The sequence below is a fragment of the Schistocerca piceifrons genome, chromosome 11 (genome assembly GCF_021461385.2).
Source record: "Schistocerca piceifrons isolate TAMUIC-IGC-003096 chromosome 11, iqSchPice1.1, whole genome shotgun sequence".
NCBI lineage: Eukaryota > Metazoa > Arthropoda > Insecta > Orthoptera > Acrididae > Schistocerca > Schistocerca piceifrons.
In genome coordinates, this window is record NC_060148.1 from 152,256,147 (window position 1) to 152,328,235 (window position 72,089).

Genomic DNA, 72,089 nt, shown 5'->3' on the forward strand with positions numbered 1-72,089 from the left:
ACGATTTCAAATAAAAGCAGAGTTTAACAAATTGCTTTAAATCTGCAGATTTCTAAAACAAATCGTCTATTTTACCAGAGGACCAGGAATTTAACTGACTATACAGGGTGTTACAAAAAGGTACGGCCAAACTTTCAGGAAACATTCCTCACACACAAAGAAAGAAAATATGTTATGTGGACATGTGGAAACGTTTACTTTCCATGTTAGACCTCATTTTATTACTTCTCTTCAAATCACATTAATCATGGAATGGAAACACACAGCAACAGAACGTACCAGCGTGACTTCAAACAGATTGTTACAGGAAATGTTCAAAATGTCCTCTGTTAGCGAGGATACATGCATCCACCCTCCATCGCACGGAATCCCTGATGCGCTGATACAGCCCTGGAGAATGCCCTATTGTATCACAGCCGTCCACAATACGAGCACGAAGAGTCTCTGCATTTGGTACCGGGGTTGTGTAGAGAGGAGCTTTCAAATGCCCCCGTAAATGAAAGTCAAGAGGGTTGAGGTCAGGAGAGCGTGGGGGCCACGGAATTGGTGCGCCTCTACCAATCCATCGGCCACCGAAACTGTTGTTGAGAAGCGTACGAACACTTCGACTGAAATGTGCAGGAGCTCCATGGTGCATGAACCACATGTTGTGTCGTACTTGTAAGGGCACATGTTCTAGCAGCACAGGTAGAGTATCCCGTATGAAATCATGATAACGTGCTCCATTGAGCGTAGGTGGACGAAACTAAAATGAGCTCTAACATGGAAATTAAGCGTTTCCGGACACATGTCCACATAACATCTTTTCTTTATTTGTGTGTGAGGAATGTTTCCTGAAAGTTTGGCCGTATCTTTTTGTAACACCCTGTATAATGGTTCGAATCCATTCGGATTTCAATGAATGACAACATATGTAGAGAAGCAGTTATTACTGACAACAGTCACACACAAAGAAAATATACACATTCGCCTTTCAGCATACGAGGCGCGCGGGACCCGACATGCGACAGCTGCCCGACCCAGTGTCCATTCACAACTGCGAATCTCTCCATCGCCGTGACGAGTGTCCCTCTGCCACGCACTTGAGTCTTATTTGCACAATATTTACATAGAAAACTGTGCACCTAAGAAGATGTATAAACGTTATGTTCTAGGGTTATGGTATTAGTGAGTCACTTTTTGGAAACAGGGAACTCAGATAAAGATCTGGGTGTGGCAATATGTGGGGATATGAAATGGAAATATCACATAGACTCAGTTGTAGGTAAAGTAAGAGGCAGACTTTTGTCCGCAGGCAAGACATTGGAGCAATGCGGTCGGTCTACAAGGGAGACAGTTTACAAATCACTCGTGTGACCCATCCACATACATAGCTCGATTGGGTGAGGCCCATTGCAAACAGATTAACAAGGGATATTGAACGTGTACACAGAAGGGCAGCGCAGACAGACAGAGGAGTGTTTGCAAGAAAGCCTGCTCACAGAAGTTCCAGCGCCAGTACTGAGTCAGCAGGCCACACACGGCCCCTGTGTGAGGCCCCTGTAGCGGCTGCCGACGCGGACTGCAGTTGGTACCTGCCGCCTTCTCAGCCGTTGGCAGCACTGGCGCCGCGGCCACGTCCTGCGACTTCAGTTGTGTGTCGCATTTACAGTGAGCTGTTTCCAGTGTGAGGGTCTGCGTCGGGATTTCGTACTGCAGCTCCCGCTCGGATAAATTCTTGTGGGACACGGATATCGTTATTAAGGTAAGGATGACCATTTTCATTTTTCCCTGCTTTGTTGAGTCTTTTTTTGTCGTAGTGATAGTAATTCTGTGGTCTCATTTATTTTTTGTCGGTTATTTCACTCGCAAATTGCTTATTAAGATCTTGGTATATTATAGTCATACCAAAATTCCCATTAAGTCTGCTGTTCTAAGAATTTTAGACTTTATTTCGAAGCATTTCACACGCTCGGTCCGCTGAGAACGAGTTTCTTCTCTTGTTCACGCTTGAATTTTTTTTTTTCGAATTATAGTGTTGTTTCGTATACACCTGATTTGTAGAAGGATTAACCTACTGTTGCTGAGGAATGCTGAAAAATAGCTGCTGCAGTGGAACGAAACGTTTTCCTTCTATTCTAAGGAGACACGATGTTAAGACAAAAATTAAACTACTGAGGAATGAAATAAGTTTGCATTGGCACATCGCTTAGAGCGTGCTCAGTCTGTTCCCGTTATTTATCGCTCGACGTCAAAGCAAGTGGGACGAGTTTTAGCAATTCGTTAGTGGAGCATTGAATCACGTTTCGGAATCTCTGAGCTCTACGAAAACTGCAGAGTACGAAACTTCGGCTACACAAAGATTTATTCCAACTAATTTCTTCAGCTTGTTTCCCCCACTACTGTATTAGCAGACCACGGCACATGACGTCACGCAAACATGTTGTAGTACAGAGCGCTTTTCCATGTAATTTCGGTATATCTTTTCTACAGTAAAGTTTGCGGTGACAGACCAGTCTGTTGGATAGGCACTAACTTAGATAAGGTTGTGCTGCATTTCGTCTTTATTCTACCTCTGTAAATTCAGACATTAATAAACTGCTACATTGACCTAAAACTGATAATTTTGCAGATGTCAAAGTTCGCCGTTATACGTTTCTTCTTTGTTCACTTCTGTTAATACGAACTCTATATATCCAGACAGTGACTGTGGCTTATGCTGATCAAGAAGCACTCGTTTTTTTCTAATAAGAAGGGTGTATGAATGAGGGAAACAGTACTGCACATAAAGGACCAGTACTGTAGCACTTGACAGTAAAATCAGTCGACCTCAGTGTATTTTCTGATACGTCTTCATCAATGCCCAGACTGATATCAAAATACACCGAATGATAATTACAGATCTTAGTGCAGAACACAACTATTACGCATGTTCTTGATCGAACAGTCCACTATGAACCGGCATTCCACACTTGGGCTGTTCGATCAACAAATACATTGGCAGAAACTGAAGATTGACATGCATATTTTTGTTAAACAAAACCACATAAGATTTTGAGTGACACTTTATCAGGATAAACAAAGGATTAATCAACTACTGCTGTGGTTTTGCTTAACAAGAATGCACTCTTACAACTGTAATTTCCCACAGCATAAAGTGTGTTGCTATTGTATACAGAAAAAGCGTACATAGTTTATATCACAGCAAGCGGATCTCTTGATATTAATATGCAAAAAGTAAATTCAGCGCTTTTTGTTGAAGTAAACGAAAAAATAGGAATGCAAATGGTTGTAGACGAACTTTCTAGAAGAAGGGTTGATACGATAGCGTCCTCCCCACCTCCCTGAAATCCTGGTTATGCAGACAGACTTATCTGTAGCACAGCACGAGTTCTAGGTTAGGTTGAAGTAAGGTGGTATCGTTGTGAGATGGGTAAGCCAATGAATGTGAATGTGAAAGGAAGCGTGGGGCAGCGGATTCGTATGTAGCATAGTCTGATGTCCACATTTTTACTATGTTTAACGCATTCTGGCGTATATATACATTACACCTTCAAAAGTACGACAAAACAAGTCTCCCACGAGTGTTTTCCCGATGCCAGACATTGGCTTTCACCTGTGTCGTAATTTGACGGGACATCCTGCGTGCATGGACGGAACACAACACTGACATTTATTTTCCTTCTACATTGTTTGCTTGGACGGCACAGTGTGGTGATACTTTCATGTAGCTTAGATTGAAAGGTGAGTTTGTGATTTGGCGATGCGTACGAATATATTGTAATGGGAATAAATTAAATAGTTCTTACTGCTAAACGTATTTTACGTATATTACATTTTGATGAGTGATTTATCCGGCATTTTCGTCAGCGGTCAAAGGAGATGTGTAGTAGTATCAACAGGCGCCGCATTCTCGAACTGCTAGTGTGGGCACATCATGAAGAGCGCTGGTTTATATTTTAATTCACAAAATAGGTACAGCAAGAATCGTCATGTGTGCCTATGTGCTTTTGCGTCTTGGTCGGGAAACAAGATCTCTACTGGACACTCCTCAGATCTTTCTGATCATATGATCTTCAGATGCAGATCTGTCAAGTGTTATATGGAGCCCAGAATTCAAATGACAGCCTTCAGTCACCAGTATGCAAATGAACGGGCAGTAACAATTCTTGGAGATATGTTCCACCTATGCAACCAATTGAAGGCAAGAAAGTGCAAGTGATATATGCAATGTGTTGAATCAAATGTGCGTGAAAGAACACCGGAAATCGGCCAGCTGGAGCATAGAAATTAACGAATACATCTCCAGAGCATGAGTAAACACCGCTGGAAATCGCCACTGAAGATGCTTCACAAATAAAAGAAGCGAAACGCGTATGGTAATACACAAAACTGCATTCAGTTAGTTGCATAGACGGAACATACGTCCCCGAATTTTAAGGCAACTAAAAAAAGACGGAAAACATAAAAATGAAGACAGTAGCAAATTTGCCGTCAGGGCGGGAATTTCATTTTAACTACATAATGCACACGAAAGAGCACCCAGAATTTTCCCATAGTTAACAAATGGCGTGACGTCAGTGACTTTTCTCATGGTAACAGTTGCCTTCTGCTGTGATTGGCTGAAAACAACACTCGGAGCAGAGGCTCAGTTTTCGCGAAAGTGGCACATTTTGGAGTCATTGTTTATTAAATTGCACACTACGAAACTTTCTAAGTTCGTGGTAAATTTTATTGTACGTAGATACTGAAGAACGAAATCAGCTTCGTATCCATGCAGTCCAGGCACGCAGTACGAGCAGTCGAAAACGTTTCCAGTACGTGGAGCTGGAAAGAAGATTCAGGACGCTTGGTCGGCTGTCTTGCTGTGAAGACAAAAATTAAAAAAAAGGCAGTGGGGGAAGACAATATATGGGCCGTCAAGACTGGTTAATAGAAGGCAAAAGTTAACTCTCACATTGTTGCTCTGTGAGTTCATGACGTATCTACGTGACTAGTATATTTATGCATCACAAGAGAAATGTAGTTAAGTTTGTCACGATTACTACTTTTACTAAAACTTTTTTGTACAAATAAGCACACCAGTTCTCTTTAGACATTTTTTTATTTCTTCTACGTAACGTTTACGCATATTTGGCCATGAAAACATCTTTACACTATGGCGTCTACCCTTAATCCGTGGGTGATATGCTGGATGCTAAAAACCGCAAAACCACGCTGTTCTTAAGTCAAAATCTGTATATACACGTTCATAAACACATTTTTGGCTATAAATGTGTTGTGGGGTGAAGGAAAAACTATGAAGTGTTAACAATAGTTTTTTAATACATCATTTACGTAGCTCAGTAGTTTACCAGCCTACGTAACTAATCTTCTTGCTGATAGTTGAAAACATTAAAATTAAGACACATAACACATTTAACTTTAGTTAATACTCTATAACACATGGTGAAATATTAAATCAAAAACAAAAGAAAGATTTACAAACTTAGTTAATCTGATTTCTTTCCATTTTTTCGTCCACAGTCGATACAAAACGAATAAAAAATTGTGTAATCTTCATATAATCAAAAGTTACGATTTGCGCAACATAACCAATTATTCTTCCCCCATGAACCATGGACCTTGCCGTTGGTGGGGAGGCTTGCGTGCCTCAGCGATACAGATGGCCGTACCGTAGGTGCAACCACAACGGAGGGGTATCTGTTGAGAGGGCAGACAAACATGTGGTTCCTGAAGAGGGGCAGCAGCCTTTTCAGTAGTTGCAGGGGCGACAGTCTGGATGATTGACTGATCTGGCCTTGTAACATTAACCAAAACGGCCTTGCTGTGCTGGTACTGCGAACGGCTGAAAGCAAGGGGAAACTACAGCCGTAATTTTTCCCGAGGACATGCAGCTTTACTGTATGATTAAATGATGGCGTCCTCTTGGGTAAAATATTCCGGAGGTAAAATAGTCCCCCATTCGGATCTCCAGACGGGGAATGCTCAAGAGGACGTCGTTATCAGGAGAAAGAAAACTGGCGTTCTACGGATCGGAGTGTGGAATGTCAGATCCCTTAATCGGGCTGGTAGGTTAGAAAATTTAAAAAGGGAAATGGATAGGTTAAAGTTAGATATAGTGGGAATTAGTGAAGTTCGGTGGCAGGAGGAACAAGACTTTTGCTCAGGTGATTACAGGGTTATAAATACAAAATCAAATAGGGGTAATGCAGGACTAGGTTTAATAATGAATAAAAAAATAGGAGTGCGGGTTAGCTACTACAAACAGCATAGTGAACGCATTATTGTGGCCAAGATAGATACAAAGCCCATGCCTACTACAATAGTACAAGTTTATATGCCAACTAGCTCTGCAGATGATGAAGAAATTGATGAAATGTATGACGAGATAAAAGAAATTATTCAGGTAGTGAAGGGAGACGAAAATTTAATAGTCATGGGTGACTGGAATTCGTCAGTAGGAAAAGGGAGAGAAGGAAACACAGTAGGTGAATATGGATTGGGGGGAAGAAATGAAAGAGGAAGCCGCCTTGTAGAATTCTGCACAGAGCATAACCTAATCATAGCTAACACTTGGTTCAAGAATCATAAAAGAAGGTTGTATACCTGGAAGAATCCTGGAGATACTAAAAGGTATCAGATAGATTATATAATGGTAAGACAGAGATTTAGGAACCAGGTTTTAAATTGTAAGACATTTCCAGGGGCAGATGTGGATTCTGACCACAATCTATTGGTTATGATCTGCAGATTGAAACTGAAGAAACTGCAAAAAGGTGGGAATTTAAGGATATGGGACCTGGATAAACTGAAAGAACGAGAGGTTGTAGAGAGTTTCGGGGAGAGCATAAGGGCACAATTGACAGGAATGGGGGAAAGAAATACAGTAGAAGAAGAATGGGTAGCTCTGAGGGATAAAGTAGTGAAGGCAGCAGAGGATCAAGTAGGTAAAAAAACGAGGGCTAATAGAAATCCTTGGGTAACAGAAGAAATATTGAATTTAATTGAGGAAAGGAGAAAATATAAAAATGCAGTAAATGAAGCAGGCAAAAAGGAATACAAACGTCTCAAAAATGAGATCGACAGGAAGTGCAAAATGGCTAAGCAGGGATGGCTAGAGGACAAATGTAAGGATGTAGAGGCTTGTCTCACTAGGGGTAAGATAGATACTGCCTACAGGAAAATTAAAGAGACCTTTGGAGAGAAGAGAACCACTTGTATGAATATCAAGAGCTCAGATGGCAACCCAGTTCTAAGCAAAGAAGGGAAGGCAGAAAGGTGGAAGGAGTATATTGAGGGTTTATACCAGGGCGATGTACTTGAGGACAATATTATGGAAATGGAAGAGGATGTAGATGAAGACGAAATGGGAGATAAGATACTGCGTGAAGAGTTTGACAGAGCACTGAAAGACCTGAGTCGAAACAAGGCCCCGGGAGTAACTATCAGTTTAATATGTCACAGCTGCAAAATACTAACGCGAATTCTTTACAGACGAATGGAAAAACTGGTAGAAGCGGACCTCGGGGAAGATCAGTTTGGATTCCGCAGAAATGTTGGAACACGTGAGGCAATGCTAAGCTTACGACTTATCTTAGAAGAAAGATTAAGAAAAGGCAAACCTACGTTTCTAGCATTTGTAGACTTAGAGAAAGCTTTTGACAATGTTAACTGGAATACTCTCTTTGAAATTCTGAAGGTGGCAGGGGTAAAATACCGGGAGCGAAAGGCTATTTACAATTTGTACAGAAACCAGATGGCAGTTGTAAGAGTCGAGGGGCATGAGATGGAAGCAGTGGTTGGGAAAGGAGTGAGACAGGGTTGTAGCCTCTCCCCGATGTTATTCAATCTGTATATTGAGCAAGCAGTAAAGGAAACAAAAGAAAAATTCGGAGTAGGCATTAAAATTCATGGAGAAGTAAAAACTTTGAGGTTCGCCGATGACATTGTAATTCTGTCAGAGACAGCAAAAGATTTGGAAGAGCAGTTGAACGGAATGGACAGTGTCTTGAAAGGAGGATATAAGATGAACATCAACAAATGCAAAATGAGGATAATGGAATGTAGTCAAATTAAATCGGGTGATGCTGAGGGAATTAGATTAGGAAATGAGACACTTAAAGTAGTAAAGGAGTTTTGCTATTTGGGGAACAAAATAACTGATGATGGTCGAGGTAGAGAGGATATAAAATGTACACTGGCAATGGCAAGGAAATCGTTTCTGAAGAAACATTTGTTAACATCGAGTATAGATTTAAGTATCAGGAAGTCGTTTCTGAAAGTATTTGTATGGAGTGTAGCCATGTATGGATGTGAAACATGGACGATAACTAGTGTGGAGGAGAAGAGAATAGAAGCTTTCGAAATGTGGTGCTACAGAAGAATGCTGAAGATAAGGTGGGTAGATCACGTAACTAATGAGGAGGTATTGAATAGGATTGGGGAGAAGAGAAGTTTGTGGCACAACTTGACTAGAAGAAGGGATCGGTTGGTAGGACATGTTTTGAGGCATCAAGGGATCACAAATTTAGCATTGGAGGGCAACGTGGAGGGTAAAAGCCGTAGAGGGAGACCAAGAGATGAATACACTAAGCAGATTCAGAAGGATGTAGGTTGCAGTATGTACTGGGAGATGAAGAAGCTTGCACAGGATAGAGTAGCATGGAGAGCTGCATCAAACCAGTCTCAGGACTGATGACCACAACAACAACAACAACCAATTATTTTGCAGATATAATTCTCCAGACTTCTTACACGTACATAGGAGTACTTTTCTTAATTTTTTTTGTCATCATCCCTGTCGTAGGGGTCTGGTATGTTGTGCATGGTAAGCTATTTGAAGGAAAATACAAACAAAACTGAAATGTTTGCAGCTGTTAAAAGCTGTTATTTTAACTGTGTGGGAAGTATCCCTAGCAAAAGAAAAAAGTGGAGCATGTGTACCGGATTTTGTTGTAGTATGTATCCTTATCTATAGGGTAGAGACGCCGTTCTGTACAAATTCAGGACCTTGATGGCCACACTAGAATCAAAACATGCCTAATAGAACGTACTGCTATACAATTACTGAAACATTTGCAAATATTTGACCATATTGTGTAACCAAGAACTAATCCTGACACTGAAAAATGTTTGGAAGTAATATTTATAGAGTTATCTCAGCCATTCCCCAGAGAGTTTGTGTAAAACTACCTCTGTCGAAACGTAAACACTTCTGTTATAGCCTGGGGTGCACTGAGCAGCTGAAATGCCGGTGTTTGCCGAAACTGCGAGGAGTGCGCCGTCCGTAGCGCATGCGGCGCCTCTGCCGGATTTACGCTGTCCGACTCTGAAGGCACTCAGCAACGCCCAGTAAACTTTACACACACGTTCCTCCGTCAGACCTTCACGAAACTTTTTCTCGCTGCCCCCCCCCCCCCATCCACCCCCCCCCCCCCCCCCACACACACACACAGAGCCTGTCAAGGAAGAAAACGTTTTTACTGTTCGACCAGCAAAAGTTCAGCCGAAGGCATTATATTCTTAATTTATTACTTGTTTACTACTGACGCTGTTCGCAACGCAGTTTGCAGGCAGCATCCAGATACACTACTGGACGTAGCTGCGAAATTACATCACTGTACCACATGCTGATGAGGAGATGCGACGTCAGAAACATTGACATGCGTGAAAAACCCGCTTGCACTTAAAGTGGAGCTCAAATTCCCTTGGATGTATCACCCAGTGTTTCATAATGACAGAACTCAATGACCTCTTGACAAACTTCGAGCTTAATTTCATATCTTTTCTAACCTTTTTGTTGCTTACATCTTTAACTCTGAATATTTAACGTATGAATTCACTTGTAACGTAATCAGGACTTTGAAACTGTTGTACACATGGGAGCATAATTTCGTATCTTGTCTAAACATTTTGTCACTTACATTCTTAACGCAGAATATTTAACGTATTAATTCACTTGTAATCAGGAGTTTGAAACCGTTTTGCACATGGGAATTGCGTTCCTTAAAACAGTGTTTTTCAACCGTTTTAAATGCGCAACACCTTTCCAAGTAAAAATATTCTGACGACCCCCAGAACCACAATAAAAGTATGTCAGCGATTTCAAAGGCAACGTATTCAGTTTTCTTTCTGTTGATGCTATACTGATCGATAAATCTCTGCCTGCAGAGATATAATAAAATTCTTTTCCCGGTAGAGGCGTGGGTGTGAGAAGGCATAGTCGCGCGCGTTTTCGGTCACTAGTATGAGTTGTCCGGGTATGCCAGCAAGTACGGACATGATTACTGTCTTCGCACTTCGCTCTGAGCAGGCACAAAGTGGACAAGTTTCTTTTCTCCTGCGACCGCGGCCCCCAGAGGAAGAAGGCTTTGCGACCCCAGGGGGTCGCAACCCGCCGGTTGAATAACAATGCCTTAGAGAATCGGCGGTTTGTTGGTTACACAAGAAACACTAAAAAAAACTGGGATGAACTGCCTGATAACATACTTCTCTAACACGATCTCTCGGCTTTTCTCGGAGCGACTGATCACTGGTGTGCTCCCGGTTGTTCTGTCGAGTTGTTTGCATTTTCAGCAACTGCTCGATGCTCGCTCTTCTGTGTGTAAATTGTAAACAACTGGCCAGAACAACCGGAAGCAACAAGGACAGCAGAACGGGAACTGCAAACCCATTCACTAAACATATTGTAACATTACTACGTTTACGACGTTTCTCATCGGGCCATATACGTTATCTCGCATTTCTAGCTGCTTCTCTCACACAAATAATGATAAAAATTCAGGAATTCAGGGTCGCCACCAGCCCAAGCCGTTCCTAACCATTTAGAAAAAAAGGAGCTGGAAAATTATTAGTTTAATTACTTTAATAATTTAATTACAAGTATGCATATTTCTTTAAGCAGCCATGTCGTGCATGAAGCAACTTGATTACTTCAGGAATGGAAATCAGAGTAAGGGGGTAAGATCGACACCAAAGAATTTATCTTTCACGTAATTTATTTTTGGAACTAAATATTTGGTTGCATATCCGAACTACACATAACTGGTGCCTGACTCAAAATATTTAAGTAAGAATTACGTGAGAATGAAACAGAGCACAATTTAACTACAGCAAGAAGAAACACAGAAGACGGGGGTGGGAGACAATTATACTATTATCTCTTTTTGCATTAATACCTTAAAATATCTCAGTGAGATTCGTATTACGATTCTACGCATGCTGTATTCTGGACAGAGGTTTAACCAATGCACGAGGCTGTGCGATAATTATTTAACATACTAACTGCGTCTGCTGCTTGCAAACGGCCGAACTAGAGCACGTGGTGTATTATCACACAAACTGTTGTGCTGCCTTGTTGAAAGCGCACGAAAGAACAGATATCCTTGCAGAAATTGTAGCTCATTAAACAAGCAAACTGTTAAAATAAACCGAGCGAGGTGGCGCAGTGGTTAGACACTGGACTCGCATTCGGGAGGACGACGGTTCAATCCCGCGTCCGGCCATCCTGATTTAGGTTTTCCGTGATTTCCCTAAATCGCTCCAGGCAAATGCCGGGATGGTTCCTTTCAAAGGGCGCGGCCGACTTCCTTCCCCGTCCTTCCCTAATCCGATGAGACCGATGACCTCGGTGTCTGGTCTCCTTCCCCAAAACAACCATCTGTTAAAATAAAGCCTATCGCAGTGCCGTGGTGAACCAGAAGCGTCATTAATTACGAAACACGTGGCACAAAATCGACACACAAAGACAAAAGCAATTTCCACAGAATATAAGATTAAAAATCATTAAAGAAAATAACTCGCTTCACACGCTTCAGATAAGCTAAAGTTCTTAACTATTTCACCAGTTAAACATAAGGAAGTCGTAACTCAACCTGATTCCTATCACTTGAAACCCCTCTTAAGAACTACGATCTGTACTCACCAAGCGTTCACCGAAGAGTGCCCCTTTCTCATTGAGATTGCCTAGCTCCCGGTGCAGCGGAAGCTACCAGAGGGGTAGCCCTCTGTCACCAACCTCACACGCAAAAATAACCTTCGACACAGCCTTCGACTAAGATGGGTAAACCTATGTTCAGGTATTGGAAACCTAAGCTGGTCATCCTGTGCTCTCCTTCAAACGGGAAGCAACATCGTCTGCTCCCAGCAGACGATGAAAAACTCAGCGTTTCCCACAAAACAAAACCGAAACCCCACATTGAAACACACATATAGTATCAATATTCAATAGGCCTTATTTGAGTGCTCTGTCTTTCTGGAAGAGTTCATGAACTGAGCTAAAATCGTGTAGTAAAGTGAATAAGTTGTACCGAATTCGACAAGCGTCTTATGAAACGACTTCACAGAGACGTTTCAGCATATTTCATCAGTTCATCCAGTGTAATCAACACAATGGTAAGCAATATGATGACGGACGAAAGTTTTAACAACTAGCGCAAGGATCGCCTTCGGAGACCAGAGCAGGCCACATTTAAATTTTTTGAGACGTTTTGGACGTTGCTGTGGCAATCAGTCAGTCGGTGATGCTACATTTTGTCCAAATTTTCTGGGCAGGTTCTCTGAGCAATCAAAGCAAGATGTACTAATTTGTAGCCCACACAGGGAGACCAGTAAATGAAGCGTGACAAAAAGTAGCGGCGGCACCTCAGAAATTTTGGTCACGTTTGGATCGCTGTATTTGAGTGAATGTTTCTGGTATAGCCTATCTGTAAAACCTGGCATGATGGTTGGACTGTTCACACTGTGCACAACCTGTAACTTTTACGTAATTCGATTCACTGCTTTTGTTCGAAACGTACTTGAAGATAAATTGTGGCGACCATATTTCCCCCTTGTAACTAGAATACTTAGTTCTCCTTTTCTGACCTTCGTATCTGCTGGCTTGGTTATAAAACGGGTTCACCGATCTGGCCGACTGGAAAATGTGTTCCCACCCCTCCAGCAGGGGGTGTGCGACACCTGACTTCCTTAAGCGTGCTCACCATGTTCTGGAATGGCCTCCTGGAAGTGGAGACTGGAGCTGCTGTCCAGACGCCGGAGAGACCGACTGTCGGCCGTTCTCTCCGTGGCTGACGTCTGGGGTAGAGGGCCTGTGTGTCTGCAGAAGGCAGAACATAACACCTTCTGTTATTTGTTTAATCTGGTATTACATATATCTGGAAAAGTGTCATGATGATCTCTGGATTGGCGAAAGATTCTGGACTAGTTACCATTCGGATCCCTGGGAGGTGGCTGCCAATGGCGAGGTAACGCGAGAAAAAGCTTCAATAACCAACGAATAACGTGTCGGGAAGTGGAATGTCAGAAGCTTGAACCTGACACGGAAGCTACAAAATATGTTAAAATGTTAAATTTCTCTGAGCACTATGGGACTTAACATCTATGGTCCCCTAGCACTTAGAACTACTTAAACCTAACTAACCTAAGGACATCACACAACACCCTGTCATCACCAGGCAGAGAAATACAAAATATGAAAAGGGAACTAACAGACTCAATCTGGATAAAAGGAGGACAAGGATTTCTAGTCAGATGAGTACAGGATAGTATCAACAGCAGAAAGTGGTATAATGGGAAAATTCGAAATTTTTGGTAAGGTTTTATGGGACCAAACTACTGAGGTCATCGGTACCTAAGCCTACGCACTACTTAAACTAAGTTTAACTTACTCTATAGACAACACACACACCCGTGCCCCCGAGGGATGATTCGAACCTCCGACGGGGGGAGGGTATAATGGGAGTAGGATTTGTTATAAGTAGGAAGGTAGGGCAGATGGTGAGGTAATGTGAAGAGTTCCATGATAGGATTCTTGCCAGAATTTGCAGCACACGAAATCGACAACAATAGTTCAGATATACATGCCGATGTCGCAAGTTGAAGACCAAGAGACAGAGGATATTGAACAAGGAATTCAGTACGTAAAGGAAGATGAACATCTAATAGTCGTGGGGGATTCGAATGCAGTTGTATGGAAAGGAGTAGTAAAAAGGGGTACAGGACAATATGGCCTTGCTTCTAGGAGTGGGAGAAGGGAAAGACTCATCGAGTTCACCAAAAAACCATTCTTGAGAAACGTGGCTCAACTTCGTGTTAGATGAAGTTGCTCAAAAAACGTGGTAAGCGTACAGTTTGTGTCTTGATGATTTCTCTGCGCAGTATATATATATATATATATATATATATATATATGATGATTTGAACACTATTAAGGTAAATACATTGTTTGTTCTCTATCAAAATCTTTCATTTGCTAACTATGCCTATCAGTAGTTAGTGCCTTCAGTAGTAAAAATCTTTTATTTAGCTGGCAGTATAGGCGCTCGCTACATTGTACTGGTTCGAGTAACGAAGATTTTTGTGAGGTAAGTGATTCATGAAAGGTATAGGTTATTCTTAGTCAGAGCCATTCTTTTGTAGGGATTATTGAAAGTCAGATTGCGTTGTGCCAAAAAAATATTGTGTATCAGTTTAGTAATGATCAGAATAAGTTAAGAGAAAACTGTTTGAGTACGTTGAGGTTTGCTCAGCTGTTTGAAAATCAAATGACGTAGAAGTTTACTAGTACCGTCATTCATAATTTTTCAAAGGGGATGTTTCAGAGTCTCATTTCAAATTATGTCAAGCGGATGGACATGTACGGGTATGGTGACAGCCTCATGAATCCATTGACCCTGCGTGTCAGCAGAGGACTGTACAAGCTGGCGGAGGCTATGTAATGGTGTGGAACGTGTGCAGTTGGAGTGATATGGGACCCATGATACGTCTAGATACGACTCTGACAGGTGACACGTACGTAAGCATCCTGTCTGATCACCTGCATCCATTCGTCTCCACTGTGCATTCCGTCGGACGTGGGCAATTCCAGCAGGGCAATGCGACAACCCACACGTCCAGAATTGCTAGAGAGTGAATCCGGGAACACTCTTCTGAGTTTAAACACTTCCGCTGGCCACAAAACTCCCCAGACATGAACATTATTGAGCATATCTGGGATGTCTTGCAACGTGCTGTTCAGAGGAGATCTGCACCCCCTCGTACTCATATGGACAGCCCCACAGGACCCATGGTGTCAATTCCCTCCAGAAATATTTCAGACATTACTCCAGTCCATGCCACGTGCTGTTGCGGCACTTCTGCATGCCCGTGGGGGCCCTACACGTCATTAGGCAGGTATTAGGCAGGTGTACCACTTTCTTTGTCTCTTCAGTATATGTTTTCAATTCTAGCACATATTTCTAACATTGAGAGAAATTTTTCATTAATGGAGCTCAATGGACTGAGGACCGGAATAGTCTGGGTGTATCAACTGAGAGCACCTGGCAGTGTACTTACAACTAAAGGCTGTCAGAATATCCGAGAAGTACGAGTGGTCCATAAAATAACCCGTGTAAAAGTTGTCTACGTAAGTAACTCATGTTATGCTTTCTTTTCAAATATATGCATCAGATATATGCATATAAGTATCATGGTCAGTGTTGACACGTACGTTACTTTTTCTAGGCGTTTGAAATCTCTCCTCACTGTCATCTTATAACTGGATTTCTGTGGATTTTGTCGCGACTTTAGGACCAACATTTATGGGAAGCGAGGCTATGACGGCCTTATGACCACTGATGCTCACAAGTCGGTACTGTGACCATCTGCTCAGAATATTTTTCGAATACGGCTTTCAGATCTCATACGTGTACCTATCTCGGACAACAGCTTTAACAGCATGAGTCTCCATTCTGTATCTGGCTCACTGAAACCCTCCGCAGCTTAGTTTGGTCAGGAAACCTACGTGCGACGCTCTAATAGTTTTTTTCTAAAGTGCTCTACCGCAGTGGTTCCCACCCTGGGGTGCAACAAATTTAATATGTCTTTTCAAAGGTCATTTTATTATCTTTCCATGGTCGGTTTTTGAAACACAGAATCAAGTTTCCTGCAAAACCTAGATTTGTATGTAACTGATAATGACGTCAAATTTTCTCGTATCACCGATGTGTTATCAGTTACAAGAATTTGTCGGCTGTAGGCATCCCTCGTTTACCCTAGTCATGTACAGGATGTCTCTGGAGGACTGGTTAGTGTTCAGGGAAATGACAGGAATGGTTATTCGAAGCAAAAATCCAAAATACATGGGCTCTAAAATGCATACCTCAGGCTGGTATTACACTATCAAATTTCCTTGTCAAAGTTGATATGTCAAATATTTATGTCAAAGAAGTCTGATGGTGTAATAGGGCACTTTGTCAAATCTCGTCTGTCGTCAAATAAATTTGATCAAATGTAGGGCGTCGCTGTAGATTTGAACATAAGAGTCGCTTGTCTTCTGTTCACTGCAATGTGACATGTTACCACGGGGAGCGCTAGCATAACTGCAGTGAGTTCATAAATATCGCCGGTAAATACAATTGGTGTGTACCGTCAACTAGAAAATTAATAGAGATGTATGAAGCTGATGAGGCGCTTTACAACGTGAGGCACCCTGAATACAAAAATAGATTAAGAACATTGTAGAGGTATAATAATATTGCGGAGATCATTAGCCGTGAGATACGGGCTGGTTGCGCCGGCCGGTGTGGCCGTGTGGTTAAAGGCGCTTCAGTCTGGAACCGCGTGACCGCTACGGTCGCAGGTTCGAATCCTGCCTCGGGCATGGATGTGTGCGATGTCCTTAGGTTAGTTAGGTTTAAGTAGTTCTAAGTTCTAGGGGACTGATGACCTTAGAAGTTAAGTCCCATAGTGCTCAGAGGCACTTGAACCATTTTTTTTTTTTTGTTCAATGCTTTAATCGTCTCGTCTCGTAAAACCCACGGCTTCACCCAGGTACGTTTCCTTTTTTCCCCCGCTTCTCTCCCACATGTGCACACAGAGCAGTTGCGGTACATGCAAGTTGTTGTTGTCAGCGATCTTCAAGTTTGACGAAAAATATGATGACCGTGTAATTACCCCTTTTTAGCGCCACGTCAAAATCTTAGTACAATAAATTTGACGAATATTTGACCATATCTTTGATCTAATCTTTGACAAAGAAATTTGATAGTGTAATACTGGCCTCAAGAGGTATGAACACTACTCTAATAGAGGAGATGTTTCGCAGTATGGAAGACGAAGCAGTGCACTGAGCTCTTGTGGTGTGCATTTTAGAGCACATGATTACTCGACATTCTTTTTGCTATGAGTCAGTTTCTGTCATCTGCCTTAATACTGGCCATCCTCCTGGGACATCCTGTATTAATATCGTCACACTACTTCACAGGCTGAGTAAGTGAGCCAGGCTGAACTTTCAGACGGAGGAGTAAATTGGGTCGGCAGTGCTCCAAAAGATATTCAAGAAGCTGTTTTACTTGCTACAATGTTCTGCCAAACGGCACGCCACGCATCTTTTTGAAAAGGCGCCAAACGTAACTGCTGAGGAGAGTCCACATCTTACGCCAGCTGACTCGAATGACGATCCAGCATCTGCAGAGATAATTCTGGAGGCCTTGAAAACATGTAGTGCGTTTAGCAGTACTCGTTCTCACACTGTTAAATGTAGTACACGATCTTTAAGAAACGGAATCGTGCACTTTTTATAACGTCTTGCCAAACTTTGTTACTGTGTTTAACAATAGCTTTTCTCGATCGAATTATAATTTTTAATTTCTTAACTGCTTGGCCCAATTTGTTTTTTAAATTCCAGACAATTGCACATACTTTTCAACGGAAGTAGCAGAGAATTTAATTTTCGTAAAATGATGATAATAACCGAAACTGTATGAATGTGAGATAATCTGCTTTTATTAATACCATAGCACACGTGAATTCATGTTAAACCGGAAAAAAACGCTTAAATACACTGTTTACATTATGTTCTTTCACTGAAAAACACAGAAAACTAACTCGTTTGAAGGTTCGGAAACGACTGAAACAAGTCACTCACGGTTGCCAACAATGACATGAACGTTACAAAATTCTTACTGGAAAGTAAACAAATTTACTTGTATAATAGTCTTTGCTTCTCTGGATGTTTTGGAAAACTACTGCAGATTCACATCTGGGACATGTTGTATTAGATTCACCAGACCAATAACAACAAAGTAAATGGAAACCGTGCTTTCCTTTAACCTCGTACAGTTTTGCGATGGCTTCGTATCAGCGAATTTGCTAAATGTCAGACCAAATCTTTTATTAGCCTCAACTCCGTAACCAAACATTTGCGGACATATGTTTATATGAACTTTTTTCTTTGGTTTTACTTGGAGAATAACATACTAAGATATTTGCAGTATTCTGTGTACGAACTGACTGCTCGATTATGTTCCATAAATGTTCAATGGGACTCATATCAGGCGATCGGGGTGGCCAAATCATTCGCTCAAATTGTCCAGAATGTTCATCAAACTAGTGACTAACAGTTGCGGCGCAGTAACATTTTCACCCATAGGAATTCCATCATTGTTTGAGGACACGAAGTCCATGAATGGCTGCAGATGGTCTGCAAGTAGCCGAACATAACCGTTCCCAGTCAATGATCGGTTCTGTGGCACCAGAGGACCGGTTCCATTCCGTGTGAACACAGCCCACACCTTTATGGAGCCACCACCAGCATGCTTGGTGCGTTGTTGCCAAGTTTGGTCCGTTGCTTCGTGGGGCCTGCACCACACTGGAACACAGCTGTCACCTGTTAACGGCTCACCTGACCAGGCCACGGTTTTGCAGCAGATAAGGCCGAGAGCCCAGGAGAGGCGCTGCAGGCGATTACGTGCTGTTAGCAAAGGCACTCGTGCCGGTCCTCTGCTGCCGTAGCCCACTGGCGCCACATTGTTCTAACGGATACGTTCCTCGTACGTGCCACATTGAAATCTGCGGTTAATTATTCCAGGCAATGCTGTTCGTCTGTTAGCCCTTCCAACAATACTACTACTTGCAAAGTAGGTTAGAAATCGGATTAATAATGTTGCTCACGCAGCATATGTTCGCTTTATCGGGCAACAACAATGGAAATAATGAAGTCACTCTAAAATAAGTTATTAATTTTAACACTTATCTTGAATGGATTCCCATGTAGACTTCGTCGAAGTTATTATGGCTCATCTTGTTGATTCTAGGGTGAATCCACTTTGACTGCTAGAAGGTCCAGATCTGTATTTTAGCAATATTTGAAGACCTAACAAATGCGTTTTACAGGAAATTCTTAATGATCAAACAACCCCAGATCAGAACAATGGTATAGTGGAAATAATTATTTATTGGTGTCCACCATCCACATTTTTGTTAAACTTCTTGTAAATACACATATACTTCTTCTTAATTGTCACATCATCAAGAAAACAGTTTTGTATCAATCTTCATATATTTAATTTCCACTTTAACCAAACACAAGACTTGACTGTTCTTTTACAAAGCGAAATAACAACTTAACTTCTGCCAAAGTGAAACAAAGACCGCTCTGTGCGCATTCGCGCCAAAACGGTTACAAGTAAGTCAAAGATTATGACAGTCTCACAGAAATGATTACACACAAGAACCATATCACTGTAATATATCGATACATCGGTGTACCTATACATTAATAAAACCAAATGTGAATATTGTCACAAAAATGTCTGTTACTTTGCGGAAAAGTAGTACGATATTACTGGTATCGAGAACTGGGGTTGGAGTGCCGAGATGGTCACGTAAATAAAGCACCACTACCCCCTGACAACTCTACGTAAGCGCCGCTGCTCTCGGTAGTTACGTGATGGCCGCCGGCCACTGCGTTGTCTCCGCAGTGGGAGGTAACGCCTGAAACGTGGTCTTGTCGCTATCAATTCCCTTCGTGCTGACATAATCACTTCGGGATGCTTTTCACTCGAATCACCTGAGTACAAGTCACACCTCTGAGAATGCACTGTCTTTTTTACCTTGTATACGCATTACTACCACGCGCATACCGCTGTCCTGTGACCTTGGTCACGCCAGTGTAATCCCATCTCATACTTGCAACGTCTCTGTTTCTCTGTAAGCTTTAAATCAAAACAGCACCGCAAAAATATAAGAGGGTGAGCCCTTCGATTTAAAAGTACTTGTAATGCAGGAACTCAATGTGAAATCCTTGACACATTGTAAAACCGCGATATTACCTAAGATGGGCCACAGCCATTCTGCCTCTCTGTGTGTGATGTTGGATAGGTAAATTCTGTATATAATAAAAGCGGGAGGGCGATGTTAAGAGACATCATTCACCTTAAACTGCGAGACAGCCGTCAAAAAGTTTGCGGTTGCAATAGACGGCTCGTGTCATTACTTTGTGGGGCGTCGAAGATAATGGAGGACGCAATGATTCACTCGACGTGCAGCATTCAGTCGCAGGATGAGTCCAGACTTGGGGGGAAAAGAAAGTGCTCTGATGCCAGAATTGCACTATCATATTTCTTTGTACAGGGTTATTACAAATGATTGAAGCGATTTCGCAGCTCTACAATTACTTTATTATTTTAGATATTTTCACAATGCTTTGCACACACATACAAAAACTCAGTTTTTTATGCATTCACAAATGTTCTATATGTGCCCCTTTAGTGATTCGGCAGACATCAAGCCGATAAACAAGTTCCTCCCACACTCGGCGCAGCATGTCCCCATCAATGAGTTCGAAAGCATCGTTGATTCGAGCTCGCAGTTCTGGCACGTTTCTTGGTAGAGGAGGTTTAAACACTGAATCTTTCACATAACCCCACAGAAAGAAATCGCATGGGGTTAAGTTGGGAGAGCGTGGAGGCCATGACATGAATTGTTGATCATGATCTCCACCACGACCGATCCATCGGTTTTCCAATCTCCTGTTTAAGAAATGCTTCTGCTTTAGCCTTTTCCGTAAGATTTTCCAAACCGTCGGCTGTGGTACGTTTAGCTCCCTGCTTGCTTTATTCGTCGACTTCCGCGGACTATGCATGAAACTTGCCCGCACGCGTTCAACCGTTTCTTTGCTCACTGCAGGCCGACCCGTTGATTTCCCCTTACAGAGGCATCCAGAAGCTTTAAACTGCGCATACCATCGGCGAATGGAGTTAGCAGTTGGTGGATCTTTGTTGAACTTCGTCCTGAAGTATCGTTGCACTGTTATGATTGACTGATGTGAGTGCATTTCAAGCACGACATACGCTTTCTCGGCTCCTGTCGCCATTTTGTCTCACTGCGCTCTCGAGCGCTCTGGCGGCAGAAACCTGAAGTGCGGCTTCAGCCGAACAAAACTTTGAGTTTATCTACGTATCTGTAGTGTGTCGTGACCATATGTCAATGAATGGAGCTACAGTGAATTTATGAAATCGCTTCAATCATTTGTAATAGCCCTGTAAAAGTTGATACGTCAAATACTTATGTCAAAGAAATTTAATGGTGGAATAGGAAATACTCTCAAATCTAGCCTGCCATCAAATAAATATGTTCAAACCTAGTGTATCGCCGTAGATTTGATCATACAAGTTATTTGCCTTCTCTTCATTGCAATGTGAAATGTAACCGCCTGGAGCGCAGGCGTCGCTACAGCTATTTGACGTCTCTGCAGTGTGTCTGTAAACATGGCTTCACAGTTGGCGTTTTGCTTCGACTCCTAATTACAAACTTGCTTCGACTATGGTGAGGGTTTGAGCAAGGGGCACAGTGCACGCTATTAATTGTGTGTTGATGGGCAGCTGGAGTTGCTGCAGGCGACTCCATGTCCACGATCACAGCTACAGCCATCTACATCTGGAAACATCCAGGCAGCTTTTCATCAAGCCGGCATAGAGGATGTGCTCACACTATAAAATAAAATAAAAATTCTTTCTTAGTTTTGCGTTCTACTTTGTCTGTTTTCGAACTCTGGATACCACAAGTTAAAAAGCGCTTCATCTGTTTAGTACTTTTTATTAATTTTGTAGTTGTGACTCTTTAAGCTTACCCGATGGATATGTAGTGCATAGTCTTCGCAGATTTGCCGTGTGATAACGTTGTGCAAATTCCACAGTATTTCCTCGAAGCAACTGTTCAACCTTGCTGGTGGCATGGTACGACGGGCGGTATCCGCACGTCGACGCCTCGTTTCTAGAACACGCGCGCGAAGAATGCGCTGGCGCGGAAATCACGCATGGGCAATGCTTTGCAGGTAGATGGTGCCACACTCCAACGCCCTCTGCCGAAAATCGCAGAGCGGCTCTCCTGCGTGTGTTTACTAGCAGTGCGGCCAGACGTTACTCACCAAAAACCGTACTAGACCAATATGATCACGGGTCTGTTATCGCAAAATCTCGATTTTTCCGTCGTGATTTTGTAGTTGTTCGAACACTAATTCCAGTAATTCAATTATTCAAAAATAAAAATAGTTCTTATTGTCCATATAGTGTATAAAATATTTATTTGCCTTCAATATTCTCCCACCAGTGCTTTATAAATCGCTTCACACGTTTCTGGAACTATTTTGTTTAATGTGCAATTTGATATTCCAGTGCTGTGTTGTAAACTAGAGTACCTCTATCCTGTATCGAGAAATTCCAGTGTCACAGTTTGCCTGTCTTCTGCACATACAGCTTTTCTCAAGAGAGTATTCTGTTTGGTAATATGAGAAGTCACTGTGCTGAGAAAATACTGAAATGCACTCTCATCCACTCGTAAGTAATTTATATAGTAGCAGAGTTGACATCCTCCACTAGCAGCTCTCGTAACAAATTTTGCTGAATGCTTTTACTGTCACGACGTAATGCCTATGGCTTCATCCAAGCAGGTATCCTTTCTTTTTGCGCCGCTTTTCTTCCAAATACGCACACAGTGGAATTGCGGTACTAGCAACTGCAGCGCCTAATAACTTGTTGTTGTCCGCTGTCTTGAAATTTTCTGATAAATATGACAACAACGTAATACCCCTTTTTAGCGCGACGTCAATGATCTTAGTCAAAGCAATTTGACGAATCAGTATGTGATAATATTTCTTTGTCAAAGATAGTGTAGTACGAGCCTAAGCGAGGGTCACGCCTCGTGCCTTCGACCTTCTGCGGCAGCATTCTATGCGGTGTGTGTGTGGGGGGGGGAGGGGTCAGCGTGACGTCAGACCAGCTGCCCCGTCAGTTCTGGAACACTCTCTGGCGACGCGTGGCAGCGAGCGACGCTCAGTTCTTTTCCTACAGCAGGACGGGCGAGAGTGTGTGCGGACACAGCAGGTAGGGATACGAGCGTAGTAATGTTTTCGTGTCGCAAACGTTTGGCGAACAAGAATGGAACTTCCTCCGAAACAAAAGTATTACTCGGCTGATTTCATAGGAATGTATCATTGCAGTTTCTTAGCTCTTGTCACCCAGTTTTTTCAGAAGAGAAGAGACGAAATGGAAATGATAGAATGACTTATTTTAAGTACAACATTTTTACTGCCGAGTTATTTATTTACTCACAATGATAAATTTGCACGAGGACCTCGTTTCGGCGACTTTCCATTACGAACTGTACCTGTGAAGATGGTGTAATAGGTATAACATTGTACCTTACGTCTGTCCACGCCTAAATAGGCCACCTTATGCTGAGGTTTTAGCTGGTATCACGTGCCCCTTGCGGCTTCTTGCAGCGTAAATGTCGGTTGCCTTTTTATGATCTGATCATATCATTTATATGTTTGCTTTTCATTTGCTTCATCCTCCAGCGATGCTATATGTTTGCAAAGGAATTTATATTTCTCCAGAAGTCTGTGATCACACTTAATTTTTCAGAGACAGTATTTTGAGGTATTTGCGCCTACAAGTATTCTGTTATTTTGTGTTTATCACGATAATTTACCCTTTTTCTTTTACAGCAGGAATAAAATTTTAGAAATATTTTTCATATTAAAATTCTCTGATAGTTGGGGATGGACTCTGGATATTTTTCTGTATGAGTGTAAATTTCCATTTTCTCCAAAATGTTCATAGGTTGTCATTAAGGTACTTTGTGTAGAATTTTAAGGACACATATTTTCTGGCTTATAATCTTGACTTTTTAAATACAAGTAGAATATCGAGATACTATTTCTTATCGTATTTGAGCCTTGAAGTTATTAGTAAGAAATGCTGATTTTGTTTTGTTTCCTTTTCTGGTATTTGGCTTACATATGGTGTTGTAACAGGTAGCATGAGCTTGTGATTTTCTTTCGTCTCATTATATTGTCATTTCCTTACTTTTCCCACCTGCTTTATGGTTTTGCATGCTGTTCATGTAACTTTAGAACTATTTTGGGGTTGAAGTCATTTCACTGTTTCAAGTATTGCAGACTTTTTTTTTCTTTTGTATCTCGTTATCATCGAGAGCTAACTTTAACAGAATTTTAATCATTGTTTTGAAATTTGGGTATTTATGCGAATTTGGGTGTCAGGAATTTTCGTTTATGGTGTCAGTCGTAGTAGGTTAGCTCCTCTATATATTTGAAATTGGTGGTAGCCTCTGCACTATTTTGGTGCTTTCAGAACAATCGCAATATACTGAATTATTCACGAGAAAACCAACAATGACCATTAAACGTTTCTATCTCGGAAACCATTCAGAATAGGGTGTACATCGATATGAAGTTTCTTGTTCAACATAAGCAATACTATCACTCCTGGAACCACGTACCTCCCCCCCCCCCCTCCCCCCCCGAGTCACCGTGTAGAAAACTGCTTCCGATTTCGATGAACCTGCGGGGTGAATGTTAAGTTTTTATCGTGGGGATGTCTATAAAATTTGTCGCTCACCTAACAGTTTCTTTACTGGGAAAAGTTGTTTCAACATAAATTGTGACTCTTTCACTTTATCATACGTATGTTTGGTGTGAAGCTGGAGTATCTTCCTTATAAATAAGTCCATACTTTTTCACCGTAATGAGGATGAATCTTGAACTTGGCAGTGTAGTTTATGCAATTGTAAATTTTCCAGACACTTTACATTTTTGAAGCATACGATACGTGAACACTCGACGTCTATATGTGTTTCTTGTCCGCCCCCGGAAGCTGAGTGGTCAGCATGACAGTCAATCCAAAGGGCCAGGGTTCGATTCCCGGCTGGGTCGGAAATTTTCTCCGAATAGGGACTGGGTGTTGTGTTGTCCTAATCATCATCATTTCATCCCCATCGACGCGCAAGTCGCCGAAGTGGCGTCAAATCGAAAGACTTGCACCAGGCGAACGGTCTACCCGGCGGGGTGCCCTCGTCACACGACATTTCATTTCATTTTATATGTGTTTATGGCTGTCATAAGGCTCTCCACAAATAGCTCAGGTGGTGAAAGTAGAGGGTCAACGTTGAAGCCTCGTTCAGGGCACACAGACATCTGATAACCCGAAAGTTCCTTTGGTGGACGCTATAGGAAGCATTTGCTCTGGAAGCTGTGAGGAAATAAGTTGCCGTTGAGAAACAGCACTTTATCGGCAGCAGGCAGTGAAGGTAACTGCATCTATTGCGAGCAACAGAGGGTCGCTGGAGGCCGGGGCTTCCCGGAGCAGGTGACGCAGTGCGACCACACTGGCGGAAAGGTACTGAGGGCAGAAGGGTGGGAAATAGCAGCAGCGAGGCAGACACGACGGCGGAGTAAAGCAGTGGCGTTGATGTCACAAGTACTCTCCGTCACACACTGTAGCGTAGTTGGTATTAGCTGTTTCTATTTTTTTTATTTTATTTTTGCAACATGCTCCTGGTCAACAATAATTTTGTGCTACATCTTTCGGTTTCATTTTCACACAATATACATGATCAGCAAGACTTTGATTCACTCACTTGAATTGCGATTTTTTGGATCGGAATACAAAAATATGCTTATTAGAGTGCATTTCATATGACTCGTATTGTTTGAAAATAATGTTTCACAATAATTACGAGGAGGTCAAAAAGTTTTTACTCTAACAAATAAACAATGGCAGAAATTTCATAATACCAATTTATTTTTCAATATAATACCCGTGTACACTAATACACTTAGCAACCATGCTCAGATAACTTCTGCAAACCATTAAAATAAAAGGTCTTCGATTTAGAGTCTAACCAAGCGTTCATAGTATCAATCACTGCATCATTATTGTGAAATTTCCGTCCTTTGAGGTCATTTTTTATGTTTGGGAAAAGAAAAACTTGTCATGGAGCCAAATCCGAAGAATATGGTGGATGATGTACCAGTTCGAGCTGGCAGTCACGCAGAGTTTCCAGTGTTGCGAGACCTTTGTGCGCTTGTCCGTTGTCCTGATGCAAAAGAACTCCACTCGCCAATTTTCCGCGCCTTTTTTTTCATCTTTATCTCTTTTCTCAAACGGCGCAGGAGGGTGCGATAGTAGATGCATTGATAGTCAGCGCGCTATTGCAAGCAATCCTCCATAATTACCCCTTCTGCATCCCAGAAGACCAATACCATCACCTTGGCGGCTGGTGTTTGCACCAGAAATTTTTTTGAGGGTAGGGGACGAAGGATTTTTCCATTGTTGAGTGTTGTTTTGTCTCAGGATCAAAGTGGTGTACCCACGTTCCGTTCATTGTCACATACCATGCAAGAAACCTGTCTTCATCCGCTTCAGATTGGCGGACGATTTCTTCACAACACTGCACACGCTCCAGTTTCTGATTTGCATTCAAGTCTTTCGGGACCCACCGAGATGAAACTTCCCGCATTCCCAAAACATTCACAACAATGTCAAGCGCACGCCCGTGGGAGGTTCCGAATGTGGTTTCAGTGTGCTGCGATGGTGCTCGGCGATCCTGCAACATCGCATCGTGAACTGCAGCCACTGTTTCATCAGCGGCAACGCTGACACGCCTTCCGCTCCTTGGCGCGTCTCCCACACTCGTTCATCCACGTCTGAAGTCGGACACCCAGTTTTTCACTGTCACATAAGACGGAGCACTCTCCTTCTTAAGTGTATTCCGCATGTCCTGCTCAATTTTCTTGGGCGTCATTCACTTCAAATGAAGATATTCAAACACAGCACATTTCTTGAGTGTCTCGTTATCTGCCATTAAGCTTACACTACGGTATACAACGTATCCTAGCGGCAAAACTAACGAAGCCGGAGCCGCGAAATTTGACTGGCACATCCACAAAAGGCCACCATAAAAGTAGGTGACGTTGTTTGTGCGAGACATTACGGTAACCTACTCTGGCTAGAAACTTTTCGGACCGTCCCTCGTAGGAAAATACGGTGGCATAGGTAGTAACTGTGTACGCTACATGAAATTGTCAGGTAGAATAATGTTTTCCTCATCTTTGACAAACGGTTGCTTATATTTTGGAATAGTTTGACTAGATAATTTTGTGAATTCGTGTTCGTGTATACTTCCATTAAAAGTCATGGGCAGTCAGCTCTGTTGGCGGCGGGGGAAAGGGGAGGGGCGAAATCTCAACACATGGGGGTGGGAAGTTAGTCTCGCCTGCGTATTATGAAAGTATGCCGTTTCAAGGCAACAGCACATCGAAGCTTTGCAAAAAAAACGTCATTTTTGGTACAATTTGTTATAAATAAACGACATGTAATGACGTGTGGGCAGGTAAAGCCTTCGTTACATTTAAGTTACGGTACGGAGGCTGCGCTTGCAATAGTTCATTGTGATGTAGGGGTTATAAGCGTTGAGTTACAGAGCAGATAACTGTGGGAATGATTCGCGTCCTGCCATGTCCAAAATTTTGTACAAATTTTTGACAAAGGCGTATAGAGAAAATAGTACAACGTTTTTCAGTAAGTTCCACGCTAATTCTTGACAACACTTTAATCTCTCTCCTACCCACAGCCCAGTTCACGTGGATGCATAATCTTACACATTTATGAACGAAGTAACTTCCAAGTTCACATACCCTACAGTAAAGAAAAAGCATAACTTCCAGTTAACATCAGCTGCGATGTCATATCGTTACTCTTCCATCACGTTCCGCATACCGTTAAGTTATTGAAAACCTCTACGAACTCTTTCATATGCCACAGACGAAAAGAATATACATTGAAGCGCTAAAGAAACTGGTACACCTGCCTAATATCCTGTAGGGCCCCCACGAGCACGCAATGTGCCGCAATACTACGTGGCATGGACTCGACTAATGTCTGAAGTAGTGGTGGAGGCAAATGACACCATGAATCCTGCAGGGCTGTCCATAAATCCGTAAGAATATGAAGGTCTGGAGAACAGCACGTTGCAAGACATCCCAGATATGCTCAATAATGTTCATGTCTGGGGAATTTGGTGGGCAGCGGAAGTGTTTAAACTCAGAAGAGTGTTCCCGGATTCACTTTGTAGCATTTCTGGACGTGTGGCTTGTCGCATTGTCGTGCTGAAATAGTCCAAGTCCGTCGGAATGCACAATGGACGTAAATGGATGCAGTTGATCAGACATGATGCTTATGCACACATGTCACAGTCGTATATAGACGTATCAGGGGTCCCATATCACTCCAACTCCACATGCCTCACACCATCACAGAGCCTCCACCAGCTTTAACAGTCCCCCACTGACATGCAGGGTCTATGGATTCATGACATTGTGTGCATACCTGTACCCGTCCACCCGCTCGATACAATTTGAAACGAGACTCGTACAAGCAGGCAACAACATGTTTCCAGTCATCAACAGTCCAATGTCGGTGTTGACGGGTCCAGGCGAGTCACAAAGCTTTTTGTCCTGCAGTCATCTTCCTTAGTTTCTTTTCTTCTTTATTCTGGCCTTCTTTGTTATTGTTTCAGGAGTTTTTTCAGCTTCAGCTACAAATTGCCTGTCCGTTCATGGAGCCCACTCACTATTTGACACCTAGTCCATTCATGCTATGTAATCTGCTTGTTACTTCATTATTAAAACATATTATGACAATCAGACCATCATGAAGGGGTGACCTACAAAAAAGAAAAAAAAGACAGTTTTAGGCAAGCATTCCCAAATTGCAGCTATTGGAGCTTTCATTCTGTTTTTGTGTTTTGCCATGTAAATATTTTTCCAGGGGTTTAGAATCTGAAAGATCTCTGTATATTGGCATTAGTTCCACAGTAACAGATTGTGGCATGAGGTGTGCATGTGCCTGTTTTTGTCCATTTTCTTTTGTTTTTCTCATCTCACTGACATTATCACTGTTTCTCCTGATGAACAGACCATAATATTGTGTAAGGTTTTCTATCTTCGATTTGTTGTCAGCCTTGTCCACCAACAGCTATGCCAATAGAAAAGTTTTTTTCTATCGTGTTCTTCTCTTTAGCACATACGCTACACATTCCATTTTTTAAATTTCAGTTTCAGCATATGGCTTAGCAGTCACAACAAAGTCACAGATTCCACAGTAGTGAATGTATTGCAGACAGCATCTAGCAACTGACCTACTAAAAATAGAGACTACCTCCCTACATTTCATACCATCACTGAAACCTTCAAAGTTTTTGTCACATTTGTGTTAGTCTGCGTTACTGACTTAATCTTGGCAATGTTTTGTCAGACATTCGTAGTTCAGCACGTTGCTCATATCTACAGAGGTAGCTGTGATAACTTCAGTCAGCAATGTGTGGCGTCACGTCTGCCAGGAACCGTCCAGTGCAGCAACAGTATCAGCAGTTTATTTCGCTGTCCTCACATAGAAACTTCACTTTGTTAGGCCATTGTACAAACACTTGTAATACCTCTCGGACCTGACAGGTCGCAGTGGGAGATCCATCATAGCACACAATATCTGGGCTGCTTTCTTCCCTTCCGAATACACCTCATGTCACGTGCAAAGCGAATATCTACTTCCCTACATTTTATGCTTGTTACAGGAGATGTCATTATATAGGTTGATTATAATTAAAGTTAAACTTTAATTATAAAGTTAAACTTTCAAAACGCTGTACAAGTAACACCACTGGTCAGCATGAAGTCAAATTGCAACGGAATATTAACGGAGAAGGGGAAAACGTACGGCAGAATAAAAAAAAAAAATCTATGGCGCTGTATGTGTTAGAATACGTAAATGAAAACACCTGTTATGCGCACGACCCACTGAAGTTGGTATAAACATGCCGGTTACACGGCTTTTCCTCCTTTCGCGTCTGCGACGTTTGCCATGACTGCCTCAATGCAGGATCGCGCTCTGCTTGTAAAGCTGTACTACTAGAATGACGACTGTGCACGCGTCGCTCTGCTGAAGTTCCGGACACTTAAGGGTTTGAAAAAAGGCGTCGGTGCGATGACTGCCGTGGGTCCGGAGGAAATTACTCGGAAATTCGAAAAGACGGGTTCTTTTGGTGTACAACCTGGTAGAGGGAGGAAACGAGTTGATTCGACGTCAGTGGAAGCAGTGGCCACTGCAGTGGAGGGGGAGACGAGTGGTGGTGGGCAAATGTGTGGTGCACGGACATTTGCCCAAACACTGGACACACCCGTGAGCACGGCGGGTAAAATGCTACGAAACCTCCTTCTTTACTAGCCATTCAAAATTATCCATGTACACTAGTTGTTTCCACACGCAAATTAACCAGTACCATTCATCATTAAAAGGTCACTGTGTGGTGCGGGTTTATGGCATCATTTATCATAGGGCCATAATTTTTTCGAAGACACAGGTGCTTTCGGTCCTGTTGCCCGTACCTGGTAAGCGCTGTGTGTGTCTTTGGCGCAACCACGTCATTCCAGCACTCCAACAGCCTGGATGTGTGGATGGGATCATTTTTATGCAAGATAGCGCTCCTCCGCGCATTACAAATCCAGTTAAGCAGCTGCTGAAGCGCCATTTCGGAAATGCTAGAATTATCAGCCGCCATTTGCCTACATCCTGGCCGTCCCGATCACCTGATCTCAATCCGTGAGACTTCTGGCCGTGTGGCCATCTGAAAGATGTTCTGTTCACTGTTCCGATTGCAAACTTAGCTGCGCTGAAGGCACGCATTGCGCAACACATTCTGAAAGTGACCCCGGAAACACTTCGATCAGTTGTGGAACATGCTGTTTCTCGATTTCAACTTTTTGCCGTAAACGGTGGACAGCGTATTGAACATGTTCGGCGCCAGTCAGACGGAAATTAATAATCCGATTTGATTTTGATTGATGCTTTTTATGCGGGTTTTGGCCTCGGGAAAATAGAAAACCGATGTGAGTGATGCTTTTTATGCGGTTGTTGGCTTCAGGACAATTAAAAACTGATTTTTCCCATACGATGTGATATGACCTTGCCGCTGTGGATGGACTTACTTAAGAAACAGTATAACACCTGTACACCCATGCACAATGAATAGTACAGTTTATTTAACGTCAAATGTACACCTTAGGCATTGTCGTATGACTCATTTGTCATTTGTAGTCGAGCACCATTAAATTATGTTTACAGCGCCGTCTATTGCTACGTTTTGCAACTATTTATTTTTCTTCTGCCGCGTATTTTCCCCCTTCTCCGATAATATTCCGTTGCAATTTGATGTCATTGTGACCAGTGGTGCTATTTCTGCAGAGTTTCCAAAGTTTAACTTTAATTGTAATCACCATGTACATTTCGTTTCTTTACAGACTTGACATCCCACTACAGGTCTGCTGGATAGAATTCGTTCTTACTTACGTCTTCATTAAATGTGAGATATTTTTCACTAGTACAGTATTTACATTAGCAACAGACAAATGCAATTGTGAAAGGATGCACTTACTAATAAATGTAGCCGTTGCTTTCACTGTTTAAAGCACCAACATTTTGTTAATAAATTCTCTATAAGATGTTTCAACTTATTTTTGAAGTACAGCCTGCCGGACTTTCAGGCCTAAACCCACTTTGCCGCAGCGTAACAGGTTTTTCATTTTTACAGAGTCCATCAAAATGTTTGTACTGATTACAGTAAAACTTACGACTTTAATTAAACTTATTCGGTTTTGGTGCTTTATGATGTCAAATCGTTGAAATACGCAGTCACAACAACTTTACAACACGGACTCACACGAAAAACGTAAGTAAAGTAATCTATTTGTATTAACAGAAAGATCGATTGTAATAAATCCCTGGTCATAATACTGTCCATAATTTCTTTAAGGATATTATACAAATGACTTGCTATGGAAATAGCGGCGCCAAAGTGAAGTAACAAGACACTGCACGCAAGATTTTGTGTTTGATGGTAGCGTGACAGGCATTCAAGAGCTACATATTATGCTTTAGAAGGACATTTAAACACCACAGTAGTGAGATAATACACGCAAAGCATGAATATTTTACAATAAGGAAGAATCGCATAATTTTATTAAATAAAAAAATCCATTTTCTGGGCGCTCATGACACCAGCTCCCTTTACACTTAATTTGTTTGTGATTCGTAAGCTTCCTGACATCCCTCTGTAACATGCATTTTGGTAGGAGTAAATCTTGTGTCGCTTGCAGAAATGTGAAAATGCACACTAATGGCTAACTTTATAGACGGTGTACTCTAGATGAAACCACACAACTGGCCGAGCGGTTCTAGGCGCTTCAGTCCGGTACCGCGTGACTGCTACGGTCGCAGGTTCGAATCCTGCCTCGTGTATGGATGTGTGTGATGTCCTTAGGTTAGCTAGGTTTAAGTAGTTCTAAGTTCTAGGGGACTGATGACCTCAGATGTTAAGTTCCATAGTGCTCAGAGCCATTTCAACCATTTGATTTGAAACCGCACAACGCTGCATCAGAGATCTTTTACCAGGAGAATAGATTAACTTGCGAGTATTATAAAGATGCCTTAGAATCCCTGGAGGGAAGGTGACGTTTCATTCGAGACAATTTAGGGGTCGATGATGTAAATTATGTGTAAGTCCCATAAAGACAAGAGAAAATCTAGGGCTCATACAGTGACATACAACATGGATGCTCTACTTCTGAGTGTCGTGACGTACCATCTACTATGCAGCACAAAGTGCCCTCTGGAGTAGATGTGTTCTAAAAGGTTAGAAGAGTCGTAATGATCAGGATCAGTAAGGATACAGCGACCCAGGGCTCAGACCAGCATTAAAAAGAACACGAAGACGTGTGCAGGATTAGCGAACATTTGTCTGCTTCTCGATTCAGTGTCGTTGTTCTTCACACACATGCATATGTAGACCCTGATCAGGTTTCCCATCTCTGCAGTAAAATAGACTTCCGTGATAGTCACAAGAAATTTCTCACGAAAAGTTATACCTCACATCTGTTAACACAAACTGATAATTTTCGCATCCTGATGAACAACTCTCATATCGTGATGTCTCTTTCAGGTAACACACCACGAAAAATCGAAATCATTTCCAGAAATGTGTAAGGCAAATAATAATTAATTATAGATTAGACCCATCATGATGTGTGTTGTGGGTATTTTAAGACTGCATATTGAGATTAGGATGTCGTGGTGAAACTGTAACACATGGCCACTTTTAATGTTTTATGTTGTAAATCGAGAAGATTAAGTACCGACTAATCACAGTAGTGCCAACATTTATTCTAATTTCGGAACTCATGATCACGTGATCAACTTACAGAGTTTTATTTCTTCGCAGTAGACAACTGGCAGAACTGCGTATTGACACTGAAGAGCCAAAGAAACTGGTACACCCGCCTAATATCGTGTAATGACCCCGCGAGCACGCAGAAGTGCCGCGACACGACGTAGCATGGACTCGACTAATGTCTGAAGTAGTGCTGGAGGGAATTGACACAATGAATTCTGCAGTGCTCTCCATAAATCCATAAGAGTACGAGGCGCTGAAGATCTCTTCTGAAGGGCACGTTCCAAAGCATGCCCGATACGTTCGGTAGCGTTCAGCTATGGTGAGTTTGATGGCCGGCGGAAGTGTTTAGCCGCAGAAGAGTGTTCCTGGAGCCACTCTGTAGCAATTCTGGGCGTGGGTGGTGTCGCATTGTCCTGCTGGAATTGCCCAAGTCCGTCGGAATGCACAATGGGCTTGCAGGTGATCAGCCAGGATGCTTACGTATGTGTCACCTGTCAGTCGTATCTAGACGTATCAGGGTTCCCATATCACTCCAACTGCACACGCCAATCACCATTAAACATCCTCCACCAGCTTGAACACGCCCCTGCTGACATGCAGGGTCCAAGGAATCATGACGTTGTCTCCACACCCGCACACGTCAATTCGCTCGATACAATTTCAGACGAGACCCGTCCGCCCAGACAACACATTCCCAGCCATCAACAGTCCAGCGCCGGTGTCGACGGGCCCAGGCGAGGCGTAAAGCATTGTGTCGTGCAGTCATCAAGGGTACAGTAGTGGGCCCTCGATTGCGAAAGCCCGTATCGATAATGTTTCGCTGAATGGTTCGTACTCTGTCACGTTTTCATGGCCCAGCATTGAAATCTGCAGCAATCTGCGGCAGGGTTGCATTTCCGTCACGTTGGACGATTCTCTTCAGTCGTCGTTGGTCCCGTTCTTGCAGGTCCTTTTCCGGCCGCAGCGATGTTGGAGACCTGATGTTTTGCCGGATTCCTGTTATTCACGGTACGCTCGTGAAATGGTCGTGCGGGAAAATCCCCACTTCATCGCTACCTCGGAGACGCTATGTCCGATCACTCGTGCGCCGACTATAACTCCATGTTCAAACTCGCTTAAATCTTGATAACCTGCTGTTGTAGCAGCAGTAGCCGATCGAACAAAAGCGCCAGACACTTGTTGTCTTACACAGGCGTTGCCGACTGCTGCGACGTATTCTGTCTGTTTACGTATCTCTGTATTTGAATACACATGCCTGTACCAGTTACTTTGGCGCTTCAGTGTATAATTTAACAAGTAATGGCTTAAGTCTCACTGACAGATTGAATCCTTTAGGTATCTGCATTTTTGCCAGCAAGACGGTCAGGTAACTCCTTGGTTAGAAGGGACGTGTAGATGTTCTTTGCATTTTGAGATTTAGCCTCATTGAGACAATGAGTCTCACCGAGTTTTTAATGTTCTTAACACTAGCAAAACCCTCTGGGACGGTGGTGCTTTTGCCCGCCATACTTGCGAGTGTGTAACTTCAAACAATATCATATTCCCTAGTATCATTATCATCAACTTTGTTCCATAGCAATTGTCAGACCCAAGTAACTTCGCTGACGAATAGATTTCCGTGTAGCAAATAGCCAGTCACCCATTCCGTCCTACTATCGACCAGTGTTCCGTTGAAGCTACAGCAGATGCATTCAATTCAATTGGCTCTGAGCACTATGGGACTTAACTGCTGAGGTCATCAGTCCCCTAGATCTAAGAACTACTTAAACCTAACTAACCTAAGGACATCACACACATCCATGCCCGAGGCAGGATTCGAACCTGCGACCGTAGCGTCCGCGCGGTTCCAGACTATAGCGCCTAGACAGATGCATTCCGTACTGCATTTGAAATTTAATTTTCTTACGAAGACTAGACAGCCATCCAGCATAGCAATTTCACCAAGATACAGTCTGGAATACAACAGTCGGTATCGTTGTTTGGTACTTTGTGTAACTGATTTTCATGTTACGTATCTATCCACTCCCGTTAGCCGAGTGATCAGCGTGGCTGAATGCCCCACCAAGGGGCCCGGGTTCGATTCCCGGCTGCGGCAGGAGATTTTCTCCGCTCACGGACTGGGTGTTGTGTTGTCCTCCTCATCATTTCATCCCCATCTCCAACGCACAAGTCGCCCAATGTGGGGTCGAATGCAGTAGGTACTAGCGCTCGGCGGCCGAACTTCCCCGAATGGGGGACTCCCGGCCCACAATGCCGTACGCTCATTTCTGTGTTAAATAATACGCCTACAGAGCACAGTATTGCATCCAGGACAACTGGGAAATTCTGGGAAACGCGGGAATTTTTAAAATTGACAGTTTTTGTTGTTGCAGTTTTCAATTAATTTTTTGTAATTTTGCTTTATACCGCTGGCACAGAATAATACTGCAGCAATAAACCATAAACAACACAAGAAGACCCAAATAAAACTCAAATTACAAAGAAAATGCGCCGTTTACAACAACAAAACAAAGTACACACACAAGCATCTGCCTACAGCAAAATGTGTCACAGCTTTAGGGCGAAGACTATGCAGTATTTCGTAACAACAAACTGCTTTCGCCTTCGACGAGCGTTATGTCACAACTCTTCACGTTTGTAACAGATTGCGGGAAAATATTGTGAATGGTGGTTTGGGAAGCGTTACTTTCGAAGTAGATTTCCTTTCACGCAAGATGAATTATGTTACATGTGAGAACGTGTGATGAATTTGTTAAATTTCGAAGCGTTTGATTCTCATTCAAAACTTAAGGGTTTGAGAAGCAGCCATTACGAAAAATTACACGGCTCGAAGACCAGCCATTTATACCATTATTTAAAGTTTTTCTGGCACATTTGTGTTTGATATATCGTAAAGGGCAAGACACGCTAAAAAAGAGCAATGTTATATGAGAAAGCATAGCTTGTCTTGTAGTTGTACTGTATGTGTATTAGTTAAACCATTAAATTTTCTTATTTCTGTGTTCATGCATCTGAAGTGATACTTAGGCCAGTTTATGTATTGCCTAAACATCTCATTCTGTTTTAGACTTATAATGTCCTCACAGACGCAGAACTAGTGGGATGTGGTGGTTGACACAATATCTCTCTAGAATGCACAGTCTTTTTTTCTAAGTTTATGTGTGACGTCATGCCTCTGTTGTTATAATCTAGTGCTTATGCCTCAAATTTCGAATACCCCTCTGTATGAGTACAGATATCCTGTATTACCATTTAGGGTCTGGATTTTTCTATATTTTCCAAATTTTTAGTCTTTTATGTATTTTTCCAGTCTATGTAAATGAATAAAAATGTATACACTTATCAGCCAGAACATTACGACCACCTACCTAACAGCCGGTATGTCCACCATTACCACGGATAACAGCCATGATGTGTCATGGCATGGAAGTAATGAGGTCTGGTAGGTCTCTGGAGGGAGCTGGCACCACATCTGTACAAAAGTCACCCAATTCATGAAAATTCTGGGGACGGGGGCGAAGAGCTCTGACGTTACGTAGAACCACATCCCAGATGTGTTTGATCAGCTTCAGATCTGGCGAGCTGGGGGCCGTCACATCAATTAGCACTCGCCACTGTGTTCCTTGAACCACTCCATTGCACTCTTGGCCTTGTGATGTCACATTATCTTGTTGAAAAATGCCTCAGCCATCGAAAACATGATTGTCATGATGGGGTGTATGTGGTCTGCAACCAGTGTACGATATGATACACTTCGGCAGTCAGGGTGCCTTGCACGAGCTCCACTGGATCCATGGATGCCCATGTGAATTTTCCGCAGAGCATAATGGAGCCGCCTGCAGCTTGTCTCCGTCCCACAGTACAGGTATCGAGGAGTGGTTCCTCTGGAAGATGACGGAATCGCGCCCTCCCGTCAGCATGATGAAGAAGGTGTAGGAATTCATCAGACTGTGCTGTGCTCTGCCACTGTGCCATGTCCAGTGCCAGTGGTTACATGCCCATTTCAGTTGTAGCTGCCGATGTCGTGGTGTTAACATTGGCACGTGCATCGGTCATCGGCTGCGGAGGACAATCGTTAGGAGTGTTCAGTGCACTGTGTTCTCTGACACACTTGTACTCTGCCCAGGGATAAAGTCTGATGTTAATTCTGCCACAGTTCGCTGACTGATGTATTTTACCAGTGTGCAAAGCCTACAATATACAACACGTCGAATGAGGGATGGCCAACCAACGCACGACGTCTGGACTTGGTTTCACCTTGGTTTCGCCATGTGCTGAAGACACTCATGACAGCACTCGTAGAATACAAGTCGTGCAGTTTCCGAAATACTCGCGTTGAGCCACCAAGCCATCGCAATTAGCCCTTGGTCAAACTCAGATAGATCGTGCAACTTCTTCATTCTATATATGGACAACACATTCACTCATACTACATGCACCATGTGTGTATCTGACTATCAATCGTTTCTCGCTAGGTGACGCTGGTATATCCTGGACAGGTTTATATCGATAGTAGGTCGATGGTCATAATGTTCTGGCTGCTCAGTATATGTTCTTATTGCTTACCTTCCTAGGTTTCCAAACCCAGCCAGAGTGGGTACTTGAGTGCAGAGTTTAGCCCTATCTTGAGTACAGCTATCTGTCCACAGATTATTACAAAATACACTACTGGCCATTAAAATTGATACACCAAGAAGAAATACAGATGATAAACGGGTATTCATTGGACAAATATATTATACTTGAACTGACATGTGAATACATTTTCACACAATTTGGGTGCATAGATCATGATAAATCAGTACCCAGAACAACCACCTCTGGCCGTTACAACGGCCTTGATACGCCTGGGCATTGAGTCAAACAGAGCTTGGATGGCGTGTACCGGTACAGCTGCCCATGCAGCTTCAACACAATACCACAGTTCATCAAGATTAGTGACTGGCATATTGTGACGAGCCAGTTGCTCGGCGACCATTGAACAGACGTTTTCAATTGGTGAGAGATCTGGCCAGGGCAGCAGTCGCCATTTTCTATATACAGAAAGACCCGTACAGGACCTGCAACATGCGCTCGTGCATTATCCTGCTGAAATGTAGGGTTTCGCAGGGATCGAACGAAGGGTAGAGCCACAGGTCGTAACACATCTGAAACGTAACGTCCACTGTTCAAAGAGCCGTCAATGCTAACAAGAGGTGAGCGAGACGTGTAACCAATGGCACCCCATACCATCACACCGGATGATACGCCAGTTTGGCGATGACGAATAGAAGCTTCCAATGTGCGTTCACCGCGATGTCGCCAAACACGGATGCGACCATCATGATGCTGTAAACAAAACCTGGATTCATCCGAAAAAATGACGTTTTGCTATTCGTGCACCCAGGTTCGTCGTTGAGTACACCATTGCAGGCGCTCCTATCTTTGATGCAGCGTCAAGGGTAACCGCAGCCACGGTCTTCGAGCTGATAGTCCATGCTGCTGCAAACGTCGTCGAACTGTTCGTGCAGATGGTTGTTGTCTTGCAAACGTCCCCATCTGTTGACTCAAGGATCGAGACGTGGCTGTACGATCCGTTACAGCCATGCGGATAAGGTGCCTCTCATCTCGACTGCTAGTGATACGAGGCCGTTGGGATACAGCACGGCGTTCCGTATTACCCTCCTGAACCCACCGATTCCATATTCTGCTAACAGTCATTGGATCTCGACCAACGCGAGCAGCAATGCCACGATACGATAAACCGCAATCGCGATAGGCTATATTCCGACCTTTATCAAAGTCGGAAACGTGATGGTACACATTTCTCCTCCTTAGACGAGGGATCACAACAACGTTTCACCAGGCAACGCCGGTCAGCTGCTGTTTGTGTATGAGAAATCGGTTGGAAACTTTCCTCATGTCAGCACGTTATATTTGTGGCCACTGGCGCCAACCACGTGTGAATGCTCTGAAAAGCTAATAATTTGCATATCACAGCATCTTCTTCCTGTCGGTTAAATTTCACGTCTGTAGCACGTCATATTGGTGGCGTAGCAATTTTAATGGCCAGTAGTGTATTACTCCATGACCACATAACGATGACATCTGTTTATATTTTCTTGTAAGTTAAGAACTACAAATACAATCCAACTAGGACTGTCAGAATTTAAGATAATATACACTCTAATGATACAAGATGGAAATAGTCTTCGAAATTCTGATCAACTGCAGCTGTCAGAGCTTAGATCCGAGATGGGTGTATGTATGTATGCAACATATGGAAATAATGTTCGAGGAACTGAGTTAATCCTGTTATAAACACATATACATAGCTCTCTTGCTATTTTCGTGTGTCACGGTTTCTCGCTCTCGGTTTCTGCTCCCAACACCCCAGACCAACGCTGGGTGGAAGCATTTCTGGTCACTAGTGCAGACATAACTCGTATGTACATTCTGCATCCAATCTGATGCAGTTGATTCGATCTCTGTCAGATGAGAACACAGCGCTGGAGCGGTCGAGCAGTGGTGCACAAAAACGCACTATACGGGGAGTTGCCCCAACGTTGGCCTCGCCTGCGACGCAATGCTCAAAATCCTACGAAACATCCTGCACTGCTATTCGTACAAAATTACCTATGTTCAGCAGCTGCTTCTTGCTGACCTGCCAGCAAGACTAATTTTCGCTCTGGAATTTCTTGCTCACATGGAAGTGGAAAATGAGTGGCTATGGAACACTCTGTGGACAGACGAAGCCCATTTCCATCTCCAAGAACATGTGAATACGCAGAATATGGGCAACAGAAAATCTGGAAGGCCATCAAACGATATCACTTCATTCTGCAAAGCTGACCGTGTGGAATCGGTGGAAGGCATCGTTTATCGCAAGGCCGTATTTTCCCGAAGTTGATGATGTGAGAGTCCTTCGCGCACCAACGTCATTCCAACCCTTCAATAGCACGTATGTGTGGATAGGATCATTTTTGTGCAAGATGGCATTCTTTCACACATAGCACAGCGAGTGAAGCAGTTGCTCAGAGCCAGTTCGGGAATGGCTGAATTATCAGCCTGGCCACCAGATCACCTGATCTTGATCCGTGTGACTTCTGGCTGTGAGGTTATCTGAAAGATGACACGCTCAGTGCTTCAGTTACAAACCTTCCTGAATTGGAGGCACACATGCACGACGTAATGTCAGCGTGACCCCCGAGGCACTTCCATTTGTTGTGGAACACACTGTTTCTCAGTGTCGACTTGTGGCACAAAGCGGTGGACAGCTTACTGTACGTGCCTCGCGCCAGTCTCACGACAGCTAGAAACAGATGTCACGTTGCGTTTTATGCGGGTTTCGGCCCCAGCACAATTAAAAACCGGTTTTTCCCATCCGATGTGCTACGATCTCGGCGCGGTGGGTGGGCTTGCCTAAGTAACACTGCCACATCTGTTAAGACTGCCAGACTTGTGCAGTTGCGCACATTGAACAGTACAGATGGTGTAATGTGCTACCTAAGCCGCAGACTTCGTATTGCAGCTGACTTGTGATTTGAAACCGACCCCATTTTAATTTAAGAGCTTTACAGCATCATCTATTGGCAAAATGTTCTTTAGCTTTTTTTTGTTCCATAATGTGTTTCCCTGTGTCAATAATGTTCAAATCTGACGCCATTCTGAGCAGTGCCGTTTTGAAAGTGAAGATTTAATTACGGACATCCTCTATATGGGAGGAGCATCACACACACACACAAGCACACACGCGCGAGCGCGAGAATGCTTTGTACCGAGGGAGTAATCGGAATATATCGTAGAGAGGAGTTCTGCGTCTTTAGGGTAACGACAAGATATAGGAAAGGGGATAACTCTACACTTGCGTGTGTGTGTTCTCATTACCTCTATGTTCGCGAGAAAAGGGTGGTATTTAAGACAAAACTCAAATAACGAAATCAATACGTTCTCACTAAGAGGATCCTATAATGAATGCAAACAAGTTTACAAGGAAAGTTGTGATGATTATTCGGAAAGTGAGATAGTACACAGATCCCAATTAAACACGCCTTCTGTCATCTCATAGGTAAGAACTGAAATGAAATCAAAGAAGAACCTCACTTCCCAAACTTTTGTTTCGAGATAAAATTCAGAGAGATCATGATATTATGTTTAGCATTTCTCATATACAGCTGCGGTGTGTAGCAACCAAATATTAGATTTGTTATCCTTGGCCTTATATTCATTTTCTATTACATGATTCTGATACATAGTAATTATTCCGCCGTAAAAGTTTTAAAGTAATGAAAAAAGTACTTCCTCTTCAAGTAGGTTTCAAATTTTTGTTTAAGAATTCCGTGTATTTGGTCGTTAGCTCGGAGTGGGGGAACATAAACCAATTATCAGCAATCGCCAGTGAATGTCCAGATCAATTAGTAGTGGGGCATACAGGTTACATGTTGGAATATCAGTCACTGGGTAGTTCACCACAAAGTGTATGCTGACACTAATTGCATTGAACGTGAGCATGAGCAGAGAAAGGCTTTGGATGTTTGAAACAAAATAATTACACAATGGAGGAGTAATGTCAATGAAAACTATCCTTTTATCAGTATTATCTCCAGTGCTGTGATAAGGGGAGATCAATTCCAGAACGATAACACATATGTTAGTTGGACGGCTGATGTGTTCTATATTACTGGCTCAACATTTTTTCCTATTCGTGGTTGGGTGTCGTCCTCTTGGAATGTGTCGAGTGTGTTGACGAGTCACAGTCGGATTGGTTAACTGACTGTGTGATCCAAGTCATGCAAGACAACGTACAGAAATAGCTGTTAAGAGCAGTGTAAACAGATTCCTTAATACAATGAGCGATTAGTAAGATACATCGTTTACTGTAGCTATTTATGACGTTCTTAGTAGTTTGCTAGACATCGATTTTGGTGACTGTGCGGTAGCTACAAATTTACGGAGCTACATCTCCAGTCTGTCTGAGAACACATTGTGGAAAATCTTCTAAATTGGGGCGAAGATTTCCAGCTGTTCACCTGTGTAGTTTGACATACCAATGATAACTTCGTGTTGTAATTCATCTGTTATGGGTAGCTTTTCCGAACTGTTTCTTGACACAGGTCTCTGTACCATATACAAATGTTGAGGGTGCTGTTGTAAGGACAAAGAGCTGCTCAGTGGTGACATGTTTCAGAATCAACCACCATGTTGGCCACCAAGAAAGTTCAGGAGACCGCAGCTGTGGATCTGGGTGCTCTCCTCGATGAGAGTGAGGGCGCCATAGTGATTCTGGCGGCAGGGCAGACGCGTCTGGTGGCACACAGGGCAGTCCTGGCAGCCAGGAGCCCCGTATTCGCGGCCATGTTCCAGCACGACACTGGAGGCCAGCACAGGTGAAGTCAGCATCACGGATATGGAGGGCCCAGTTTTGCGCCAGCTGCTGTCATACATGTACACACTCCAGGCCCCCCAGCTGTCCAGCATGACCCCACAAATGCTGGCAGTTGCTGATAAGTACGGCTTGTCGGCCCTGAAGGCTGCTTGTGAGCAGCAGCTGGCCACTCAGCTGACTGTGGAGAATGCAGCAGCCACAGCTGTCCTGGCAGTGAGGCACTGCTGCCCAAGCCTGACTCCGGCTTCAGTCGCCTTCATAAAAGACCACAACTTCCGGGTAATGGCTACACAGGGCTGGGCAGACATGATGCGTAGCCACACTGAAGATTTGATTGAAGTGAGTCGCCTGCTTGCTGAACCACCAGAAGAAATCAGGTAAATATGAGAATATGTGCTTATCTGTGTTGCCCAGTGCTCTCTCTCTCTCTCTCTCTCTCTCTCTCTCTCTCTCTCTCTCTCTCTCTCTCTCTCTCTCTCTCTCTGTGTGTGTGTGTGTGTGTGTGTGTGTGTGTGTGTGTGTGTGTGTGTGTGTGTGTGTGTTTTCAAGTTTACAATGTTTGCCATTGAATTTCCTTGCATGTGTCCACACTGTGAAATACATCTGTTGACAGCTACAAAAGCCACTGGCTGATAGCTCACAAAGCTTTCATTGTATTCTCATGACTGGTTCACTGGATCTCTGGATGGAACTGTGTTTATTAGTAGATGAGTTAGCTACGAAAAATCAGGGATGAGCCAAATTTTTGATAGCTTCAAAAATTGTTTTTATCTTCAACATGTTCCATTTGTTTGCAGTAATTAATTTGTTACATTGTGTATGTACAACACATTGTTAGATGTTGGCATCTGGTTTCCAAACAAAGATTATGGTAACAATGCACCCAGCGGGTGACATTCTTGCTGTGGTCACAAAGATGTGCTGCTCACTACAGTAACAGACATGACTGTGTGTGTAGTTTGTAGTTAGGCAGGAGCGTGTTTGGAATTTGTTTTGCGTGACATACAGGTCACCATAACCTCTTTACAGTAAGAATACTTCAGGTGTTTCGTGTCACTGTAGCTGCTGGTGCTAGAGGCAATAAGATCGCTATAAATGGCATACTGCTGGATAAAGAGAAGTTGAAGATAAAAAGTAAGTATGTCAATCTATACCAGCACCAAGAACATGTTAGTATGTTGAATCAACGAGGGCAGCATCATATTTACAGTTTGCATTTGTCGTGTTACCATGCTGTAAGCGCTTACCTGTCGAAGCTTTTTGGTGCAGGGAAGTATACCACTGTTACCTCACTCCTAAATCAACGTCTCTCACTATGCATTCAGCGACGAAGACGACACCTTAGAGCTGACAAGCGGACATCTGCACACTTCAGCATTCTACAGTCTAGCAGTTCCAGCTTCCACAAACATCCCATAAAGTGCCAACAAAAGTGGTGATTGCATTGGTGGATATTAAAACTCGGCATGTCCTAATAAAAAAAACCGCCTACTTAATAGTGTTACATATCAGTCAGTGTAATCAACGGCTGGCGTTGGCTATGAAGTTTTTCATGACAGTCTTTGCCTGAAAAGCTCTCGGTTGCCACATCAGATTCGAATAAAACTCAAACTTTCGATTGTATCCTCCACCATAGTCCTCCCTGATGGTGATGATGGAGGAGTTCTCACACTGGTGCTCCTCTCACACTACCACGGCATGTGTCTGCCACAGTAGAGGACAATACCACAGGTCAGTGTGTTGCAGTATTCGCTTCCACTTCCTTAGTACATGTACGCAATATGCCAACAGTTTTGGTAACACATTATTCTATTGACTGCCACCAATATAACTTTTAATGCACATCAAATGAAATATATCAGGCACTAAGGAAAATGGTATGGTTCTCAGTCTGGTTGTGTGTGCAAGCCATCCAGTACACAAGGTGCTGCAAGCACAGGGGCAGCAGGGTGTAGCAGTTTATTCCTTGTGTACCCACAAGACATCAGACCAGCCCACACAACAGTAACACAGCAACTTTGTGTGGGCCACACATTTCCTTCTCCTCTCTGTTTGTCGGTGTCTCAGAATGTGTGCTACACTTTGGTGCTATTTCTTAGTTCTTACATGAGCTGCATGTATTGTACAGTGTGTTCAGGAAGCTAAGGTTGGGTTATAGGAATACATATAATATGTACACAAGTGCTTGAATTGTTAATTTACTGTGAGGCTATAGGTCTTTCTGATGTAATATTTAGACATGGCCGCCACAATAATCTATTTCAAATAGTGTTAGAGCATGTGCAATGCTTGTGCGTGCGTGCGTGTGTGTGTCTAATGGACTTAATATCATGGTTATATCTGTAATATGTCAACAAACTGTTTTCTGCAAAGCTCTAATTTTCTCTAATTGGTGATGGCATGCCCAGAATTTTACTAACTGGACTGATATTTTATGCTGCCATTTGAGGACATTGCCATCAAATTCCTAGAGATTTGATTAGGTTGGTTGGTTGGTTTGGGGAAGGAGACCAGACAGCATGGTCATCGGTCTCATCGGATTAGGGAAGGATGGGGAAGGAAGTCGGCCGTGCCCTTTCAGAGGAACCATCCCGGCATTTGCCTGGAGTGATTTAGGGAAATCACGGAAAACCTAAATCAGGATAGCCAGACGCGGGATTGAACCACCGTCCTTCCGAATGCGAGTCCAGTGTCTAACCACTGCGCCACCTCGCTCGGTAGATTTGATTAGTTTTGTGTTTTCCCTTTAAAGTGTCAGAAGATATTGCTGTTCAGAGATTCAGTGTTAGCTGTATTAAGTATATGTTTCTACAGAGGTCAACAAGTGGTTAACAGTAACATCCTGATTTCAAAGGAACTTTGTGTCTAGAATGAATTATTGCAAAATGTGATGACTCACTCATGAGTTGAATTGTAGTAATGGTACGTGAATGAAAACTTTGATGAGAGCATACTGATATACATACATATCTTTTACATTGACTTTCAGACTATTCCACATCGCAGATGGGATGCTGCTACTTTTTTAATTTTTCACTGGACAGATGCTTATTCATACAGTTTCATTGCTATGACAATTACCTTCATTTGATTTATGTGTTTACAGTAGAGTGTAAGAACTTCAATGTTCTGTACAGGAGTCTTTCGGTCGAGGAGAAAGGCAGGAGGCTGATCCAGGCAGCTGAGGAGGGGTCAGTGGAGGAGATACGGACTCTGCTCGCCGCAGGTGCTGACTTAGGAGTGAGGGACAAGTACATGGGGACCGCCCTGCATTGTGCAGCGCCAACCAGCCTTCATGTTCTTTAGAGGCACGAAAAATAGTGCCTCAATATGTTTGGTATTGAGAAAAAACTTTAATTTGCTTTTTACATAAATAAACATATATTTCAATGTTTGAATTTTATTTCTTCTTCATAGGTATTTACAAAATCTCAGAAGTATACCACTCTTTTATTTAACCACAAATTTCTAACGCACACAATAATCTCACATCACATTTGGTCGACATGTATTTTACAGTGTATATTGCTTCTATATCACTAATTGTATCATACTCAGGTTATTTATTAGTCGTGTTGTTACTTATACACAAAAATTTACTCTTCCTGTTCCACCACTTCATTCAAAGTGCCACATGTACAGTTTCCACAGACAATGGGAGAATGATTTTTGCACATAAACATCTTAGACTGACTACAACAAAATCTGGTAACAACATTCCTTTTTCCTGCATACATAAAGCAGCGACTCTTCCTTGTGTTTGCAGGCTCTTCCAGTTGTCAATTTTACTCCTATTTATAAGGTGCCAAAAACATTTTGGGATTGTTTGCAAAGGTAAAAATGTGGAATGCTGTAACTCTTAAGCTTCCTGTAAGTTGTTGAGACGACTGTTTCAAACATATCCTTCTTGGTTTTCTTGGGTTTCCTACATTGGACTGCAACAATGTTTGAGCATTTTTATTTTCAAAGTGCCAGTGTAAGTGATGTGTTTCTGCAAAAGTGAAACTCCTATTGGAAAACTAGTACACCAATTACCAAAAGTAATATTCCATTTGAATCCATCCAAATTTTCTACCAGTTAAAGCATAATGTTATATACTTTATTTGACACCTTGTAAGGGCATCTGATTGTGTTCCACCAACTGATGATGTGAGAATGATGTGGCCTAGCAAATAGCAAAGAATTTCAAACCATACTTGGCTGGTTTGTTTGTTATGTACTGAATTAACAATAACACGGGCCAACGAAAAATGTTTTTTTTATGAGCTGAATCCAAATCTAGCCCAAGTTTTTTTCTATCGTCCATGGATTTCGAGCATTATGCTTTTTATTACACAGTATAAAAATCCTATGCTATATGGTAAATGGGGAAATTAATGAAATGCTTTGTTACAACATAAGCATGGTTTGTATTTACAGTTGTTTTTACTTAAAACAATGATATGCGTTAATAGAGTTTTCACTTGTCAGGTGCAATAGGTTTGTATTTTCTTTCTCTTTTTCCTTGAAGCTTCTTGAGTAGCTTTGTCTACGATGAGTTTCTTGCTGAACTTCTTGGTAAATTGACCAACAGTGGTCCCCCATCATGTTGGTGTTCCAGCAGCCTTGGTAGCGTTTTTCCATCACATTAATGTCCTGGTGTAATTGCTCTCCATGCTCCTCACTAACATCTCCCATATTGTGAGGGAAGTAATCAAGGGGATTGTTCAAAAAGTGAACTTTCAGGCTCATTAAACATTCTAAAGTATTAAACTTCTTTTTTACATTGTAGCTTTAATAGAAACATATTCTGGGTCTTTTTCATGTCCTAAGAACTTTGTAACGACTTGCTTGAATGATAACCATCATTATTTCTCATTTAAGGTCATTGTCGATTCAAAGTTAATATCATACATCAATTTTCTAATGTCAGGTCTGACAAAGATGCTTTCTTTTAGTTTAGCTTCTGAAAGGTATGGAAACTTTTGGCAGAGATACTTAAAACATGGTCCATGTTTAGGCAAAGTCTTTACAAACTGTTTCATTAGGCCTAACTTTATATGTAGAGGTGGTAGGAGTACATTTAATTGGATCTGCAAGGTTTCTGCATAGAATGTTCTTCTCAGCAGGTTTTAAAGACTTCCTCACAGGGCAGGTCTTTCTGCACCAGTGTTGATCCCTAGCACTCCTGTCCCATTCACATAAGAATCATGGAAATTTGGTAAAGCCATCTTGCCGACCAAGGACCATTCATGTTACTTTTAGATCGCCACGTATCGTCCAACCATGAGCAGAATAGCCTATTTCATTTAACACTATTTCCAGGTTTTCGTAGATTTTTCATTTGTACAGAATGTCCAACAGGTATAGATTCATACATGTTACCATTTTCTAATACAACAGCCTTTAAGCTAGTTTTGGATGAATCAATAAACAGCCTCCAGTCGTCCTTTTTGTATTCAATACCAAACTCAGTCATAAGATTGCGAGATTGCGAATGTCTGAGCAGTACACTAAATCACCTTGTTGAAAAAGCTTGGAAAATTGCTCCTCTCTCTTTCTATACATATATATGCTGGTTCCAACTGCTAATAAGTTTTATTTTAATCTAGAACCAAGCAATGTAGCTTTTTCTTTCGTTAACCCCAGATCCATAACCAAATTGTTAAGTTTGGTCTAAACAATTTGTAAAGTTCGGTATAAACAATTTGGGCTCTAGACTTTCTGTATTACAATGGAATTCATCAATATTTGGTTCATGTAAATCAGATTGCACATCAGAAAATATTTCTGTTGGATAGAATTTAAATCATCTGGTAGTTCAGGAACCAGCAGTTCTAGACCATGCCCTACAGGTCGGATGGTGGACAGAAGGTTAGGGTAGCTTATTACCTTCTTGTTTTTCTAATTATGACCAGTAATATCAACACTGCAAAAGCAGCAATCATCGGAATGATTTCTTGGCTCCCTCCATCTCATTAGGACCATTTTCTCAGATCGTTAACTCAAATAACATACCTTATGCAGCGTCCAAAATTAATGTTGATAACCAAGTTTAGATTCAAAGTATGATAGATAAACCTTTTTCACAAAGTCTGTAATGTTTCTTTGGTGTTTTTAATCACAATGCACCACAGATGTAACGAAAACTGTAAGCAGAGTTTTTACAACCACTATTAGACATTGTACTGAGCACATGTACAGGAAATGGGAAAGTGAGGTTAGGTTGACAGTATACAAAGCACCATCTGTTATCACAAAAATAGAAACGACCTTTTCTTGCCAGCAAATGTTTTTCAGCACTGCTACCAACATCATCTACATTCATTACACCCACTTTTTAAAATAATTTGACCTATATAAAAGCTGTTAAATTCTTTAAGAAGTAGCTTAATTTAATAAATTTAACTGTAAAACTTGAAGAAATGGTGGGTGTTACAGATTTTTAATTATCATATTTGGATTTCCCCCCCTAAAAGACATAAGAATAAGGTATTTACAGCAAAAATGTTTTTCCATCATTGGCCTGTGTAATCTTTCACTAAAAGCTGTCAGCTTCTCGTAAATGATTGCAAACTCACCAAAATTGTTGCTTCCCTTACAGTTTGTAACAAATTTATCCTAATATGACTTGATCACTGCTAATTTATCTTTCTCATGCCATTGTGTTCTTGTCACTTCATAATCAAACCTCATTCTTCTGCGGAGAAATGAGAACCATCTGTATGATCTTCATGCTCTGAGAACTACACTGAAGAGCCGAAGAAACTCGTACACCTGCCTAATATCGTGCAGAGACCCTGCAAGCACACAGAAGTGCCGCAACATGACGTGGCATGGACTCGACTAATGTCTGAAGTAGTGCTGGAGGGAACTGACATCAAGAATCCTTCAGGGCTGTCCATAAATCCGTAAGACTATGGGGGGTGGAGATCTCTTCTGAACAGCATGTTGCAAGGCATACCCCCCAGACCCCCAGATTTGCTCAATAATGTTCATCTCTGGGGAGTTTGGTGGCCAGCAGAAGTATTTAAACTCAGAAGAGTGTTCCTGGAGCGACTGTGTAACAATTCTGGACGTGTGAGGTGTCGCATTGCCCTGCTCGAATTTCCCAAGTCTGTCGGAATGGGCAAAGGACATGTATGGATGCAAGTGTTCAGGCAGGATATTTACGTACATATCATCTGTCAGAGTCGTATGTAGATGCACCAAGGGACCCATATCACTCCAACTGCACATGCCCCACACCATTACAGGCCTCCACCAGCTTGAACAGTCCCCTGCTGACATTCAGGGTCCATGGATTCATGAGGTTGTTTCCATACCTGTACACATCCATCCACTTGATACAATTTGAAACGAGACTCGTCTGACCAGGCAACTTCTTTCCAGTCATAAACAGTCCAATGTCGGTGTTATTAGGCCCTGGTGAGGCGTAAAGCTTTGCGTAGTGCAGTTGTCAAGGGCACATGAGTGGGCTTTTCATTCCGAAAACCCATATCAATGATGTTTCGTTGAATTTTTCGCTCACTGACACTTGTTGATGCCCCAGCACTGAAATCTGCAGCAATTTGCGGAAGGATTGCACTTCTGACACGTTCAACGATTCTCTTCAGTCGTTTATTGTTCTGTTCTTGCAGCATATTTTTCCGGCGAAAGCAATGTCGGATATTTGATGCTTTATCATATTCCTGACATTCACGGTACACTCATGAAATGATCCTACAAGAAAATCGCCACTTCATTGCTGCCTCAGAGATACTGCATCCCATCGCTCGTGCGCTGTTTACAACGCCAAATTCAAACTCACTTAAATCTTGATAACCTGCCATTGTAGCAGCAATAACCGATCTAACAACTGCGCCGTATACTTATATAGGCGTTGCCAACTGCAGTGGTGTATTCTGTCTGTTTACATGTATCATTATTTGAATATGCCCCCCCCCCTCCCTCATACAATTCCCTTTGGCGCTTCAGTGTGTAATCTAGTACCATCATTACTTGAAAGTTCAACTTTTATTTCTGCCCTTGAAGCTGATCAAAATAAGTGTTCCAGTAAGAACACAGAACTATTACCTTGAAGTCTTCTTTACACTCTCACTCTAGAATAGTTGTTTTGTGACATTGGGTTTGTAATATTTAAGCTGGTGTATTCCACCAGTGAATCAGTCATTTCCTCACTAGTAACCCAGTAATCTGTAATACCTTTAGCAGTCCTGTCTGGAACAGGAAACATTTTTTATGTTTTTTGAGGGCGTCTTTGCTGTAAAGCTTTGCTTAGACCACGTGGTTTTATCATCTTTACCAACAAAAGACCCACAAATAAAATCAAAATTGTCATCACCAATATCTTCTTCATGACTCTGAATTTCCGCTTCTTCAGGATGTATGGGTTAATTTCTCTCTAATGGAACCATTTCTAGTTTTGATTCACTGTTGTGATCGCTAACTATATTTTGTTCTTCCTCTCCAACATTTCAGTGAAATTCAGTATTGTCGCTGTCATCAGTCGTCATTGAAAAGCTTTTCAAATTCCTCTTCTGACAATCCGTCTTTGAAACGAGCCCTAAAGATGCAAACAAATATGAAACTTATTTGATAATGAAAGATTTTAACTTATAAAAGCGATGGTACAAATAATTAATGTAAAAATTGTTCCTTACATTACCCATTATGTGGTTCACTGCACACCAAACACAGCATGGACAAAAATAATCTGAAATTACAAATCCAGCAACAATGCAGATTACTAAATGAGAACCAGCTCGAAGATAGGTGGAACCGCCAGCAGTTCAGCAATGAGTAATTAGAATTCACAGCAAAATAATAAATTCAGGTTGACTCGGTAAACCGAGGCAGCCGCTTGAGGGTTAAAAATCAACAACAGATGAAAAATACTACCTTCGTTGCCATTACACAACAGTTCTGTCTGAAAGTCCGATTTTCCCAGTGTAAAAAATTTTCGAATAACTTAAGGGAATGCAGCCGGGTGGCATCTTCAACAACCACAAATACTTCAACAGGTGAACTCCTAATCATTTTCAAGGTACAAACAGAGAAATATCAGTGGTTGTCGAAGACAACACTTCTCTTTGGTCCTTGTGAAATGTTTTAGTCAAACCTCTACGTTATTTTGTTACTTTAAAGTACTTTGTACAAACAAGTATGATGCTATGTTAAAGTTCTGTAAACTACACCCATATCTAAATTATGCCGTGTAAACGGTATAATTATAATTAATCTTCAGTTCTGATCCCAGGCTGAATTGACTTTTGTCTTTGCAGTACAGATGATGTAATACGTGGAGGATCCCAAAAATGATTGGAATTTCTTTGCAGAGAGCATTTGCTTTATTATTTTTCAAATATGGATTTAATCTGCTTCAAAGTATTCTGCGTTAACATTAATACACTTGTCCAAATGTTAATTCCAATGTTGGATGTATTCTCTAAATTCGTCCTCTTTGATACCTGCTAGCACCTTCATGACACTGTGTTTTACGTCTTCTACATGGAAAAAACGCTTCTCTTTCAAGCCTCTAATCATCCTTGGGAACAGAAAGAAGTCAGAGGGTGCTAAATCTGGGGAATATGGTGCGTGAATCAAGGTATTGGTCTTCGTTGAGGGGAAAAACTGTCGAACACTGAGGACCGTCTCTTGTGGGAGCATTGTCGTATTGCTGGAACCACTCACCAGAATTTCATAACGCCATACATTTTCAGGTCAAACTTCTGTGAATTCTTTTCATAAGCTACAAATAGAATTGTTAGTTTACTGTCTGGATTCAAGGGACACATTCCGTGTGTACGGTTCATTGCATTTCACTTTCTGAACATTTTTTGGACGAGGTGCGACAGTGTACTTCCATTGAGTTTACTCTCAATTTTTTTCTGGATAGTATCCATAGCACCATGGCTTCTAGCCTGTAATGATTTTGCTGAAAAAAATTGGATCATCTTCAAATGCGTCCTTCATTTCATTTCAGGTTTGTAGGTAATGATCTCTTTCATCTCTGGTGAGAAATCTTTGCACGAACTTTGCTGCACTCTCCACAACCTCAAATAAACGATCAAAATGTGCTGAATTAAGCTCCAGGACAACCCAAATGAGTCCTCGAGTTGGTTGATTGTGCTTCATCGATCTGGTCACGGATTTTTCCGATGTTATTAAAAGTCAACTGGAACAGGCTGATGTTGAATGACCATTGCTCCCTTTTTAAACCGAGGAAACCGTTTGTACACTTGAGTTTTACTAAGAGTATGTTCTCTGTAAACTGTTTGCATCGTCACAACAGTTTCAGCCTCGTTCTTGGCGATTAAAAAACAAAATTTCTACGCTGCACATTATTTGTAAGAAGTAGCCATTTTCTCGTCTCATGTCTGCACTGTAGGCAAACTTGCAGAGCTGCCAGAGAAACCACACTAGTCGCTGTCTGGTGACGCCGCCAGGTGGAGTGATTAAGGAGAGGTCCTATAACAGCGCTCTGGCGGCACAACATGGTACTACATGTACACAAGGCACAGAATTAAGATTCTGGTTGTTTTTGTGCCTCCCCCCCCCCCTCGCTCCCCTTGTACCTCGTGTTCAATTACAATGTGTCATTGGTAGCAATTTTCACAATACATAATAGGTGTACCATCTGCAGTTATACTATCACTTTACTTTTCATGAAAGGGAATTGAAGAACCATCTTAAATCAGTCCTTTCCCACACACTTGCCACGCAGCTATTGCAAAACATACTACCATCTCCCAGGGAATATCCACCTTCACTCTCACATCACAGTACGCTACAGTAAGTTTTCCTGCTTTCCTCACTTCCCATGACCTTCATTGCATTTCCCTCTGCCTGGCGCCACGTCTGCAGAACGCCTCCAGCAGCCGGTACTCAACACTGACCGGACTGGCGCCGCTGCTGACAGCACCATGATTGCCCCAGACGGCATTCTAGAGAACTACGGCTCCAACGAAATGCAGAACTGGGGGGACAATGTTAGGAATTTCAGCAAGCAGCGTGACCACAAAACTGAATACAATATTACAATCTGAAGGAATAGAAACCAATGATGCTTGTCACATCTTAAGCAGTTACTGCAGTGATAGGAAGAATTCTGCAGTTTGCTAAAATAGTTAACAATATGGTCAGCAGTCACAATGATCAAATACACTATTGCCACAGACTATCAGGTAGTAGCTACATCCTGTATGACTAGGTGTCTGCAGCTCATGGTCTGGTTGCTGCCTCTGGATTACAGGGACCTGGGTTCAATTCCGAGCTGGGTTGGGGATTTTCTCCACCTGGGGAATGGGTGTATGTGATGTACTTATCATCTCATTATCATTCAGGAAGTGCCGAGACTGGAAATGGAAAGACTTGGAACCTGTATGAGAGCTGATGACCACGATGTTGTGTACCACAAACCACCATCATCATCATAATGACTAGGTAATACCGTATAAAACAGTTCGAAAATTTAGCCACAAAATTCTGAGATAGTCAAGCAGTTTACAGTGAAATATGTGAACGGCTGAAGTGACAAGAATCAGTAACAGAAGCAGAAATGAAATGTAGGACATGCGAAAATAGGAAATTTCTATCCTTGTGATATTATGTATGGTATTGATGATGAAACTACAATCGACCGAAGACTAGAAGTAGGGCACAGATATTCAACTGTGAACTTAACAAGAGATCACAACTTTCACAACACTTCACATGAACAGTGACATATATCAGGAAGAATTGTACATGTGTGGTGGTAATGAAAATCACAAAAGTACAAGAAACAAAATTCACTACCTTGACACATAACTTCAGCACATAATTCTAAATGACAAAATAAGTTGGATCAGTCACTTACTGGTACGTTAGTTACTTGTAACGAAGCTATCTTAATCGATAAAAATTATACAGTTTCTGACAGGCGCAGACAATAACCCATTTATACTTCAGTACCTTCATAAAGCTGGGAAATTAACGTCCTCCATGTAATGTCATCAGATTGTTTCGAGCCTTAATGAGGTTTCCACTAATTACTGCACCAGTCGCCTTTTGTTTTATTATTTAATTTTTTCCGTTACCAGTTTCGAATTGTCTATAGTCCAATTAAAATTAGTTGATAGTGGACGCTTCACACATTGTAGCTGCTTTCCTCCAATCAAAGCGTCCAACGTCACACCTGGACCATTCGCCATTGCCAAACTGTCGAAACAGTTGGTTAGTTCCCTTCCAATTCCTTGTTCTGTTTCTATCTTGATGTGTTTGGATCCCAAATCCTAGGTCTGTCCCTTTTATTTCGTATTTCATCACACATACAGGAACAATGATGCTAACGAAATACACACATTTCACACGCAGCACTAACCAAAGACTTTTGTATCCTTCAACACAAGACACGATTCGGCATCTTTTATGCAGCTATTATAATGATAGAGAACGGTTTATATTAGATAAGCTTCGCACGACATCGCGTGAAGCCGAATTTTTTAGGGCTGTCAAATAAGCATTGCGGCTGGGACACAATGGACTAAATACGAATTCCTTTTGGCAGATTCTAATGGTTAATGTATAATCCCGACGCGTAAACGGTCAAAGATTCGAGTCACGTCAAACGCAGCAAATTTTTTTCTTTTGTAAATATAATCAAAAAACTTCATTATTTTTATTCATTTAATTAGTTTAAATGCAATTTTTTATTTCTAATACTTTGCCATGTCATTTTCACCATCGTATTGACTGTTTTATTTGCTCTTATTTTTCCACCTATTATTTGTTTTTCATTTGGAATCTGCTTGTGTTGTGTATAATCTACAACAAAGTTCCAGCCAGGACCACTCTCGTTGGGTAACACGGCATCCTGCGTAGCCACTGTAAGGATGGTTCGAGACGTCCAATGAAGCGAAAAACTACAGTTTGCTTTTACTGCTATAACTGAAATTTTGCTGCGGAAAATGGCTATGCAGACAAACAAATTATAAAACTTTTCTGTTCTGAGTTGTCTCAGGTTAGCCCTAAAACGCCGCGAACAAAGTGATCGCTGTGAAGATCTGCCAGAGATTTCTGATTGCCGTTATCTCAGATACAAAGCGCATCACGAGGTTGTGGTTATGACAAGAGTTTAAATTCAGGCCTACAAAACCCATCACATGCCACAGTTCAGTCGTTGGTCATTTAAAATCAGCTGTCGAAAGAGAATCTCACATTTCTGTTATATCTCGCGATGGCTACTTCCAACATTGCTGTGTGTTACAAATTAATAGCATTTCTGATGTGACACTCGATGTTAGTATGTAGGCTACAGCTGAGTGGCAGCTTCCAGCCAATGTGGCAACACTGTAGCGTCAAGTGACAGATGTCAACTATCAAGTAATTTTAATCAGACTATAGTGATTCATCATCAGATACTACCTATTCATTACATATTTTCAGCATTGTGTGCCTTGTGTGGAGTTAGTAGTGTCTGTTGGTTCTTGTTTATTTCAGGAGCAGGTAACTCGGATTTCGTATCTACAATATGGAGCTCGTATGTCATTAGGATGGCATTGGGCACTTATGGGCTTGGTTGCTTTACGTCATACAGGCCCTACAAATAAATAAATAAATAAAGAAATAAAGCAGGATAGCAAACGTAGATCTGACATACTTTAATGCAACCATTGGATGAGGATCCCCAGCTGAATGAACTCCTCCGTGCCAACCAGTGCGAATTTTGAAAACTCCGGTCATGTGAAATCCATGAGACGTGAAATCCGTGCATGAAGGCAGTCAAGTGGACGTGGTATTTCTTGTCTCGTTGCCACAGCACACAGCAATGTTTATTAACGGAAGTGTGATCATATGTGGTAACAGAATTGTGTCAGGACCAAGCCTGTTTCACAAGGATAAAGCATCACCTCATGTGGGGTGGAGAGTCATTAACAGATGCATGAGGAACTTCAGATGTGAGCTTGTAAATGTGTTGCTCATCTCTTTATAAGGTTTGGAAATGGGAGAAAGATGGCAGCCTGCTTTAAATTCTCTGAAACATAATACAGCGTGCTTCACAAAACGCTAAAACATATTATCATATGAATTCCATATCAGCAAGTCACAGCTGGAATTACTCAACGCATACAAGTAGCTGGATGTAACAGTTTGTTGCATATGAAAAGAATTGATGACATGGACTCAGTAGTTGCTAAAGCAGGTAGCTGACTTCTCTTCACTGGACGTGTAAATACTTACATAACAGCTATTTTGCATATTTTTTCAACATTTCTCCAGTGTGTTACATACCAAACACAAACTAAAACGAAATATTAAATGTATAGTAAGAAGGACAGCACAAATGGTCACAGGTTTGTTTGATCCACGAGAGAACTTCACAGAAATGCTAAACAACTTGAAGAGTCAGATGTCTCAAGACAAATGCCAACAGTCCTGCGAAATAACTGTACAGGATGGGCATACGGGCAGACGGTGGGCGTTATGAAATGAATAGGAGAAAATTTAGACAAAGGCCATTTATTGGCGAAAGCATGTTAAAAAGGGATCACATGGGCCTAGGCAGGTGAGGGTGAGCCAGAGCGTAGAGTTTGGCGAAACGCAGTTCGCGAAGCTACCGAAAGTTGTTGTCTGCCAAAACTAAGTCCACAGTGCCGCAGCACCGGGAGAAGCGGGAGATGTTCAATGCTACAGGACGCGCGTCCGACTCGCGGGTGAGCAAGAATACAAGAGAGCGGGCTCGGCGACGGGAGCCGGGTGTATTCGACGCACCACGTGGCTTCCTCCTCCCTGATTGGTCTGGACCGAGCAAAACGTGAGGGTGGCATGGAACTTTCCAGAGCGTTGCCTGCTAAGCGACGCCTGGGGCTACATTACCTCATAAGCACATGAGAGAGGTGTGTGATCAAGGTGCCCTTCCTCGGTGCTGACTTCCTGTTGCTAAACCGAGGGGCGAAAGAATTTACTGGCACCTAACACTGCTGGCCGTGGGTTGGCCGTAATGGAAAAATGAAGTTACCGTCTGAAAGCTCATATAATAAAGTAAAATCCGCTACAGTCTGGCTCACCCTTTATATAACTGTTAAAAGCTTCGAAAACTGGTACTACTTGAGGAATACAGGAATATACCACAACCCTCTATGTAAGTAACAGCGAAAACAATATCAGACTAATTACAGCACTTACAGAGCCAATAATGCAGTCAGTTTTCCCTCACTCCATACGTAAATGGAATGGGGAGAGAGCTTACTGTGTGTTTCCATCGAAAGTACCCTCTGCTATGCACTTCAGTGGCCTGCAGAGTATGAGGGTTGACGCAGAAATCTTCAGAAACCTACCTGAGTAATGTAGAGTAAATGGCAGAGCGTTCTCTATACCAGAACTGATTCATTCCTTTCATACTGCATCAGAGAAAAGTATTGTCTGTATTGACTGCACATGTGACATAATGTCCCTCTTACTATTCTAAAGCCTCTGTGCAGATAAACGAAACAGTCGGCAAAACCACTGCAGATTTTAGGCTTGGTACCAGTTTCCTGCTGTACATGGGCAGGGAGAGGGAAGAAGGTGATTGGATTCTGCTTGCGGTGACAATGTACAGAAAATCGACCAGTGAGGACTTGTGAGTGAGCATCCACGACTGCTGTTAAATGATAGAACAGGTAATTAGGTAAAATAAAGAGAATGTATTTCAATATAGGGAACAGAAAGGGCGTGCCCAGGGTTGGAAGTTACCAGGTGTAGGCCAGTCTAAGAGGATGAACAACTAAATAAATGGGAAATGGATGGGGATGTTGTTCATGTTAACTTCAGTTGGTGGCCAGACAAGGAATGTAGAGCCAGAGGCACTGCCTGCTAAGAAAGACATGTGTTCTGCTGGAGGTCTCGATAGTAAGAGAGAGAACCAACTGTGTTTTGCACTGCAGAACACTCCAGCATCCACACACATGACCTGTATCCCATGACCTGTATCCCCTAAATTATTCCTCGACTAGCTGCCACCCTGTACAATCCTTCCCTTTCCAAAGGTGTGGTGACTCACATTTTTTACAAATGGGCGTCAGGCACTCCGCGGAAAGATGGTTTGCCCTAGCAGGGGCCTTAATGCAGTGGGAGGGATCTGTTACAATATTTCATTTACTGTAAATGGGAGGCAACTTACATATAATCAAGTTTATCAGATTTCACAAGTTAAGAAAATAGTAAAATATGAACTGTTCAGATTTTGTGCAGAAATACAATAGCTCCTGTAATAACTGAAATCAACGTCCAGATAATCAGTTCTTAAACGAAACAAAATTAAAATCATGCTAGAAAGCAACACAAAAGAGGAATGAGCTATTACGATTGCTCTTAGGTTGAGGGGAAGAAATCTGTTATTAATCTGTTGTTGGAGTACTGAACTCGTTGCCATAGAAAGTAGATTGTGGCCAAACTGAATCAGCACTGATCTTTTAATGTTTTACAGGCGTTGTTTGTATTGTCTGGCAAATATTAATCTTGTTGCTGCATGGTGGCACAAATACCAAAATATAAAATGCATCAACAACTTGACAGATTACTTAATCCTGTGATAATCACAGTATTTGGGTAAAAAACATAATAAACCAACTCGTTGCAATCGTTAACCCCTTACATGCGTAAGAACTGCATTAAGTACATTTAAAAATAGTGATAACAAATGTAAAATCTCAGTACATCCGCTGAGTATTAGTTATGGTAGTGGTTATATAAAGTTCCTCAGGCTACGACACGTTAAGGCAATTTCAGTAAAATGTAGAATGCAGTTAGCAAGTTGAAGAGATGATATTCCATAAATCACATGAAAACTTTTACCCACATTAAGTCATGTTAAAATACAAAGTACAAAACCTTTTCTTATGCCGATAAAATACTGAAATTATGGATCAAATCAGGGGATAGCAAAGGCTACACATCAAAACCCTTGAATTTCTAGTATTAACATTCTACCTAGTCAATTTAAAATACCATATATTGCCTTGTAGAGAAACAGTCCTTCGAAACATTGCACACTATGGCACACTTAGGAGCATACAGTAAGAGAGAGAGAGAGAGAGTGGAATATTACACCTAGAATGAGATTTTCACTCTGCAGCTGAGTGCGCGCTGTTATGAAACTTTCCTGGCAGATTAAAACTGTGTACCGGACCGAGACTCGAACTCGGGAGCTTTGCCTTTCGCTGACTAGTGCTCTACCAGCTGAACTACCCAACCACGACTCACGCCCCGTCCTCAAAGCTTTACTTCCTCCAGTACCTCGTCCCCTACTTTCCAAACTTCACACAAGCTCTTCTGCGAACCTAGTAGAACTAGCACTCCCAGAAGAAAGGATATTGCAGAGACATGGCTTAGCCATAGTCTGGGGGATGTTTCCAGAATGAGATTTCCACTCTGCAGCGGAGTGTGCGCTGTTATGAAACTTTCCTGGCAGATTAAAACTGTGTGCCAGCCCGAAACTCGAACTCGAGACCTTTGCCTTTCACGGGCAAGTGCTCTACCAGCTGAGCTACCCAAGCACTTGCCCGCGAAAGGCAAAGGTCCCGAGTTCGAGTCTCAGTCTGGCACACAGTTTTAATCTGCCAGGAAATATTAATATTGCACCTAGTTCAAAATAACTCAGTAGCTTCAATCGGAACTGAGTAGCTATAATCGATATTTCTCGTGATTTAGTGCTCCAGATCCAACACAATACCGTCCAGTTGCCAAATGAGTATCTGGCATGACCTCAACTATTTGTGGGGTGAATGGGTTCCCAGTCATAATAAAGTTTTGACTTACATTCATCAATTGTAGAAAACACATACTCCATTAAATGCTTACCGAATTCCCAGAACCACAAAATAAAATCATCTACCTGCATATGCTTATATCATCACAGCTATAAAAAGAACGTGAAGCAAAACTACTTGAGGGAACAGGTCTATGAAAAATCGTTAATATCCATTATCTTACTCAAGAATATTGCTCATTAACTCACTAAAACCATGGTACCACTCTTAAGTCTCTTTATCAGAAAAAAATTCACATTAATCTAAGGAAGTGAAAATATGCCAAGAGTTTAAGATCTCACCTCAGTGCACTGTGTATTCGTACAAGACCGAGTGCTCAGGAAAACACACACACTTTTTCCAAATAGCGTCACTTAATCATTATGTTCTGCAAACATGTTACAGTAATTATAAACAAACTGTCATCTACAACTGAAATTACAACTAAAAATTCAGAACGACAAGACCAGAGACAGCACTTGATGGATTATCAATTGAAAATGAGGAATTGTTACAACCTTATCTTTTCCTCGAAAACGGCAAAGTTAAAGAGTTTACAGTTTGCACATTATCAGGAGACCTTCACTGGTAAAACATAAGCTTGTAAAACAAGGTTATGGGCATGAAGAAAAAAGGCAAAACTCTAGAAAAAATAGTTAAAATGTGTGTCCACAGTGACAAACAGCTAACTATATCCTCTCCCTGTTCATAAAACTTCATATAAAGGAAGGGAAATAATGCAGTGAGTTTATAATCAGTTCAAAAAATATAAAAAGATTGACAGCTAGAATGTGGTTCTGCAGGACAGAAGAGCATGCACTGTTTGTACACAGACTTCCGACTGCTGGGAGAAGAGCACGTGGCTTGTCCTGCGGGGAAGGAGTGTGTGTGACATAGACAAACTTTAATGGCGCTTCTCTCTAGTAGGGTGATGGATGGGGGTATTATCTGCAGGGTAACACACGTCTTATGGGAGAGACTGGCGAAGTAGGCGCAAGGATGGAGGAATGGCGAGGAGGGGTGAGGGGAGCTGACAGTTTTCAGCACGTGCCACAGGACACGTTTGCTTGCTAAAGCGAACAGTTTTTGAAGCAAAGCTGGTGGGGTGTACTGGCCACGAACGCTAAGCATGCAGAAAAACAGAGTAAGACAATGCTGTCTTGACAGCAGGTTGAACACCAAGTACAGAGAGGCACCAAGTTTTTACATAAAAAGATCTTAAATTCTGTATGACAAAAAACAAGGATTAGTTCTGACGGTACAGTACTTGTTTCAAATTTAAAAGAGAAAGAGGGTGACGGAGTGCATCTCTGCCCAGTCGTGTCGGAAGTTACTTGTGTGCGTAAAAACTGCAACACAGTCGCCTCAAGATAACGAAAATTCCGATACACAACGGTCGGAGCGTTTGATAGAGTACTGCAGGGCTTAATATACCGTGTTAAACACGTAGATAAGAAAAAAGTAAACGGTAATTTCACTGGACACAGGTCACAAAAGTTTTACAAAGAGAGACCGAGGGGAAACGGTGGTTCAAGTGACGTCAGAATTAAAAACTTTCAATTTTTTTTACCGTTATGACTTGTGCCATGAAAGAAAACACAGGAATAACTGCTTCTAACCCGACAGTGGAATTAGCTCGTCTGCAGCACAGCGGACATCACTTATAACAACAAAAAAACAAACAGAAGGGACATAGCTGAGAGGGTCTGCACATTCTTGGTGTAGAAAAACTTTAGTGAATTTGATGCATTCTTTCGGAAGACAAACAAAGGCCTTGTCAATAAAAGAAATCTACAAGTGAAATGCAATGCAACACCAAAATTCTGCAACAAAGCTGAATAATGCAAATATCTTAATATCATCAAGTGACAAATGCCTACACGGTAGATGGGAGAAGGGACATTAAACACCTCAAAATGTTTAGAAATATCTAAACTTTTCAAATAATGCAAATAGGTATGCACCTGGGTCATCCTTCTCACAAAAAATATTTACTGTTACTTACAACCACTTAGCGTTTATACTCTACATAAAACTCAAAACCTATGCAATAAATGGCTCATAAATCATACGAAAGTATTAAAATTGTACCTAATTACGGCAGACAAGACGAAGAAGAGGGAGAGAAGCGGTAGCATGTTGGGGCGTGGCTGGCTTGTCGCAAGGCAATAGCTGTGCCAGTCCACGTGTTTTCACCCCGCGGTCTCTGCTCATAGTAAGCGTTCACTGGGAACATAACCTGCAACTTGAACGACTGCAAAAACATTGTATCGACTGGAAACTCGCTGTATGGTAAAATGAATCATGGTTAATGGTTCTGCTCTGACCTCTGGGGCGACAGCAAAAAATAGACCATTTAAGATCTCCGGATCATCTTCTCTCATACAATTAGCAACATAATTAGCATTCATTGTGTCCTCCTCAGGTTCCACAATAAAACATTATCTGTACAACAGAAATAACATCACTTAAAACAACCAACGGAAGAAATAGAACTCTTTCCTGCACATAATTACCCCCAGCCACATGAACGAAGAGACCTCTTGTTTGCTTACAAATACTCCGAATAAAACGACGTCTAACATCACATAATATCAACAAAACTTTGCTGCCCTCTCGGTCATCATATCCTCTCTTATCAACTTACAGAGGCACAACAGATCAATTTTGCTTCATCATTCATTGCTTCACTCTTATTACGGTACATAACTTAATACATCTTAGCTTCGTACATTGAGCTAACCAGTCAACTACCACTTACGAAAAACGGAAGGCATGGACAGAAAAAGAATAAAAGGTAGGAGGAGAAAATGTAGAGAGGCGCAGAAAGAAGAGGAAGAAAATGCAGAAAAATTTCAAATCTTTCGTTCCGCAATCCGGTATGTCACACAGCTTCCCATCGTGTAATTACGACTGTGTATACGCTTGGAGTCTCAGGTCGCCTAGTATTAATAGTAAACTACGGATAACACCAGGGTCGTCTGAGTTCAATGGTTTGTCGCTTTTCTTACAAAGCCTAGACATTGATTTCGCGTCTGTGCCTCGTCTTACAATATAAAAATTCCATCACGGGAGAAAGATTTAGCGCGCCAACGATTTCGGAAACATTGAAGACGCGGTATGGAGGCCTAGGGCTTTGCAGAGCCCTTAAGGTGCTCACGTCCGTGGAGCGAGGAGCTGGAAGCTACTTTCATCAGAGTGCAAAGAGATGATGCTTACAGGAAAGATGAAAACAAAAAATTGATCATGACACGAAAACGAAATGGAAGAAAATGTGCTTGCCAAACACATTTTGCGAGCTGCAGACCCCTGGAGATTAAAACTGTCAAAATATACCTTCAGAAACTTTTCATGACAACATGTAAGTATGACATACTTGGTGGACATCAGAGTTTAAAACAAGTATAAGAAATTTATTGCAGTACACAGCTTCAATGGGAGTGTGTTTTCAAATTGCACAGACATTAAACATCCAACCAATGAACACCTTAAGCGGTTATCTAGGACGAATCATACATTCAAGGCACCTCATAGTAAGTAGATTCACAAAAATTTTAAGTTGAAATCGTCCTAGGTGAAGAGACTCCCAAAAAACGGGCAATAAGTGCATAAGATGCAAAATTAAACTGTGTAGTGCACTAAAGAGCCAAAGAAGCTGGTACACCTGTCTAATATCGTGAGCGTGCAGACGTGCTGCAACTCAACGTGGCATGGACTTGACTAATGTCTGAAATAGTGCTGGAAGAAACTGACGCCATGAATCCAGCAGGACTGTCCATAAATTCGTAACAGTACGAGATCTCTTCTGAACAGCACGTTGCAAGGCATCCCTCCCAGATTTGCTCAATAATGTTCATGCCTGGGGATTTTGTCGGCCAGTGGCAATGTTTAAACTCTGAAGAGTGTTCCTGCAGCCACACGGTAGCAATTCTGCACTTGTGGGTTTGGCATTGTCCTTCTAGAATGGTCGAAGTCCATCGGAATGAACAACGGACATGGATAAATGCAGCATCAGAGAGGATGCTTACGTACATGCCACCTGTCAGACTCGTATATAGACGTATCAGGGTTCCCATATCACTCCAACTGTACACGCCCCACACCATTACAGAGACTCCACCCTGCTGATATGTGTGGTCCAGGGATTGAGGTTGGCTCCATACTTGTACACGTCAAGCCGCTCCAACAATCTGAAACGAGATTCGTCCGACCAAGAAGCGTGTTTACAGTCATCAGCAGTCCAATGTTGACGTTGATAGGCCCATGTGAGGCGTAAAGCTTTGTGTTGTGCAGTCATCAAGGGTACACGAGTAGACCTTCGGCTCCTAAAGTCCACATCGATGATGTTTCGTTGAATGGTTAGCGCGTTGACACTTGGTGGTGATCGAGCACTGAAATCTACAGCAATTTGCAAAAGGGTTGCACTTCTGTTATGTTGAACGATTCTCTTCAGTAGTCATTGGTCCCATTCCTGCGAGATCTTTTTGTGGCCGCAGCGATGTCGGAGATTTGATGTTTTACAGGACTCCTAATATTCACAGTACACTTGTGAAATGATCGTACGGGAAAATCCCCACCTCATCGCTACATCGGAGTTGCTGTGTCCCATCACTCGTGCGCCGGCTGTAACACCACGTTCAAACTCACTTAAATCTTGATAACCTGCCATTGTAGCAGCAGCGACCGATCTAACGACTGCGCCAGACACTTCTACATCTACATTTATACTCCGCAAGCCGCCCAACGGTGTGTGGCGGAGGGCACTTTACGTGCCACTGTCATTACCTCCCTTTACTGTTCCAGTCGCGTATGGTTTCTCGGGAAGAACGACTGCCGGAATGCCTCCGTGCGTTCTCGAATCTCTCTAATTTTACATTCGTGATCTCCTCGGGAGGTATAAGTCGGGGGAAGCAATATATTCGATACCTCATCGAGAAACGCAACCTCTCGAAACCTGGGCAGCAAGCTAGACCGAGATGAAGAGCGCCTCTCTTGCAGAGTCTGCCACTCGAGCTTGATAAACATCTCCGTAAAGTTATGACGCTTACCAAATAACCCTGTGACCAAACGCGCCGCTCTTCTTTGGATCTTCTCTATCTCCTCCGTCAACCCAAATTGGCACGGATCCCACACTGATGAGTAATACTCAAGTATAGGTCGAACGAGTGTTTTGTAAGCCACCTCCTTTGTTGTTGGACTACATTTTCTAAGGACTCTCCCAATGAATCTCAACCTGGTACCCGCCTTACCAACAATTAATTTTATATGATCATTCCACTTCATATCGTTCCGCAAGTATACTCCCGGATGTTTTACAGAAGTAACTGCTACCAGTGTTTGTTCCGCTATCATATAATCATACAATAAAGGATCCTTCTTTCTACATACTTGTTCTACATACTTGTTGCCATATATAGGGGTTTCCGACCCCAGCGCCGATTTCTGCCTGTTTTCATACCTTTGTGTTTGAATACGCGTGCCTATACCACTTTCTTTGGCGCTTCAGTGTATAGTTTACTGATCCATGCCTTCTTCTGTGAACAAATGGCTGCAAGTGCCGCACTACATATCGTCGTAGCAGCGCCGCGGGCGGCGGGGGTGGAGGCTCCACGGCTGCCAAAGTACGCGCGCCGGGAGCTGAGGCCAGAACCCTAACGCAGATGGCAGCAGCGAGCTGACCGGCGGCGAACGTGGGGCGGCGCCTGTGGGCGGCCGGCGGCAGGTGGGCCGCGCAGCTGGCCGACAGTAGCTGGTATATATATATATATATATATATATATATATATATATATATATATATATATATATATATATATATACGGTGGTCCACTGATCATGGCTGGGCCAAATATCTCACAAAATAAGCGTCAAACGAAAAAACTACAAAGAACGAAACTCTCCTAGCTTGAAGGGGGAAACCAGATGCCGCTATGGTTGGCCCGCTAGATGGCGCTGCCATAGGTCATACGGATATCAACTGCGCTTTTTTTAAATAGGAACCCCCATTTTTTATTACACATTTGTATAGTACGTAAAGAAATACGAATGTTTTAGTTGGACCACTTTTTTCACTTTGTGAGAGATGGCACTGTAATAGTCACAAACGTACAAGTACGTGGTATCAGGTAACGTTCCGACAGTGCGGACGGTATTTGCTTCGTCATACATTACCCGTGTTGAAATGGACCCATTACCAATTTCGTAAAAGGTCGATATCGTGTTGATGTACGGCTATTGTGATCAAAATGAACAACGGGCGTGTGCTATGTATGCTGCTCGGTATCCTGGGCGACATCATCGAAATGTCCGGACCGTTCGCCGGATAGTTACTTTATTTAAGGAAACAGAAAGTGTTCAGCCACATGTGAAACGTCAACCACGACCTGCAACTAATGATGATGCCCAAGTAGGTGTTTTAGCTGCTGTCGTGGCTAATCCGCACATCAGTAGCAGACAATCGGGAATCTCAAAAACGTCGGTGTTGAGAATGCTACATCAACATCGATTGCCCCCGTATCATATTTCTGTCCACCAGGAATTGCATAGCGACGACTTTGAACGTCGTGTACACTTCTGCCACTGGGCACAAGGGAAATTACGGGATGATGACTGATTTTTTGCATGCGTTCTGTTTAGCGACGAAGCGTCATTCACCAACAGCGGTAACGGAAACTGGCATAATATGCACTATTGGGCAACGGAAAATCCACGATGGCTACGACAAGTGGAACATCAGCGACCTTGGCGGGTTAATGCATGGTGCGGTATTATGGGAGGAAGGATAATTGGCCCCCATTTTATCGATGGCAGTCTAAATGGTGCAATGTTCGCTGATTTCCTACGTAATGTTCTACCGATGTTACTACAAGATGTTTCACTGCATGACAAAATGGCGATGTACTTCCAACATGATAGATGTCCGGCACATAGCTCGCGTGCGGTTGAAGCGGTATTGAATAGCATATTTCATGACAGGTGGATTGGTCATCGAAGCACCATACCATGGCGTGCACGTTTACCAGATCTGACGTCCCCGGATTTCTTTCTGTGGGGATAGTTGAAGGATATTTGCTATCATGATCCACCGACAACGCCTGACAACATGAGTCAGCGCATTATCAATGCATGTGCGGACATTACGGAAGGCGAACCACTCGCTGTTGAGAGGAATGTCGTTACACGTATTGCCAAATGCATTGAGGTTGATGGACATCATTTTGAGCATTTATTGCATTAATGTGGTATTTACAGGTATTCACGCTGTAACAGCATGCGTTCTCAGAAATGATAAGTTCACAAAGGTTCATATATCACATTGGAACAACCGAAATAAAATGTTCAAACTTACCTACGTCCTGTATTTTAATTTAAAAAACCTACCTGTTACCAAATGTTCGTCTGAAATTGTGAGCCATATGTTTGTCACTATTACAGCGCCATCTATCACAAAGTGAAAACAGTGGTCCAACTAAAACATTCATATTTATTTTCGTACTACACGAATATGTAATAAAAAATGGGGGTTCCTATTTTAAAAAAAACGCAGTTGATATCCGTTTGACCTATGACAGCGCCATCTAGCGGGCCAACCATCGCGCCATCTGGTTTCGTTCTTTGTAGTGTTTTCGTTTGACACTTATTTCGTGAGATATTTGGCCCGGCCACGATCAATGGACCACCCTGTATATTAATCAAAAACCACACTAACTACATTCTCAAATGATGATATGGGTATGTGAATGTCATAACCTGCCTTTCACGTAGGCGTATAATTTGGTGCAGAAAATTGACTGTAAACCACAGACTGAAGTTTGATGATGAAATAACGATCATGTACCGCCACTTGTCGTTTGGCACATTTTAATCTTAAAAATCAGCAATCCTTATGTAGAGCTTATATTGCTGAAAGAAGTAAACATGAAGGGGTTGAAAATATTTTGTTGTTTTTGGTGGCAGCATCTTCAGCATAACATCTTTGTTTGGAAAACTTGCATCTACAAGGGTATGATCTCTATGTCCTGACCAGGAATCGCACAGCAGTAACCTCTTTACACTCGCTGCATGCTTGGCAATGACTGAAGTTACTTTCATGTGTTATTTGGCCACGTATACACTTTTTCTTGCCTCTGCATGAATGTTTTGGGACAGATTGTTTCAAGTTCCCTTAAAATATTTGGGCCAGAAGGGCCTTGTGCCTCTTGAAAGGAGATGTACAGGTAGTTTGTTAGTCTGCCTGTCATTGAAAAAATTACGTCAGTTGTTTAGCTGTGGGTAGAGATATGAACAGACCGCCACACATTGGCTGTAGCTTTCTCTCCTCTGTGAGACAGTGCTGATGATGTAGACATTTCATTCTGGAATTGGCGCTGATCACTGTTTCAAACATTTCCTTTTTACATACCATTTCCTTTTTACATATCCTATTATGTCACAAACGAGTTCGCTTCCTCTACAAACTTTTGTGTCTTCTGATGGATACTACTATCGTATTCTATGTAATATGCCTGCATGAAACGCCATATTGAGACTTAAGATCGTCGGTCAAAGAAATCGAAGCTTTGAAACTGTCCAAGTCAACATATTTTAGACACTGTTAATACCCAAATTTGCAGATGCCAATGTGAACTGTAGAGCCATACGACCTTTCTCTATCAAATAGCAATATTAGATGCTCTTGTACATTTTGTAATTGCGGCACTCTGTTTCCTTCGAAACGAACTCCTGCTCGCTTTTTGCTAGAGACAAAATTTGGAATTAATCTCCAATCTGACTTACATTTAATACACTTATTGCCTCATTAATTTGCTATAGGAATTGAAACCACGATTGTCATAGCCTCCATGAATGTTCTCTAGTATGCTGTCTTCAGTATCCTCTGATACACTGGGTCTCGACTGTTTGGGTGGAGGGATCTACATCTACATCCATACTTCGCAAGCCACCTGACGGGGTGTGGGGGGGGGGGGAGGGGGGATACTTTGAGTACCTCTATCAGTTCTCCGTTCTGTTCCAGTCTCGTATTGTTCGTGGAAAGAAAGATTGTCGGTATGCCTCTGTGTGGGCTCCAATCTCTCTGACGTTATCCTCACGGTCTTTTAGCGAGTATACGCAGGAGGGAGCAATATACTGCTTGACTCCTCGGTGAAGGTATGTTCTCGAAACTTCAACAAAAGCCCATACCGAGCTACTGAGCGTCTCTCCTGCAGAGTCTTCCACTGGAGTTTATGTGTCATCTCCGTAATGCTTTCGCGATTACTAAATGATCCTGTAACGAAGCGCGCTGCTCTCCGTTAGATCTTTTCTATCTCCTCTACCAACCCCACCTGGTAGGGATCCCACACTGGTTAGCAATATTAAAGCAGTGGACGAACAAGTGTACTGTAACCTACTTCCTTTGTTTATGGATTGCATTTCCTTAGGATTCTTCCAATGAACCTCAGTCTGGCATCTGATTTACCGACGATCAACTTTATATGATCATTCCATTTTAAATTACTCCTAATGACTACTCCCAGATAATTTATGGAAATAACTGCTTCCAATTGCTGACCTGCTATATTGTAGCTAAATGATAAAGGGTCTTTCTTTCTATGTATTCGCAGCACTTTACACATGTCTACATTGAGATTGAATTGCCATCCCCTGCACCATGTGTCAATTCGTTGCAGATCCTCCTGCATTTCAGTACAATTTTTCATTGCTACAACCTCTCGATATACTACAGCATCATCCGCAAAAAGCCTCATTGAACTTCCAATGTTATCCACAAGGTCATTTATGTATATTTTGAATAGCAACGGTCCTACGACACTCCCCTGTGGCACACCTAAAATCACTGTTACTTCGGAAGACTTCTCTCCATTGAGAATGACATGCTGCGTTCTGTTATCTAGGAACTCTTCAATCCAATCACACAGTTGGTCTGATAGTCCATATGCTCTTACATTGTTCATTAAACGACTGTGGGGAACTGTATCGAACGCCTTGCAGAAGTCAAGAAACACGCCATCTACCTGGGAACCCGAGTCTATGGCCCTCTGAGTCTCGTGGACGAATAGAGCGAGCTGGGTTTCACACGATCGTCTTTTTCGAAACCTGTGCTGATTCTTACAGAGTAGATTTCTAGTCTCCAGAAAAGTCATTATACTCGAACATAATACGTGTACAAAAATTCTACAACTGATCGACGTTAGAGATATCTTACCCATCTGAACCACACTCTTCCTCTTGCTCTCAAGATGAACGTCGCGTACTGCCTGAACAGCGAGCTTCAGGTTCAGGTTCTGCCTGTCACTCTAAATCTGTATATCTGTACAGCGGAATGTCATGTGTTTCTGTCTAATCCCCTTGTATTTCTGAATTATTACGTTGTGTATCACGGAACTCTCTATCCTCACTCTGATATCATCTCCATATTCAGCACGTCGCAACTTTGCCCCTAATATTTGGGCCACATTCTTAAGATTAATTCTCTTCGTGATATCACTGTACGCAGTCTACACAGCAACCAGGATGTGACTACTCCAGGAGACACATTCGTACTCCTATTACGCCATTCACTCAGCTTCTTAGTGCGGCTACAGCGTGCCACCGTATGATGGTGCTAGCAGACGAGTGCGGAGTTTTGCGTGGACAGACCAGTGTTGTTTTTGTGGTCGAGTGTCGGTCTAAGAATGGTTATGTGCGGCTCCGGGCGTTGGAGGTCAGAGGTGACCCTTGTTAGCGGAAACAACAGATCATTTTGGTGCTGCACTCTGTTATCGCCTGTCGTCAGTAGCACCGTCGTTCCGATACTTGCAGTAATTTTTAGTTCGCAGTTTTTCGTCTGTGTTTATTAGTTATGTGTTCACGTTATAGTGAGTGAGCTTTGTGTTTGCCGCCTCGATCAAACTGCCGAAACGCGCAGTTGCATTGGAAATGTTAACAAAAACTGACAGAGATGTTGAGATTAATCCGGTAATCTAATGGACCATTTGAAAAGGAAGCGGCATCAGTTCTTAAACATTGGGTGTCTTGACAATTCGTCAGAAGATACAGCAGGCGGTCAACTCGCCCCACAGGCTGCGCCTCTGACTCTGGCTCCACGACGTACGCCGCCTCTTCGTCTGTCGGCACTGCTGCGTTCACAGACTGAGCAGGTACGTCAATTATGCAGCCTGATTTCACAATAACTGTTATCACTGAAACAACAGACGAATCCTATAATCTTGCAAGTACTGTAGTCTAACAAGCGCCGAGAAAAATACCAAGGCAGGCGACGACTTTTGTTACTGGGAAGGAAAAGATCTGTCTAGTAGTACAATTGATGGACGAGATTGACCACCTCCTCGCTGATATTGTGGCTGAGTGTTACCTTACATTTTCCTCGGTCGCTAATACCAAATTTATGAAACTAGTTAAGTCATTAGAACCACGTTATTCTTTACCTTCCACGGAGACTCTGAGAAATAAACTGTTAAATCATCGTTGTCACGAGGTTAAGGTAGTTGTTAGCAATATTGAAAGGTATACACAGAGGGTAAAATTTTGTAAGAAGATTTTATATTGAATCAGAGATCGTCAAATGTAGTATCGATTGTGTAGTAACGTCGCTGCTCAACAGCGATCGGTGGTTCAAGTAACTTTAGATAGACGTGTTGTATCTCATGTTCTC

General features: G+C 42.3%; 1 protein-coding gene across 1 annotated transcript; it reads left to right on the plus strand.

Moving 5' to 3' along the window:
• Nucleotides 1-23,043: 23,043 nt before the first annotated feature.
• Nucleotides 23,044-45,991, plus strand: LOC124719837 (speckle-type POZ protein-like). Its single transcript, XM_047245024.1, has 3 exons — nt 23,044-23,123; nt 42,488-43,062; nt 45,823-45,991. The coding sequence occupies exons 2-3, from the start codon at nt 42,707-42,709 to the stop codon at nt 45,989-45,991; spliced, it is 525 nt and encodes a 174-aa protein (XP_047100980.1). The 5' UTR covers nt 23,044-23,123; nt 42,488-42,706.
• The last annotated feature ends 26,098 nt before the right edge of the window (nt 45,992-72,089 follow it).

What these genes read in the sequence shown, in the direction of transcription:
- LOC124719837 (XM_047245024.1), top strand. Translation starts at nt 42,707, where the DNA reads ATGGAGGGCCCAGTTTTGCGCCAGCTGCTGTCATACATGTACACACTC. An exon ending in GAACCACCAGAAGAAATCAG is followed by an intron (nt 43,063 to 45,822) that starts GTAAATATGAGA and finishes TGTTCTGTACAG; the next exon opens with GAGTCTTTCGGTCGAGGAGA.